The sequence below is a fragment of the Alexandromys fortis genome, unplaced genomic scaffold, assembly GCF_014885135.2.
Source record: "Alexandromys fortis isolate MF-2015 unplaced genomic scaffold, M_Fortis_MF-2015_v1.1 scaffold_267, whole genome shotgun sequence".
NCBI lineage: Eukaryota > Metazoa > Chordata > Mammalia > Rodentia > Cricetidae > Alexandromys > Alexandromys fortis.
Genome location: NW_026068157.1, coordinates 786049 through 858137, shown reverse-complemented (window position 1 = coordinate 858137; position 72089 = coordinate 786049). Strand labels below are relative to the sequence as shown.

The 72089-nt window shown below is 45.0% G+C and overlaps 1 non-coding gene across 1 annotated transcript; it reads left to right on the top strand.

The window, feature by feature from the left end:
- Window positions 1–32051: 32051 nt before the first annotated feature.
- On the top strand, window positions 32052–32183 carry LOC126491714 (small nucleolar RNA SNORA40). The gene has a single exon (XR_007589438.1). It is a non-coding gene; the product is annotated as a small nucleolar RNA SNORA40 (small nucleolar RNA).
- Window positions 32184–72089: the final 39906 nt, after the last annotated feature.

Genomic DNA, 72089 nt, shown 5'->3' with positions numbered 1-72089 from the left:
TTGTTTTGTTTTTTTCATGCCTTTTTTTTTTAAGTGGCTTTTGATTCTGACTGCCACATTCTTTTTTTCTTTGTTATTTAATTTGCTCTTCATTTCTTTCCTAGTTATTTGGGCTCCTTTTCCTAGCTTCTTGAGTTGCATATTTATCTCGTTTGTTTTTATTCTCTCTTAATTTCTAACATATGCATCGAAGGCTATAAATTCCCCTCCCAGTGCCACTTGAACCGGATCCCACATACCTCATCGTGGGTTCAGATGCGCACTTTGTTTCCATTAGTGGCCTACAGGAATGCGTTTACAGCTCTGAAGTACGTAAAAAAGAAATGTCTTTTGAATGTAGATTTTTGAAAATCCACTGCATTGCGGTCAAATAGGACTAGTCTGTGCAATTTGCCATTTCTTTAGGCTTCCTTTGGTTTAAGGTATGACTGCTTTGAATTGTTCGAGGTGTTAGACAGGAGCCAGCTCTTCTCTAATTGCCAAGCATTAATTTCTATTTAAGTTCACAAGACTAAGCTTCTTAACTGTGTTTATATTGCTACTATTTTTTGTTCTATTTTGTCTGCTTTAGCTATCCATTCTAAATAGTTTCAATTAATATAAACTGATACACTTATGCTTTTACACTTGCAAATACTGGCATATTTATGTAATATGCTTTTTTTTTTTGCTGCCATTTTCTCCTTCCCAGATTTTCTATTGAGTTGGTTGAGTTTTCCTTACTATCTTTTATTTTCTTTGTTTGTTTATTCCATTCTTCCATTTAAGTCCTGTTAATTCTTTAAATTCTTAATTTATACACAAACATTAAGAAAATACTACGTGTACTGGCACACCTTAGCAATACATTGAATTTCTTATCTCTACCATAATTGCAGGTATACCTTTTTGGTTTGTTTGTTTGTTCAGCTAGGTTTGGTTGTTTGTTTTGTCTTGATACAGGGTCTCACTTGGCCGTCCTGGAGCTCACTATGCAGGCCAGGCCGGCTTTGAACTCACAGACATCAATCTGCCCCCTACCTCGTGAACACTGGGATTAAAAGTGTGCACCATGGGTCCCAGCTAATTATACATTTTAACCCCCAACCACCCCAAAATCCATTTTATAGTGGAAACTATTAATCATAAGGACTGATGTATTGCCAAGTCATTCATTCTTAAGTCTCCCTCCTTCCTTCCAGGTTCATTCCCCCCCTCATTACAACACGTTTAAAAGGCATTTTTTGAGTAAAAGCATAGCCAGGTAAGGGGGTTTAAAGATGTTGGTTCTATGTTTTTCTCTTTGTCCTGACAATTTTATTCCTTTGTCATCTAACGCTGAAGATGAAACCTTCCCGTCAGGCATAATGTCTCTTTCTAAGGATGCGGGATTTCGTCCGTAGCCTTTAGAATAGGAATACACATGGACTATCGGTGATCAGCTGGTGGGGGGCTTCCACTCGGCAGCACTCCTAGCCAGTATGTTCTTAAACAACCCTTTGCTGCTGCTTCGCTTCTGCTTTCCCCGCCTATTAGAGTATTATAATAATTTCCTCTTCTGTTAATGAAAGCAATTTGTTGCTTTTTAAAATTCTGGCTCTTAGATTTAGCTGGGTTTTTTTATGCATGTGGCTGTCTCGTCTGCATGTATGTATTTGAATCATACATGCATATATTTGCATTGTTTGCCTCTGAGGAAGAAGCCAGAAAAAGGGTATTATATTCCCCTTCAAACTAGAGTTACAAATGGTTGTGAGCCACTATGTGGGTGCTGGAATTTGAACCTGTGTCCTCTGCAAGAGCAACATGTGCCCTTAACCTCTGGGCCATCTCTCTAGCCCTTACTTTCAATATTCTTGAAAAGATACAATATCCATAAAAATGTTCATCCATGAGAGAGATATATAAAACATTCCAGGTAGAACCATTAAAGCTGAAAAAAGTATCCATTGTCATCAAATATCACTATCACTAACCTATCTTAAATATTATTATAAGATGTCTCTATAATTCCAAATTTATACCAAAATAGACTTTAATTCAGAGTATGAACCCACAAAGTCATGGGACCACATCAATCCAAAGCATTTCCGCGTGGGCTGAGGAGATGACTCAGCAGGTAGAGCTCCTGCTCTGCAAGCGTGGAACCTGAGTTCAATCCCCAGCACCGACATCATAAGCAGTTGGTCACGAGACCCATTTGCGATCCCAGTGCTGGGGAGATAGACAGACAGAACAATCTCTGGGGCTTGCTGACCAGCAAGCATAGCCTAACTGGTGAGCTTCAGGTTCAGTGAGAGACCTTGTCTCAAGACATAAACTGGAGAGTGATGAAGGAAGACGCCAGACAATGATCTGACACACATGCACACTTGGATGTGTATACATGCAGCGCACATACGCACACAGTGTTTGTCTTCATTGCTTACAACAGTTGTTGCTTCCGAGTGTACAGTGACATTTTCCTGAGGCAGTACGACCTGTGATACCATAACAGGCAGAAGGCTCCAGCAGACGAGAATCCAGCCGTTCCCTACCACGTCTGGCACTGAAGAGATTCACAGAGATGTAAAGTGACGCTACCAGGTAATCTTTTGTTTCAAAAAGTCGTTTTCACTTAAAGTGTTATTTGAACTTGTGAAGTGTTTATTGCTATTATTTTAAATCAGTAGCTGTACATTTAAAGTTGTTTGATATCTTGTCTTTTAAGGTAGGTAACAATTGATATATTTATGCCATGCTATGGTATGCTTTGATATGTGCTTATGAACTTCCATATTCATTTACATCGCTCTAATAAGACTTTCTTCTCTCCACATTCATGCCCATACATTGGTTTTTAACAGCCATTCTAGAAGGTATGACGTAACATCTCTTCATGGTTTTAGCTTACCTTTCCCCTATGATTATTAACACTGAGCATGCTTTCACGTACCTGACGGCGTCTTCTGATTAATGTCTGTTAGAGTCCTTTGTCACTGTCATTTAAAAATTCCTTGGGTGGGAGAAAGGAATGGAATAGTCTTGAGTTGTTAAAAAAAAAACTGAAATCACAAAATTTTCGGGAAAAATGGATGGATTTGGAAAATATAAAGTTAGTGATCAAAACTCAGGGAAAAGCAAAACAAAACACTTTGGCTGCCATAAGTAGATCTCAGCCTATAATGTACACTTGTTTGTGTATGTGTGTTTGTGTGTAAAAGATATTAGTTAATTATATATATGCACACATATACAAATAGAAGTGTGATTATAGTACATTAAGAAAGGAGACCACAGGAAGGTTATAGCAGATGAGAATGAAGGGCAAAAGGCAGGTAAAGGACATTTGATTCATGAACGAGGCTACAAAGATAATTGTTTTTCTAGTTTCTAGTCTGTCATAGTTGTGTGTGTGGTGCGTGCGTATGTGTGTGTGTGTGTGTGTGTGTGTGTGGTGTGTACATGATTCAACTGTGTCTTTAAAGAGGGTAAGTTTTGGTAGTTGGTTCTCTCCTTCCATAATGTGGGGTCCAGGGGATTCAACTAAGGTTGTAGTCCAGCCTTCCAGCCTTGGCAGCAAGTGCCTTGACCCACTGAGTCATGGTTTTCTTGATTTCCTTTGCAGGTAGCCCATTGTTGATATATAAAGTACTGATTTCTCTATTTTTATTTTGTGCTAAATTAATCTATCAATTCTGGCAGACTATTTTTATGTTATCTTTAGAGTTTTCTATATATAAGATCTTGCCAACTACAAACAGATCATCTTACCTTTTTATTTTCTAATTTCTATGCCTTTTTTTTTCCTGATGTGATTGTTCTGGATAGAAATGTCGGGATCATATTGACAAGACATGGTAAAAGAATGCATTTTTTGTCTTGATAAGTGAGCATGGTGGCACATACCTTTAATCCTAACATGTGGGGAATTCAGAGACAGGAGAATCTCTGTGAATTCAAAGCCAGTCAGGTCTACAGTGTGAGCTCCAGAACATAGAGAGACATTGTCTAAAAAAAAAAATTGTCTTGATTCTTAGAGGAAAAACATTCTGTATTTTGTTTTATCATTATTATGTTACTATGGGTTTGCCAAAAAAGACTTTTGTTGTGCTGTGGTACGTGCTTTCTACACTTACCTCCCAAGGTTTTTATTCTAAAAGGATTCTGAACTTGGCTAAATACTCTTTAACTACAGAGCTGAGGATTAATCCTCTTCCATTAAACTAGTATGCCACAGAGCTTGACTTGTGACTGCTAAGCTACCCCACCCCACCCCTTGAGCACGGTACATGATGAACTAAATCTCATTTGTTGGTATTTTGTAGGAGATTTTTGCCTCTGCATTCATCAGGAACAGTGACTTTTATTTTCTTGTAGTATCCTGGTCTGGATCTAGTGTTAGTGTAACACTGGTCTCGGGAAATGGGTGTGCAAATCTTCCCTTCCCTTCTTTGAACTTCTTTGAGGTGTATGAACACTGCTTCTTCCTTGAATAGTTGGCTGTATTTATAATGAAGTCTTCGTGGGAGGTTTTCAATCATAGATTCAATCTCCTTCAATTATTTGGTTATATTTTCTAGTTCTTTTTAAGATTCCATGTAAGTGTGTGTGTGTGTGTGTGTGTGTGTGTGTGTGCTTGCACAGCACATGTGAATATGACTTCCATGTCCAAGAAGGTCAGGAAAAGGTGGTGGATCCCTGCATCTAGAGTTGCAGACAATGTAAGCTGCCCCACATGGTCGTTTGGGTCCTTTAGACAAGTAGCAACCACTGAGCCATCTCTCTAGCCCCTAGTTTAACTACTAAACAAAACTACAGATGCCCCTCTACTGATGGTGGCACTTCTTACAGTGAAAGGTGAAAATATCTCAAGTTCCAAAATAAATCTAGGAGTTGAGAGATGCCTCAGCAGTTAAGAGTATTCTCTGCCTTTGCAGATGACCTGCGTTCAATTCCCAGGACCTACATAATGGCTCACAACCATCCCCTTCTGGTTCTAAGGGATCCAATAGCTTCTTCTTGTCTCTTTGCTCACCAGGCATGCATGTAGCACACATATATACTTACAGACAAAACACTCATATATATTATATTACAAAATTAAATTGAAAAAATCTCAGCTACCAACATAGCTGAACAGCGTGAATGCCGTGAGATAGCTATTTGTAGCTGGTGGTATTGCTTTGTGGGTAGAGTAGTTGTCTAGTCTGCTCAGAGCCCTGGGTCTGACTCCTAGCACTACACAAAGCTGTGTGTGGTGTTGCACACCCATAATCCCAGCAATTGGGAGGTGGAGGCAGAAGGTTGAGAGATTCATGGTCATCCTTAGCTACATAGTGACTTTGAGTCCAGCTTGAGCTACATGAGACCCTATCTCAATGGGAAAAAAATTAAATTCAAATTTAAAAAGAAGGTATCTGTTGTTTAGCCTCAAGCTCATGTGGCTGATTGGGAGTGATGGCTTCCTGCCCAGATTCCCTAGAGAGCATCATAGTACATATTGTTACCCTGGGAAAAAGATCAAAATTCAAAATACAATTTCCAATGAATGCAAATTGCACTCCCTCAATCCTAGAGTCAGAAATAAAAATGTAAGTCAAGCCATCGTGAGTCAGGAACCATTGATATCAACAGGCAGAGTCCACATAAGTAAACATGGATGCCACTGTCCTCCTGCTAATATTTGGGAGCCTACTACTGATAAGGGCAAATGCCAGGCATGTGTATGACTCCTTAAGAATGAAATCAAAGTGGTTTTCATGTGAGCTCAGTTATTTAATTAACTACGACTTTAGAGTTTTAGTCTCCAGCGTGGAAGACACATCCAGTAGGTAAGCTGACAAATTAACTTGTAAAGATGACGCCAAACGCTTAGAAAGGAAAGAAAGGGGGGGAGGAGAAATGCAAATGGGGGAGGGGGTGCTTCTATGGCAGACACAGGGTAACCAGGAGAAGCTTCTCGAGGAAGGGCAGCTAAGACTAAATTTTAAGAAGAGTCAGGTGTGGGAAGAGCAAGAACATTCCAGATGGATAGAATTACGCTGCACAAAGCCATGAATGTTAGAAAAATAAATAAAAGAAAGGAGGAAAGAAAGGAAAGCAGGCAGGCAGTCAAAGCACCAGAATGTCTGGAGGACAATGTGGGGCAGAAAATGCGATTGGTGAGACTGCACGGGTGTGGAAGAGTGAACGACTCGTCAGGAGTTAAGGGCAATAGAAAGACCTGACGTTTAATTCCAAATAGAAAGAGCTGGGGAAATGACTCCAAGCACGTGCTACTTAAGCATGGAAACCAGAGTTCAGATCCCCAGGACCAACATAAATGCTGGGCGGGGACAGCAGCATACCTGTAATTCCTGTCTGGGATAGCAGGGACAGGGGTCATCCAAGCAAGCTGGCTAGCAAAACTAGCCCTACCAGCGAGCTCTAGGTTTGCTTGAGAGGCCCTGTCTTAATGAATAACGTGGAAGAATGACAGAGGGAAGGTGGCTGTAGACATCAGCCTCGGGTCTTCACGTGTGCACATGTGAACACACACATTCAAGCACACACATGTGCAATGCAAACATACATGCACACACCAGTGCACATGCACCCCCCCACATATCCTCACACGTGCAAATAAGCACACACACACACATGAAAATGGAAAAATAAAAACATGTTAAGAAAAAAAGAGCAAGAACTAAGAAAATGTAATCCTAAATATGGTAAGGGGTGTCTGAATATTTTGAAATAAGGCCTGATGCCATTCATTAAGATGATTCTGTCTGTTCTGTGGAGAGCTAGGAGAACAGAAATAGGAAAGAGGGGGAGAGGAAAGGCCAGGCATGAGGCAGTTGCCTAGATGAGACCAACAGACTCCAAGCTCAGTAACAGCGGAGACAGGGAGAAGTGAACAGTTTCAAGACTCTCTTTGAAGACTATATAAATAAATCTTGCTAATGATTTGTATATGTGTGGCAAAGAGAAAAGGCATCAGACATTAGCCCTGTGATCGCGTCTGGGGAGATTGGGTTGACAGAAGTTTTATTTAATGGATAACTGAGATGCAGGGCGCAGGCGAGGCCTGAGAGGAAGAGGACTCTGGGATATGTAACAGCCGAGTTGCTTATTCTAAAGTAAGTGGAGACGTTAAGTGGGGACTCTGGAGGTCTCGCTGAGCTCTGTAAGTCCTCAGGACTAGCTGGCTTGGTGCTTGAATAGTCAGATTACAATAAACACTAATTTACAAAACAAATAAACAAGTTCTTGGGACTGTGTGTGTGTGTGTGTGTGTGTGTGTGTGTGTTTGGTTGATACATAAATTCATATGCAGATCCATATCACGCCCCTCAGTGATGAAAATCCAAGCTTTCTTTTTTTTTGGTTTTTCAAGACAGGGTTTCTCTGTGTAACAGCCTTGGCTGTCCTGGGACTCACTCTGTAGAACAAGCTGGCCTCGAACTCACAGGGATCTGCCTGTCTTTGCCTCCTGGGTACTGGGATTAAAGGTGTGTGCCACCTCTGTCCAGCCCAACCAAGGTTTCTTAAAAATTTAAAGTTAGTTTTTTTTACCTGCTCAAGGAGTTATGCAATCGAAAGCTAAACATTCATGCTAAAGGTAACCAACTTTTCCACAAACATTGCTGCTAAGTCCAAATATTAAAAGAATACTTCGTGGGGCTCAGCAAGATGGCTTTCAGGTAAAGGCACTTACAGCCAGACCTGATGACCTCAGTTCCACACTATGACCCACATGGGGAAGAGAGAGAAATGACTCCTGCAAGTTGTCCTCTGGCCTTCACATGGTATTCACATACATGGCTGCTGGAAATCAAACCCAGGTCTTCTATAAGAGCAGCAAGTGTTCTTAATTTCTGAACTATCTCTCCAGCCCCCTCATTTCCATTTTAATATAAAGAGATGCAAACTCACTCTATGCTGGATAACTAGTGACTCCAGAGGCCAGACTCTTCAACGCTGACAATACACCATTCTGTGCCACTGAGCAGGCATAAAAGTACACCCCACTAAAAGCAGTACATCCAATTTTAAGGGGTCAGAAATTGAAAGTTCAGTTTGATTGGCAGTTTCCTTCAAGCACCCAAGAACTATTCGTCTTAATCTGTACAAAGTGGGTGCCTTTCTAAAGACAGAAGGAATGCTGCATTGGCTCATTTTTCTGTCTCTGGGGTAGAAACACCCTGACAAAGTCAACTTACACGAGAAAGGGTGGATTCTGGTTCACAGTCCATCATGGCGGGGGAAGCATGGTGGCAGGAGCTGGAAGCAGCTAGTCACACTGTATCTGCAATCAAGAAGCAGAAAGGTTTAGAGAGATGGCTCAGCAGTTAAGAACACTGGCTGCTCTTCCAGAGGACCTGGGTTCAATTCCTGGCACCTGCATGGTGGCTCACAACAGTTACAGGGGATTCAACACCCTCTTCTAGCCTTCTTGGGCACCAGGCAGTCATGTGATGCACAAACATACATACAGGCAAAACACCCATACCCATAAAATAAAAGATTGTAAAAATTAAAATGAAATGAAGTCCTGCTACATGCTATAGCATGAAGTTGGGAAACAAATTGCTAAGCAAGAGAAAGAAAATGCCAGTCGTAAAATCCCATCTATTAGATGATGTCATTTCTGTGAACCATCAGGAATGGGAGAATTCATAGGGGAAATGTAAGGGTGGCCTACGGGTGGGTGGAAAAGGGAAGCAGAGGGTCAGAGTTTCTTTAGATAGATTACAGTAATAGCTGGGTGACTCTTGGAGTACATTTGGTGCTACTGAATCATCCACTTGAAATGGGTGACTCTTAGGTATGTGAATCATGGCTTAATAGAGCTGACATTAAAAATGTATGTGAGGGTACATTCATCCACCCGGCAGCCTTATTGCAGCTGAGACCAGTACACTTGTTTGGAAGATGAGAAACCTGTAACTCAGAGAGGATGTTGCCAGCTCAAGCTCAGAACCTAATACGCTGAGAAAGACAGGATTCAATTCTGGTTTTATCTATAAGGCTTGCGACGTTCTAAAACAATCCCACACAGATAGACCAGAAAGGCTTCAGCAATACCCACCCTTGAGAAAGCATGACTAGCAGGCTTGCGAAGGCAACCTTCAGGAACCAGTTAATCCTTATACTACATTTAGGCATCTTTTAAATAAGAAAAGACTCTGTATGTGTGTGAGCGCGCGAGCACGAGCACGCACGCGCGTTTACACACACACTCACGCTCGTGCCTCATACCAAAGGAGAGAAGGGGATCCCCTGGTGCTGGAGTTACAAGCAGTTGTAAGCTGCCTGAGTATGGAATGCTAGCAACCAAACTCTGGTCCCCTGCAAGAACAGTGAGTGCTCTTAACTGCTGAGCCATCTTTCCCGAGTCAGGCACTCGGACCTACAGTAATAGGGAACACTGTTCATTGAGGAACCCAGCAAATGGCTTTTAATCTTAAATGGGTCTTCTTGAGCAAACGCCCTGGAGGATAGTAAAAACAATAGCTATCACATTAAAATTTTACAGCATGTAACCCCCCATCAGACTTTTTAACAAGTTGTCTTTAATTACTGTAAGGACCCTATGAGATAATGGCCCTTTCCAGCCAGCTTTCACAGGAGAGAGGTGAGCCTTGAAAGGTTAGTGTCTTTTTTTTTTCTTCCCCTCCAGGTTACAAGTTAGCAAGAATGGCAGGTCTCAGAGAATCAAACCCAAATCTGCCAGATGTCTGAACTCTTCACTAACCACTGGGTACATTTCTAGGCTATTAAATTTGAAAGCCATAATGAAATGTTATCGTTCTGGAAAGGTGGATGCTAAGAACTTGGCAATGTCAAAGGAGCACTTTCATCAAAATGTACTCCAAGCCCTTGTCATTTATAGACAACTTTCTTCACCTTCCGAGGAATAATTCTCATGCATTATACATTTTAACAGCAGCAAGAGAAGAGAGAGACATCTTAACAATGTAGCACAGGCATTTAAGCCCCAAGTATACCTTATTTTGAAGTAATAAAGCTAATATCGACAACTGATAAGTGCCAGGAAAACCTCTAAGAACTTAATAGCTGTTAGCTTATCAAATGCCCATGACACCTGTCTATAGCAGGCACTATCAGTAAATCCTATTTTACAGAGGAGGACAGGTACAGTGAAGTTGGGGTAATGGGTCCAAAGTCACATGGCTAAATGGCTAAGTAATTGACCACCATTAAAACCCATATTGGAGGGCTGGAGGCATGGCTCAGTGGTTAAGAGCACTGGCTGCTCTTCCAGAACCTGGGGCTTAAGTCTCAGCACTCACAGGATAGCTCAAAACCACCTGTTAGCATCAGCTTCCGGGAATCTAACACCCCCCTCCTGCCTTCTGCTCTCAGTGTGGGTACACACACACACACACACACACACACACACACACACACACTTTTAAAACTTCTTTAAAAAGAAAGTACGGTATGTGCCACAGAGTCTAAAAACTTGCCATTTTGGTTTTTACGGAAAGAGTTGGCTGACCCCATTCTTAGGATTAAATTTTTAAAAACCCTTACTTAAATGGCAGAGGAGTATTAAAAAACAACCCTCCCCCTCAAGGGAAGAAAAGGCATGACTCGAAATGGTGACTTTAGTAGGAGCAGAAACTTCCTTCCAACTTTCAAGGAACAGATAATTCATCCGTTCCACACAGCGTGCCAAGGCCTAGAAACCAGTGGAGTTCTTCCCAGTTCATTTTAATTAACTGGTTCACAGAGGTTTACAATCCCCAAGGGACTGTAATTGGAAGGGACTCAGCATAATGAAAATAACAACAGCTGAGAGTTGTGCAATGCTCTCTGGCTGCCAGGTACTCTGCTTACGCCTAGACTTCTGGCTAATCCCTCCGACAGCAGGCAAGGTAGTGTGCCATTGTTACCCGTTTCTGTGCCTGAAGCCTGGGCCTCAAAAGGTTAAGAACATTGTTCAGCAACCCCATTCATTGGAAAGAAGTCAGGACTCTAACCCGTCTCTACCTCCACAGACTATGTATGCTCGGAACATTATAGCATTTAATTTTAATCAAATAAAACTGCATATATCAAGCAAATGCCTCATTTCCAGAGTTGAACGGTTATTGTTGAAAAAATATTAAATGCCAAAATTATCAAGATGATCTTGGAGGAGGGAGGAATAAATTCCCATCAACTCCAATTGAACAAATACTTTTGTGTTATAAATTGACCTGGACCATTAAAAAGAGCGGAGGTTGAGGGGGCTTGCCAACAACATTTAATACCACCATTTTTTTTTCTCCCAAAACACAGAATCCCAGCTAGGGGTGTGGATCTGTTGGTAAAATGTTTACTTACTATGTACTAAGTCCTGGGTTCGATCCTCAGCAATGCATACAACCACACATTGTAGTACTTGCCTATGAACCCAGCACTGACTCCAAAGGTGGAGAAAGTTAAGGATCATGTTTGCCTACATAGGAAGTGGGGAGGCCACCCTGGGCTAGAGATGCTCTCTAAATAGGCAGGGTAGATGAGATGGCTCATCTCATCCTGCCACCAAGCCTAATGACATGAGTTTGACCCAAGGGTCTGCACACGCTGGAAGAAGACACTAACCCCTGAGAGTTGTCTTCTGACCTCTGTTCAAACACTGTGGCAGGCTGGTATCCACATACATGCACACACAAAAAGTGTAATCATTTCCTTAAAAGATTCCTTTCTAAGAACAGAGAAAATGAACTCACAAATAAAAACACCACACAAGTAGATTAATAGCCACTTAAACACTTGCTCCATCCCAAACTTTATGTATTTCAGTGGACTATATGGTCAGAAGAGCCATTCTGAAGCCATGGAACCTTGGCTAGGGCTCTATCCTTTGCTGCATGTTTGATTTGAGAGATTTCACTATGTAGCCCTGACTGGCCTGGAACTCTTGGTGCAGACCAAGCTGGCCTTAAACTCAGAGAGCCTACTGCCTTTGCCTGTTGAGTGCTGAGATAAAAGGCATTTTCCATCACACCCAGCCGGTTTTGTTTTGTTTTTTAATTTGAGGAGCTCATGAAGAGTTAGATAGATTGATAGTTGGATAAAATTAAGAATCCCTGCAGGAAAAGGAGAGCTAATGTTTCTAGCCAGATGGACTGCATCTATGCAGTAAGTTTCTCTTCAGCAACTCATTTAATCCAGAAACTAGTGTTACCAGCAAGCTACCGCACAAGAATCACAAGGGTGGGGAGGAAGAGCGCCTGGATCCAAAGCCAGGCCGGTGGAGAACAAAGGCAGCCCCTTAACAGTCTTCTCATCAGTAAATTAAAAAATAACAAGCGTGGTCAATTGGGGTAAAGAGGAACTGGCCAAAGAAGCCAAACTTAAGGGTGATAATGGGATGGGGGTTGGGGTTGGGATGACCAGACCTCCTCTTTCCAGACACACTCAATAGTGACTCACCTGAACGTCCTGCCTTGGGCTTCTGAACTTTTAAGACATTTAATGGTGGTCTCAAACTCCCGGTAAACTGCTGATTAGATAAAAGAAGTGATGATAAATTGAGAAGATTCCGGGTTTGTTTGTTTGCTTTTTTTTTTTCTTTTTAATGAAATGTTGGAAATGGAAAGACAGACAGATGGGTGCTTCCCTGGCACTGGGAGCCACAACCCGCACAAATGGGCTGATGGGAAGGGTTTTTTTTCTTTCTCTTCTGGTGAGGGGTGGATGGGAGTATTCTGAAAGTGAATTCTGGCGATGTCCCACAGCTGATCCGGAAACAGATCGGCAGCAAGGAACTGCCACTCCATAAATTTCCTTAAAACAACAACTCCAAAGCAGTATGCTAGGCGCAATTTTGACTTCCGTGAACCAAAGTTCAATAAAGCGACTTGAAGGTCAGGTACCTTGGCAGAGGAGTCTTAGACCCCTTGCTAAGCCTCGCACAGATTTTCTCCTCCTCTGGCCCATGCTAATTAGGAACACCCAGTTCAGAGAAACACATCAGCTGTGTGGTGTGGTGCGGGGAGGAGAGCGAGGAGGGGGAGGAGCAGGCCCCGGGCTTTTACTGTTCATTTCGGTTCCAGGATCTTTAAACTGTGCCATCATCAAGGCTCCCAGCGGGCTGCTGAGAGCAGCCACCTGAGACACCTACCTGCCTAGACGCCTAGGAGCTCCAGGCCCAGGCACTCTAACCCCATCTTTCCCATCTGTAAGTCAGGTGCCCAGTGTTTGCGCATGCCCGCTGCGGCTGCTATCGGCTACTCACCGATTCATCTGTAGGCAATGGAAAGATGGCCTCTATGTAATCTACCCAGGGTCTGAGGTTCTTTGAGATGCATGTTTGTGCACGCTCCTTTTACACTACAGCCTACAAGCCTTTCACAGTAAATTTCCAGCTTAGAATTACCTTAATCATATTTTCAATAGATTTCCTTCTGTTGGAGAGGGAAAAAGGCAGATACAAGATTTTTCTGGCTCTGAGGGAGGGAGTGGACATGGGTTCCATGAAGCATTTCATCTACAGCGGTAATTGGCAAGGAATAGGTGTTCTGTGACATGTTTTTCTGTCTTCTTTCAATCTCTCTTTCTCTCTCTCCCCCCCACCCCCTTTCTCTCCCCCCCCCTCTTTCTTTGAAAACAAAAATCTGATGCTATCCAGGCTAGCCTCAAACTATCCAAGATGACTTTGAACCTCTGATCATCTTGCCTCCCCCTCCTGAGTCCTGGGGATCCAACTCAGGATTCCACTCACGCTGGACAAGCCCTCTCTCAACTGAACTGTTTGCCTCACCCACTCGCTAACTGTGTTCCCGGTGGCTGACTTAGCGCTGAAAGGGTACAGTGTCTGGAGCCGCTGCTGGTGAATGGCCTAATAGAGGAGCTGACAAAACCAATGTTGCCTTTGCTACAAAGCGGCCTAGTGTGAGAGCTAGGGCTTCCAGGTTTAGCAAATGAAAAAAGAAACACAGAATAGCCCGACTAAATTTGAATTTCAGATAAACAATTTTAAAACACACACACAGAATGTCCAGCTTGGATACCCTGGCTGTCCTGTATTTTGTCTGGCACCCTAAAGCAGCTGTTAAGTCTGAGGAGGAAGACAACTTTTCTCCTTTTAGAGAAAGAGAGGTGGAGGAGGAAAGAAATCTGTCCTGTAATGGGATTTATAAATATGCACCTCCAAACGGTTCTATAGTCAAAGGAGAGCAGCAGACTGTGTGCAACAAACTGCAGTTTTAAAGTAGTGCTTTGTGGTATTTTTATTGTCTTTTTTTTTTTTTTAAAAAGCTTTAGATTTTGTGTGTGCGTGTGTGTGTGTGTGTGTGTGTGAGAGAGAGAGAGAGAGAGAGAGAGAGAGAGAGAGAGAGAGAGAGAATGTGCGTGTGAGGGAAGATGCTCCTTAGAAGTCAGAGAGGTCTGATGGGTCTGGAGCCTGGAGTTACAGGTAGTTTTTGAACTGCCCAGCGTGAGGGCTTGCAATCCAAGCCGGATCCTTTGCAAGAGCAGTAAGCGCTCTTAACCGCTGCGCCATCTCTCCAGCCCCCACTCCCCCTATATATATGTTGCCTTAATTGAGAGCTCCCATACAGTATTATGATTAATTAATTTTTGCTCTCATACTTTTATTAAGTATTGAATATTCATTAAGTTTATTGAGACCCGATAGTATGCTGGTCAGATTTTCTCCCCCCACCCCCACAGGCTGCCTTGAGAGCTGGAAAATTTCAACCCCTGCCCATTCCTCAGCTTTCCTTCCACACTCCAGCCGCAGTTTCCATGGTAATAGAATGAACCTGACTCTGGCTAACAACAGCTAACAGCTCTTGAAAGGGCCTAAACCAGAGTAATTGGAGTCAATCTAACTTGGTGGGGGAAGGGAGTATTCGCTGATGCCCTGAAGCTCACTGTTAGCTTATGCAAGAATTTTGTCGGTCTCTCCCGAACTGCAGACAGTTGGCTATGCAACTCTTTGCAGACCCCCATAAAGTCACAGACTCTCATTTCGGAATCTTCTACCAACCACAGTGGCATTTACTTCACGCATGCTTAAAATTTATCAATCCATTTAGTCTGTCGTTTTACCAATGAGGATTAGGGAGTGGTGTTTTATATGTTAGGCAGTACTGGGTCCACGCGATGCAATTGTTTTTAAAACAGATGTGGTATCTATTTTCTTATTTCTTGTGGTACAAAGGGAGCTATTATATATGGAACATATACTAGGATCAGGGGGATGTAGAAATGAATTAAAATAAAGCCAAACACGGTGTTGCATAGAAATGAGCCTGTTGGGATTGGGGTGAGATCAATATCGATGAATAATAAAAACACTCACTTACATGGAGCGATGCTTTCAGTGTCAGATATGGTTTTAGGCAAGGAGACCGTACCAGTGAACAAAATATATTTACCATCTGTTCTCATAGAATTTACTGTCAATGGGGAAAAAGAGAAAAATACTTAAATGACCTGGGATCTAAAACAATATTTTAACTTCGAATTGGCTTCAATAAAAAGGAAAATTTATTGACTGAAGTCAATGGAAATACCAGATGTATATAGTTGGGGTCATTAATAGTCATAAATACAATCTGAGCCCAGCAAAATGGCTGGGTAGGTAAAAAGCCCTGCCCATGTAAGTCTGATGGCTGGAGCACAATCCCAGAATGCATTTTTAAAATGGGGAGGGGATGGTGAGTATCTATAATTCTAGCACTCCTTTTGGCAAGATGAGGAGCAGAAATAAGAGAATCTGCTGGAAGCTTGCTGGACACTTAACACTAGGTATGCAGCATGCATCCCAGTAGAAAAAAACAAAGCAGACTGTGCCTCAAAAATGAAGTGAAGGAGAGAACCAACTGTCAAGAGTTGTCCTCTGGTCTCTACAAAAAACTCTTGGTGCACGCACACACACACACATATACCCACGAACCCCACCCCCATGTATAATTTCCATGATGGTAGCTTTCCGCTCAGTACTGCTTCGTAAGAGAGAGGCCATCCTTTCTGTGAAGGAATGAACTGGGTAAAATCACTCCGTTCTTAAGCCATGCCCACTCTGGCTCTGGACCTTATCTTTAAAACAAACAAACAAACAAACAAAGAAAGAAACCACGGCCTGTGGCCACACAAACATAGGCAGTGAACTCATTTTGACCAACGGGTCATAGTTTGCCCACGCCTTGCCTCTTCAAAAACACAATCAAGGTGATCAACATAACACTTTGCTTCTTGCCTTCCTGGTCCAACATGCCATTTACAAAGTATATATCTTTCCTTGGTAGAGGGATGAATGGATGGCTGGATAAATGTTGTGGTTGTAGCACTGTAAGTCCTCCGTGTGAGTCAAAGTCTCGTCTCTTGTGTTACAGTCTCTGCTTTCTGGACAACTCTGCTCCCTGTCAGCTAGATCACCAATCTGGACAATTCTCTTTCTTCAGAGTTTGTTGTTTGGATCAGACTAGGGGAGGAAGTTGTGAAATAGTGAATTACCCAAGGTCACATCTTTGTGTGAGGATCTTAGACAAATTCTTCAGGTTTTTGTAAGGTTTTATTATTATTTACTTATGTCTGTTACCAGGGATTGAACCTAGGGCCTCATTCCTGCTGTTCTAGCACTCTCCCACTGAGCTGCCTCCCACAGTGGTCCTTGTAAGGTTTTAGGATTTGAAAGTCATCCTCCCAATTAGATGGTAAGAGCCTTAGTGTTGAGGTCACCAAGACTCTGTGCTGGGTTTACTTTCCATATTGGATCCCTGGCAGGTCAGTCTTCCTCATGGTTTCTAACACACACACACACACACACACACACACACACACACACATACACACCGCCTTGAATCCTCAAGCACACTTATTGGATCTTCTCAGAGCAACTCACTCCTGGGGCCTCCACATGGGATGGATCTGATGTCTTGATTTGCACTAAAAACAAAATTAATCTCATCACCCCTCCCCTTAAAGCAAATAAACAATCTGGTGCCGGCAAGAGGCAAGATAGCGCAGTGGGTACCTGTGCCTGTGAACCGACTACCTGAGCCTCCACAAAAGCGGATCACAGGCCTGTGTCACAGACTTGCTTTAGTGTTTTTGATGCTCTTCCCGCCCGCCCGTGTGTGTGTGTGTGTGTGTGTGTGTGTGTGTGTGTGTGTGTGTGTGTGTGACATCAGGAGTTTGTTTTTGGTTTTGTTTTTTTCAATCACTACCTTGTATCGAGACAGGGTCTCTCACTGAATCTGGATTTTGCTTATTCAATTTAGACTAGATGGTCATTGAGCCTTAGGCATCTTTCTGTCTCTGCCTCCAGCACTGGGGTAACAGGTTCTTGTCACCTTGGCTGGCTTTTTTTACATGGGGATTTGAACCCAAGCCCTCATACTTGTGCAGAAAAGGTTTTACCATCTGAGCCATCTCCCTAGTCCATTTTCAATTTTCATGGAATAAAGGACAAAAAACCCAGCTCTACTCCAGAACTTTCTGTCTTTCCTGCTAGAGAGCGGTCCCATGCTCCTGTGACTCCACTCCTGGAGAGGACTTCATAGCCACACACTCTTCTCTGTGGGTCGTCTTAGGGACCCAGAGCAGAACGTAGATACTGCCCCTGCCGCACCTGGTATGCTCCGTCAATCATCAGACTCCCCATGCTGTCTCCTAAAATAAGTCCTTCCTCACGCTTCACCTCACTGTTTCCAATGCGGTGAAGGCCACCACAACCCAGCTTGAATTCCTGCCCCATGTCCTAGCCTCCTGCATTTATACCCTTAATCCATTCCCCATGACCTTTCTGAAATGAAAATCCATGGTAGATTCTACAGTTAGGTCTCTGAGGTATGTTTTAGCTGGAAGTCCGGTTTGTCTCAACACCTCAGGAGAGACCAGAAGACCTTTTAAGCACACAAAATTTGACTTAAAAATGCTGCTACCTGAATGCATCTGAAAGCTACAATTTTTATTTTTTTATTTTTTTGAGATAAGGTTTCTCTGTAGCTTTGGAGCCTATCCTGGAACAGCTTTGTAGACCAGGCTGGCCTCAAACTCACAGAGATCTGCCTGCCTCTGTCTCCCAAATGCTGGGATTAAAGGTGTGCACCACCACTGCCCATCTACCTTAAAAAAATACACACCACTGTGTATTTATGTATATGTTTGTGTACAACTACAAGGTCATAATAGTGAAAGTTTTTAAAAAAATTGAGATTATTTCTTTAAAAATTAGATACATTGTTTATTGACTGTGTGGTGGAGGAAATTGTACATTCATGGAAGGCAGAGGGCAGTTTGCAGGAGTCTGTTCTCTCCTTTCACCATGTGGGTTCTGGGGGTTGAACTCAGCTCATCAGGCTTGGTGGCAAGCTCCTATGCACAGAAGCTGTCTCACCATCCCCGTGAAAATATCTTTATGGCTTTATCATTTAGCTTGGGGAATAGTTTGGAACCGGGCCTGTTTTCTGTGCTGATCACTGTGAAAGTTATGGAGCTTCTGTGAGACAATGGGGGATTATCAGCATCCCCAAATGGGGAAAGGATACCGTGCAAACCAGGAACTAAGGCTTGATTAGGAAGAGACATAGCAGGTGTCACCCACTGACTGGGAAATGTGCATCTCTGGGACCCAGAACACTTAGAAGAGACTGGCAGCTCTCCCATGCAGAGCCATAAAGAAAGCCCAGCTGTAGTTACTGCCTCTTGTCCGAAGCCCTGAATGGCTATGCACCTCCATCTAAGTGGAATCTAAGTGGCCAACTCAACCTCTGAAGTTCTTCAAACCCAGCATCACTCAGGTGGAATGCTCTCCTTGCCTCCTTTCTGGAGCTTTGTGTGATGACGGTCATGGCTGTTTCCGTTTGTGGTGAGCACCAAGTCACCTCTGAAGAGCTGGCTGCTGCACACACGTTCCTTAGCTCACTTTTTCTCCTTGTTTGTCTACAGTCAGGTCTGCCTGCTGCCGTTGCATTGAGAGCCCTCTTGTCAGGGTTGACAGTGGCCCCCATGCTGTCACACCCATGATGTTGCTCTTCACCAGTTACTGGACTTTTCAGCACTGCTCAGTCCAAGTGGCCTATCCCCGCCTTTTGTTTTTGTTTGCTTCCTTTCTTTTTTTTTCCTTTCCTTTTTTGATTTGTTTTGGTTTGACTTTGGTTTTGGGTTTTGAGGAATTGCGTCAGGTCACTTCTGGGTCCCACTAGATTCTCCTGGGCCAGAGGCATGCTTAACTCCAAACTGAAGGGATCTACTGTTTCATGGAAAAATACCCGTAATCGTAGGCTGTGAGGGACTCAGTGTTTCAGATTCATGATCAACGTTATCTGTACCAGCTCATCTTCATAGATCCGTTCACTTATAAATACATGTGTGTGTGTGTGTAGTATATGTACAAATACCCACACTCATACACAAAATAAATAAATATATGTAATCCTAAAATTAAAAATAAATAAATAAACAAAAGTTAAACTTGGACATATGCATATTCTTGACCCATTCTCATGCAGATTTCCCAAGAAGGCACACTCACGGTGAAGTGATGATATTCAGACACTTATGGAATGCCAACTGTACCCCATTTGTGTGTGTTTAGGTAAGTAATGCAGGCTCTATTCTTGTCTCAGTTCACTGACAGTCTATTAGGGCCACTGTTACCTGAAGAACAATGTGTCAAGAATAAGAAAGTTCCCAGGAGCTAAGGAAAAACTATATTGGTTCATAGCCAGGGAAGGAAGTAGCTATCAGAATCAGATAGAACCCCGTTCAGCTGATCAATGACGGCTCGCCTCACTGGACACGCTTCTGCAAGCCAAACAATTGCTTTGCTTTGGAGAGCCGAGCCCATCAAAGATGGACTCAGTCTGATAAACACGCCTCTGCATGCCAACCAATCCAGCGGGGTCTCACTCCAGAGACCACACTTCTGCAGATGACGTCAATGTCAATCCCTTTCTGCCTTTGATAGCCGGACCGCACCTGTCCTCTGCTGCCCCCAGACCCTCTGTAGAGCAGCACTGTGCTTCAGAGACTCCTGACTAGCCTAGCACTCTCTTGTGCGAAGAAATACATTGAGTATTGTTGTTTTGTAATTTTGGATATCTAGCTAGAATTATTTGTTAGAGCCACCATAAGGGAGTACCAACAGACCCAGTGACTTAAATAGCAGAAATAGATCATATTTCTGGAGGCTAAAATCCGAGATCAAGATGCTGATAGGGGTCTAGGAGGTAGATGCTGAAGCTTCTGGGTGCTTATGCTCTTATAATGAGTTGTATAGAGACAGGAAGATCATTACTGGAAAGGAGGGAGCTTATTAAGGGGAAGGGAAAAGGGAGGGAAGACTTAAGACAAGCTGCTGTCTAGCCTGGTTCCCAGAGGGCAAGAAGGGAGAGAAGTGAGGTCTGCGATGACTTTTTATGGGTCATTAGCATACTACCCACCTCCCTGGGTTCCTTTAATTTGGACTTTTCAGAGCATGCTTGCTTGGTTGCATGAAGCTCAGGTGAGCTAATGGGTACCAGTTTTTCCACTGCCACGGCGTTTTGTATGTTCATTTCTTTTTCTTTTTTTTTTTTTTTGAAAAAAATCTGGGGATGTTCATACATGAGAACTATATTTACAACATTTCCACCCCTCCCACTCCCCCCATCCAATTGTTCCTGTGCCATCTTCCCATTCTCTCCCAAACTCATGACCTCTTATTTAATTGCTACACACACACACACACACACACACACACACACACACACACAGAGCTAAGTCTATTTAGTGTTGCTCATATATATGTGTTGTCTAGGTCTGACTGCTTGATATTTTATAATCTATTGGGGATGGTCCCTGGAGAAGATTCTCCACCTCTCTGTAGTCATGAACAGCCTGTAGTTCGCCACATAGGGGCGGGCCCTTGTGAGATGTTCCCTAGTCACACTGGCAGGTCAACTGATGGCGTCATACTGATGTTGTTCTGGCAACAATATTGCTGACAGTTATGGGCACAATCTTCCTGTCTCACAACACATGTCCTGGTCCTCTGGCTCTTACCTTCTTTCTGCCTGATAGAGCCTTCTTCTTCATTATCCCTACTCTCCTTCCTCAGGCAGTTGGCTTGTCCGTCGTTCCCTCTCATGTCTTTCAGCTGCCTATCCTCTTCGCATCAGATCACATGCTCTCCCCGCTGTGTGTGTCTGAGTCCCATTCTCCTCTTCTGATAAGGATGTGAGTCATATTAGCTTAACATTGATCCTGCTTCCTTAAAAAAATCCATCACTCTAAAAAGACCGTAGCTCTAAGTATAGTCACATGCTGAGTGAATGGGGATTTGAAATTCAATGTGCGAATATGAGGAGGGGTAGGCAGATTTGAGCCACTTATAGCTTAGTCATTTTCATATCATGCTGTCAGAGTAAATACATTACACATCAAAGTTCGGAAATGGAGGTCCCTGCAGAAGGCTCGTGTGTTGATGGCTCGGTACCCAGCTGGTAGCCGCGGAGAGGTGATTGGATCATGGATGTCATCTTAGTTTCCTTTCCTATTGCTGTGATGAAAATGCCCAGACAGAAGCAACTTAAAAGAGAAAGGGTTTATTTGATTCGCAGTCCCAGGCTGCAGTCCAAGCAAAGCCTGGCAGCACACACCTATAACCCCAGCCCTCAGGAGGCAGAGGCAGGTGGATCTCTGTGTTCAAGGCCAGCCTGGTCCTACATAGTGAGTTTCAGAGCAGCCCATGCTATGTAGTAAGACCCTCTCTCAAAACAAACAAACAGAGAACCAGCCAGGTTATAGTCCATCATTTTGGGAAGACAGGAGGCAGGAATTTGAAGCATCGCTTCCCATCCACAGGCAAGGGCAGAGAGCCGTGAGTTAACACATACTCGCCAGTGCTCAGCTCACTCCCTCCATTTCATCCATCCTAGACACAGTCCATGCCACTGGGCCTCCCACCTCTGCCCAGCTGAGAAAATTCCTGGGCCCGAAGAGATGACTCAGTGGCCAACAGCACATCCTGTTCTTGCAGAGGACCGGGGCTTAGTGTCCCAGCACGCACACTGGACAGTTCATACGCACCTGTCACTCCAGGTGCTGGAGTATCCAGAATCTCAGGCATGTATGTGTGTATGGAAGCATGCTCACGCCCGCACACGTGCGCACACACGCACTCACACACCCACAAACACGGTTATTTGTGTGTTTAAGAGGGACTGCAGAAATGGTTCTGTGTTTTGTTCTCCTAACAACCATGCCACAAATACCTGTAATCCCAGCTTCAGTGGCATAGAACCTCTTCATGCGCCTAGATTCATATGTGCATGCCCTTATATACCCTCACACAACTAAACACAAGAAAACCTTTGGGAAATGTAAGAAACAGCAACAACAAAAACCTTAGTAAACATTATCATCTCCAGCCATTTCCTTTTAATCAGTATTTTATTAAACCTTTGAGAATTTCATATATATGGATTTTGAATGTATTCACACCCTTCCCCTAATAATTATTTTTAAACAGTCTCACGCTGTAGTCATGGCTGTCCTGGAACTCGCTCTGTAGACGAGGCTGATCTCTCACTCACAGAGATCTGCCTGCCTCTGCCTCCCGAGTGCTGGGATTAAAGGTGTGCGCCACCATACCTGGTCTTCTTGTCATTTCTGCAGTTCTGGAAGTCAGCAGTAATTTTGCTTGGGGTTTCTTCCTTAAGTTTGTAAAGAGTTTGGACATTTTTTGTTTTTCCAAAAATCTTGAGGCTCACCCCCTAGATGGCTCACCCTAGAGCTGGGGATTGGATGCCTGATGCTGGTGAGGCTGGCAAGAGGTTTTAGTTCCTCCCATCAGTCACTTTACTGGAGGTGATGGTTGCCGAGATGTCTTGGAGGGTGGCTACTGCAGTCAGAAATGGCAAAGGGATGGACTTGGCGGTTCTTCTCCCAAGGCCAGCAAATTAGAACCCAAGTCAGTTCTGGAGGACCATAAGAGTCCAGCTGAGCTTTCCTGGCCTCCTATGGGACTGGGAAATAATCAATTGACTTGAAATATACTTTTCTGAGAAAAGGTCTCACCATGCATCCCTAACTGGCCTAGAACTTGCTATGTAGATCAAGATGACTTTGAACTCACAGAGCGCCAGATGACTCTGTCTCCTGAGTGCTAGGGTTAAAGATATGCGCCATGCTGCCTGGCTATGAACTTTGTTTTAAGCTACAAAAGTATTGGCAATTTGTTATACATCAATGGAACACTAATAGTGAATGATTGCCAGAATGGACCATGAAATCTAAATTAGATAAAGAAAAATCAAGTCAAGGGTAATAGGATGAATGTATCAATAAAAGTGCAGGTATGAATTGGGAGGAACCCTTGGGACAGGGGCTAATCGTGGGAGCAAGCTCTGTTTGATATCAAGATTTCCAACATAATGTAATTTGTAACATGAGATGGTCCAGAATATTAATAGGTGGATGATAGGTGATAGCTACTCAGATGATAGATGCATATATGGATGGTGAATAAAGATAGATGGTAAGGAGTTATGTGGATGGTCGGTTGACAGATGGTTGGACTGGTAATTTCTAGGTGAAAAATTAAAGAGCCATAGATGTTAAGTGGTAGATAGATGGTAGGATGGATTGATAGATGGAAGATGAATGATTGGTAGTAGATAGATGATAAATATATGATAGATAGTAGATAGGTAAATGATTGATAAATGAAAGGTAGAAGGATATAAATTGATAGGTGGATAGATAGTAGATTGATGGTAGATACATGATAGGTAGTAGATAGATAATTGGATGATAGTGGATACATAGATGATGATATAGATTGGTAGACAGCTACATAATAGATAGAAGATAGATGAATGATAGTAGATAGATAGATGATAAATAGATGGTAGATAGATAGTAGATAGATAGATAGAAGGATTGTTAGATCATAGTCAGCCAGGTAGATTGATGGATGGATAAATAGATAGATGATAGATGATGGCTTGCTAGATTATAGATAGTAGGTATATGGTAGATAGGTTGATAGATAGATAGATAACAACAACAACAACAACACAAACCTTAAAAGAACTATCCCAGGACTGAGACTGACAGAGTTCTTACCCAGTGTGCACTAGACCCTGGGTTCAGCCCAAGCACCATACAGAGCTGTTGTGTAAGTGGTCACTCATAATCCCAGCATTAAGGCGTGAAGGCAGGAGAATCAGAGTCCAGATCATTCTCTGCTGTATGTAGAAAGCTCAAGGCCAGCCTGAATCCCTAAGAGCCTATCTCCAAAGTACGTAAATAAAATTGTGCAGGCCATTTAAAAAAAATGACATGAGCTAGAGTCATGTGGGAAGAGAAACCTCAATTAAGAAAATGTCCACATCAGATTGTCCTGTAGGAACTTCTGTGAAGGCATTTTCTTGATTGATGATTGATGTGGAAGGGCCCAACCCACTGTTTGTGGTGCCATCGCTGGGTAGGTGATCCAGGCTAAATAGCAAAGCAGACTGAGCAAGCAGGGCTCCTTCATGGCCTCTAACTCCGGTCCTACCTCCAGGGTGCCTTAAGTTCCTGCCCTGCTTCCCTTCATGATGAATCTGAAATAGACTCGGTTTGGGGTCATGGTCTTTACTACAGCAATAGAAACCAAACAAGGATATACATAAATAGGCAAGAGGTCTTTGTTCAAAAAGGAAAAAAAAAAGTAGTTACCCAGGTTTGGGAGATGGCTCAGTGGATAAAATGTTTGCCTTGCAAGCTTGTGGACCCAATTTCAAACCCCAGCATCCACATGAAAGTGCCGGACATTGGGCGATAGTACACACTTTTAATCCCAGCACTTAGGAGGCAGAGGCAAGTAGATCTCTGTGAGTTCCAGGCCAGCCTGGTCTACAGAGTGAGTTCCAGGACAGTCAGGGCTACACAAAGGAACCTTGTCTGCAGGGTAGGGGTGGGAAGTGCTGGACAGGACAGTCCTGGAGGCTTGTAATGACAGTTCTCCATTCATGAAAACAGTAGTATCCCAGGGGGTGCCTTAGCTAGATTGGTGAGTTCCACGTAAAAGTGAAAAACACTATCTCAAAAAAAAAAATGCATGACCCCTGAGGAATGATATTCAAGGTTGACCTCTGGTCTCTACACACATATGGACACACATGCACACAAATACACAGACATGCATTCATACGAATATACGTGCAAAGCCACTGCCTTCATATTGTCTGATAATTGAAGTGATCATTTTAATCTTTTTCAACAATCTTCCACTATTTATTCCCGTCGACTGAATGTTTTCAGTCTTGATAATTGTGCAGGAGAAGGGAAACAGATAAAAGCACTTGCTGCCAAGCCTGAGGACCTGGGTGCATTCCCAGGATCCACATGGCACGTAGGAGAGAAGCGACTCGCAAAAGTTGTTTTCTGAACTCCGTAAGTGCACTGTGCCCCGCCCCCGATGAGACAAATAATGCAATGAAATGTTGCAGTAGTTCTTTTTACTTTTACCAAAAAATAAAATAAAATAAACAGTTAATAACAGCTGACTGGGAAGTAAGCACATCCATGATACCAAATTGTCAGCCATTCCTAGAGATGGCATCTCTAAAGTGTCAGCCTGGAGTAGAGGCCATGCTGGTGAGGGAATGTATGGGGGCAGAGATGGGAACAGCAAAGCCACGTGGACTAGGAAAACTCGGCCAAGACAGTGGGGTTTCTGCTTCCTTCCTGGTGACCCTCACGCTTAAAAACAAAAATTTTACGTGTCAACAGGCATTCACTCGAAAACCGGTGAAAAATGTGAATAACGTTCTCAAATGTTCACTTTTGACGAATGTGTTTTCATGGAGAAGAATGAGTGAAAAGATTTCAAATGTTTCCAGTTTATCCCTGGTTTGTCTGCTTGAGGGTACTTTTTTCCTTTCATCTTCTTTGATATCTTCCCCCCCTGTGATTTCCAACGCAGCTACAAAGAGCATGTGCTCCTTTTATTGTGAGAAGACTTTAAAGGAGATTCTTTGAAAGAGAGGACTGCAGGCGAGAGTAGAGTACCCCAGATGACGTAGGCGCCTCAAAGCCAGAGCAACTGTGGGGGCTTAAGTCTGGGCAGGGTTGCCTCAGCTCTTCTGCCTCTCAGCCTCTAGTTCTCCCCGCCCCCACAGCCGTCATCTGATCCAAGGACACATCTGCTGGCTCAGCAAGCGGAGGAAACTCCACGCGCCTCAGCCTCCTCTACTCTGGGAGAACCTTGCCCAGCCTCCGCCAACTGTTTCTAGCTAAACATGGTCTCGGTTTGAGCAGCAAGGGCTGCCTGTCATTCTGCTACCTGGTACAAGAAGTAGGAAACAGAGGGCCTACGATAGAACTCCATTGGACCTATGTCTTTCTTCACATAAATTTTAACTTTTTTTTCATTTTTTTCACACGTGTGTGTATGTGGTGTGCATGTGTGGGTATGTATGCACATGAGCACAAATGTGTAAGCACATGTACACATTCATGAAGGCCAGAGGTTAGCACTGGGAAATCTCCCTCCATCGCGTGGGGAAATCTTCCTCCAACAGTCTTCTTTATTTACTGAGGCAGTCTCTCAACGAAACCCAGAGCTCACTTATATGGCTAGGCTCCCTAGCCAGCCTGCTGCAGGGTTTCCAGTCCACTTTCTGAGGCTGAAATTACAGTGGCGGGGAGGGGAGGGCTTGGCTACCCAGCATTTCCATAGGTTTTGGGGATCCCAACTATTGTCCTCATAGTCTCATGGTAACCACTTAAATACCAGTCCTAAATCTTTACACTTTTGACCATCTCGCCTTTCCCTCCCACTGCTGGTGACACCCCCTTTTTTCCCGGGGAGTACCCTCCTACTTTCCTGACTCCGCTTCTGTGTTTGTGCAGGTAGCCACAGCTGCTGTGTGCCCATGATTTCATACCATGTCCTGAAGACGGGGTTTCATGTTGCACCTCCCCACCCTACCATCAGCCTTACATCTCATACAGTAACTCAGCTGTCTCTGCACAGGTCTTTCCCATGTCTCCATGTCTCCATGGCTGTACCTGTGTGTTCCGCGTCACCCCTGTGTCTCCCTAAGTTACTCCCTGACCAGAGTGGGATTCTGATGAACTCAGTACTTGCAGCCTCGGGGTGATCTTTTCAAGAGAAAGGTCAGAGGGCATCGTCTCCTTGCTTGAAACTGGCCAAAGCCTATCAGGATGAAGACCGTGCGCCCCTTAAGTATTCGTCCGACTTTCCAGTAGGCTACCAACCTTCCCCCTTGTTCCCGCTTCCCTGGCGTCAGCATATTTGCCTCCTTAAGTCCCAAGGGAATGGGGGTCCATCTCACCAGCCCCTGCCTCATTACAGTGCTTCCTTTCACAAGCATGAGAACCTGAATTGAATCCCCGACATCCGTGGTTTTTGGTTTTGTTTGTTTTTGGTTTTTCGAGACAGGGTTTCTCTGTAGTTTTGGAGCCTGTCCTGGAACTAGCTCTGTAGACCAGGCCAGCCTCGAACTTACACACAAACAAACAATCAAAAACAGGACTGGTGCCGTGCTCTTGCAATCCCAGTGCTGGGAAGTTGGAAGAGTGGGGCTCCTTGGCCAGGCCAGTGAGAGATCCTGTCTTAAAGATAAAAGAAAAAAGATGAACAGTGGCTGCACTGAGATTTGCCCTTTGGCTTTCGCCTGCGCACAAGGGCACCCTCAGCTCCACCAGCCCCCTATGCACATAGAGAGATCATATCTTAAAGGAGATAATGCGCCCAGAGTCCTAGCAGAGGAATCTTCCGAGGCCTGTTTTGTAAAGCAGAGTTCAAAGATTCTTGAATTCCAGACCCTATGCTTGGGCAACAGGAATTTGCAAAACAAGTTCTCTGTTGTCCACATCCAGCCCTTCCCAGCTTGATAGAGACCCAAAAGAAATGAAAGCAGGGGCTTGAAGAAATGCTTTCATGCTTGTGCTCGTAGAGACATGGTTAGACATATGCTAATCGGGGGGGCAGAAGATACCCACGTGTCCATCGATACATGGACGAATAAACAAAATGTGGCATGCCCATACAGTAGGCTACTCTGTGTGTGAAACTTGAGGACATTAAGCTAAGTAGGAAAAAAAAGGCCAGATATCAAAAAAGACAAATGCTAGATGATTCTAGTTATTTCTGGCAGTCAAATCTGTGGATCTAGAAATAAAGATGGCGGTTCCAGGTGTTCCTGAAGCAGCTGCTGCTGCTACCTCCTCCTTCAACTGTTTACTTATTTATTGTTTACTCTGTGTGTGTGGCTTCATGCGTATGTCTTGGCACATGTGTAGAGGTCAGAGGACAACTTTCATGAGTTGGTTCTCTTTACCATGTGGGTCCCAGGGATTGAACTCAGATCATGAGACTTGGTAGCAAGGTCCTCTCTACCATCTGAGTCACCTCACTGACCCCGCAGCCATTTTAGTTGGTTGGCGATGCTGCATCTCGGCCCCAGTTTGCATCTTTCTAATGATCAACGACATCAGATGCCTTTGCGTGGATTTGGTGGCCAGTTCATGTCTTTACAGACATAGTAATTTAAGCTCCTTTTCTTTTTTAAAAGATAAACCAGGTTGTTGTTCTTTAAGACAGACTTATTGTAAACGTTTTGGTTGCCATCTGTGTCTGTCATGCGGGGGACTGATCCTCAGGCCTCTGGAAGAACAGCCAGTGTCTTAACTGCCAAGCCATCTCTCCAGCCACGTGATTTTCTTTAACTGTTGAGTTGTTGGAATTCCTCATATATTTAACTTCTACACTTTGTTAGGTATTTTCACTCATTTTATAGATTGTCATTTTAAAACATTTTGTGTATTTATTGTGTGTGTGAGAGAGAGAGAGAGAGAGAGAGAGAGAGAGAGAGAGAGAGAGAGAGAGGGAGAGGAGAGGAGACATACTGGAGCTTGGCCATTGCACATGTGTGGAGGTCAGAGGACTGCCTTTGGGATTTCTTTCTTTCCTTCCACCACATGGGCAGAGCTCAGGTTGTCAGGCTCAGAGCAAAGAACCCATCTGAGCCATCTCTCCTGCCCACCCACTAGACTGCTTTTGTGGTCTGTCAATCATTGCATCTTCTGGACATGGAACTTTTAAGTTGGGTATGATTCTCTTGGTCTATTTTCACATTTCTTCCCTGTATTTTTGATGACATGTCTGAGCATGGCTTTGACTAACCCCATTCATTTTTAAAATTTTCTGCTTTATGTAGTACTGGGGAATTGAACCCAGGACCTTGTGTACGCTAGGTGAGTGCTCTATCAATCAAGCTACAGGCTCAGATCCCTATTTACTTTTAAAATGTTCTTGCTTCTGTCACCAGAGTATCTGGTTCTCAACTCTATTTTCCCCAGGTATAGAAAAGCCTGATCAGTCTATGGTGAAATGAGGTCATTGAGATGGGGTCTCATCAAGTCACCCAGGCAGGCTTGGAACTCACTATGTAGCCCCAGCTGCCCTGTATCTCACAGTCCTCCTACCCAGCCCTCAGAGTGCTGGGGTTCCAGGCCTGCATGACCACACCCAGGTGGCAGAGCCATGACTCCGTGTATTCTCTGAACCCTGGCTATAAGCTGTGCCTGGCCACAGGCCTGCAGAATTCTTATTCAGTGACTGAGTGCTCTATTGCTGCCATGGGACAAGGTTTGACTTAGCGTTTACAACTGGCGGTCCCTGGGCAGTGCCTCAGGTTCTTCTAGTGAACTCTACGAAGGGAGAGATGAGGGCTTCAAGAGAGCAGCCACTTGCCATCCCATAATATGGCGGAAGGGATGAGTTGAAGTTGTTGATGTCCCCAGAGGGCTTTTCACTGGAGTAGGGACTAGGGAATCTTTGTGCTCTTCATAGGATGGAGGCTTTTGAAGGATGCCAAGCACAGCCACAGCGAGGTGAAGGAGCTCTTGGTTCCCTTTCCACTCTCTCTGCTGCAGCAGGGGGCATGTTTTGAGGGTCAGTTCCTAAGAAGAGGATGGGAGAGGAACCCTCACCCTCAGCTATCAATATCTACATGAATATGGACGTATAATTGGGGTCTACTGCAGGATACTGTCAAACGCTTTGTCAGACTTCCATGGAGTTCCAGAAACATCTGGGCTGGTCCATGTACTTTTGTGTAAAATCTTGCATTAGCAAGAACCTACAGCCCACACCTGTCATATCTGATTGCCTTCCTTGTCTCACCTGGTGATGTCTCAACACCCTGCCCTGTGTTCAGCAAGATAGCTGGGTCAGAGTAGGAACAGTCCAGCTCCTTCCTGTTGTTTCCATGGGACAATTTGCTATCCATGGACTTGCATCCCAAGTCTTGCCCCGAACCCCCATTTTAAAACAAACAAAAAACAAAACAGCAAACAGAGCCAGCGAGGTGGTTCAGCTGGGTAAAGGTGTTTGCGGCTAAGCATGAAGACTTTGGTTTGGTCCTCGGGCCTATCATGAAAGGATAGGACTGACTCCTGCAAGTTGACCTCCACAAGAGCCCATACCCCTTCACACAAAATAAATAAACTGATGTCAATTTTTATAAAATCCATTATCAACATTTTTATATCTACTGGGACAGTTCTCAATAAAATTTTTCTTACAGCGTCCCTAACAATTTAATGTTGGTTTTGTTTCTTTAACAGTATTGAAATTTCATTTTTTTTCTTCTCTTCCCTAGCCAGACAGCAGCATTCGCTAGACTGTCTGGATGTAGAAATATGGTTCTTGGGTGGCAGGCACGGGACTTAACTCCCCCTCCTCTTCTGCTGGGGTCAGGGAAATGAGCCTTCTTCCTGGCCCTTGCTTGGGGCCTCCAGCAGGCAGCTGGAGGGATTAAGGAAAAGAGGCTCCTGGCGTCCCTGAGTCTGGAGTGGCTGCCTGGGATGTCCCAGGAGAGTGGAGTGGGCCAGAGGTCTGGAGGCTCCCAAATCAATCAGAGGTCTGAAGGTCACTGAATGGCGACCTTTGATTCAGGAGCCTGGTAGCCCTGAGGCTTGCACAGCCTCAGAAGGAGTGAAGGGAAAAGGCAGATGTTTGAACCCAGTGCTTTTCCCAGAGAGGTACCCTGTGCACACAGTCCTTCTCAACACCTTACAAAAAGAGCTGCCCTGTCTCATCAGCACTGTAGTCTGGGGGCCTCAGAGAAGCTTCTGGCATCTCTCAGATAGCCTCTTTTATGGAAGCATCTAGCAGCCTCGGGTACAGATATTGCAAGGTAGAAAGTATCAAGAAGTGAAAACTGCTTTCAGTTGCTTCGGAGGCTCAGCTATTTTAATATATCAGATAACGAGGGACATATGGCAGGGCCAGCAGTCCAGCGTAACAGGAAAGGTGTTTGCCCTCAAGCCTGATTGCCTGAATTCAAGCCCCAGGACCTGCGTATGGAGGTTAGAGGACAGTGTCCAGAAGTTAGTGGTCCTCTGCCATGAGCGTCCTGGGGACTCTTGGGGTCTCAGACAGGGCGCTGAGTGTCTTCATTCACAGGCTCTCTCTCATCCCTTTATCTTTACTGTGCTGCTTTAGTTTGTTTGCTTGTTTTTTGAAATAGCATCTAGAGAAGAGAACACACTCCCGAAAGCTGTCCTTCGACTGTCACAAAAGCGCTCTGGCCTGTGCACTCACACACACATACACACACACACACATAATATATAGATGCAATTTTTTTTAAAAAAAAATATCAAGGAGCACATTGGAAATAATGGCTTCTATTGTCCTGAGCATTTATGAGGAGAACCAGCTGTTTCCAGTTTTGACTGAAAGGCGCCTGTTTATCCAGCCAGTACTCAACAGAGTGTTCAGTGTGCTGCCAATCAGTTGCTTCTCTGCTAAGTTAGCCCCACTAACTTTAGTACACCGCCCCAGGTGAAATGGAGGTGATGTCATAAGTGATGGGCAATCTACAATAAGATCATTATGCTGTACATTCTAAGATGTTGTTGCTGGGCTGGCAAGATGGTCAGTTAGGAAAAGTGCTCACCATGCCGGAAACTGCTCATGTACTGTCTGAGTCCATAGACAGCCCCCTGGCTCTTCCAAGCCAAGCCTTTTTATCTACATCCAGGACCTTCTAACAGCACCTTACTAGGCAAGAGCTGCTTGGCTCCTCTGAGGTCCAAGATCCATTCTGTGCTCAAGAGTATTGTTCTGTTACACCCGTGTGTGCTTTTGTTGACTTGGCTGATGCAGCAGACACAAGAAAACAGGGGCAGAAGTAAACCCTCATTTGCAACCCAGAACTCACTGTTCAGTGTGAGTTTTGATGTATGTGAGAAGATATATGATACCCAGGGTTGCTCAGTGATAATGATATTGGAGGCTGGTTCCAAGAATGGTCAGTTGATCATTTAAATGCACAGGTGATGTTCACACACTCAAGGCATGTTGGGTCAACATTCTAATTTTCATGCTGATTCTGATTCTTTCTTTTTGTTGTGCTACACACTGTAGTACATCCCTTTACTTATTACGTTTGTGTGTGCACATGTGCTCGGGTGGAAGTCAGAAGACAGCAGACGGCTTGCTGGAGCTGGTTCTCCCTCTCCACCAGATGAACAGCCCATTCATCCGTCAGTAGTGGAGGCAAGCCCCTTTACCCACTGAGCCACCTTCCCCCTCTCTTTCCTTTAGCTTTGTTGTTGTGGTAGTGGTGATTTGTGTGTGTGTGTGGGGGGGGGTTGTTTTAGTTTTTGTTTTCTGAGGCAGTGCCTTGTTATGTAGTTCCAGCTAGCCTGGAACTCACAAGGGTAACCTAGGCTGGTATCCTGAACCGACAATCTTCCTGGTACTCCTTCCCAAGTGCTGAGATGAGTGTCTGTGTCACAGCAAGCTTTGACTTGCTTTCAAATGAACAAATGAACATTTCAATGCTGTATTGGCAAGTTTCAGTCGAGTGACATTGCCAGTCTGGGGAACTTGGGAGCTGGTTGCCAGGCCTGGTCTCTCTATGCTTTGTTACTGGCTTGCTATCTTAGGATTCAAGCTGTAGGCCTTCTGTATGACTCAGCTATACCACTCTGTGCAGATACTTACCCAAAGGATTTCAGACCCATATATCACATAGATTCTTGCACATCAAGACTTTTCACAATAGTTAAGATGTGGAACCAGCCTATGTGTCCACCAACAGAGGAATGGATATAGAAAATGATTATGTGGGTTAAGCTAGCTATCCATCCGTCTGTGCGTCCATCTATCTATCTATAATCTATAATCTATGCATATATATACATGTGAATTATTTTCCATATAGAAAATAGTTATGTTAATTGTAGGAAAGTAGTATACTTTCGAAACAGTATTTTTTTAACTTAGTTTTTAGTTGGTATACAAAACATTAGGTTTCATTATGGATTTTTCAAACACAATTTGTTTCTGTTAGCCTCCTCCCCAACTCTCCTGCCCATCCCCCATCTTCTCTTGTATTCTTCCACCCCCAAATCCTCAACTCCTCTTTTTCCTCCCTCCTGGTCTCAGTTCTAATCCTGTAGTCTATAGCCACATTCACACCCTATGTACACAGATAACCATCTCAAGCCAGCATCCTCATACGGGACGAAAGGGAGATAGTTATACTAAACAAGTTAAGCCAGGCTCAGAAAGACTGGTGTGTTTTCTCTCACATGCGGTGCCTGGGTTTTACAAAGATCCCTAATAATCGTGTATGTATACATGTAACATGAAGCGAGGTGATGGGGACAAAAGGGACTAATCTAGAGGGGTGAGAAAGGGGGCGGATGTAGGAGAATGTGTTCAACATACGTTATATACTTGCATGAAAAACATTAAAATAAAGAAAATTTAAAAACAGAATACTCACTGAACTCTTGAGCAGGGGACATGCCAACATACATTTCCTTAATGTTTGCTGAAAAGGCTTTCTCTCCTAGGCCTGTCCTGCCTGGGAGCTATTGCCACCACAAATCTATTTCAATTGGGATTTTTAAAGGTGCAATTATTTGTTTACGTATCCGTGTGCTGTGTATTTGTGCATGCATACAGGGGTGTGCACAGCACTCATGCACTTTTAGGAGTCCGTTCTCTCCTTCTACCATATAGATCTCAGGGACCAAACTCCGGGCCTTAGGCTTGGCGAGACAAAAGCACCTTGACTCTCTTACCGGCTCCCTCATCCCGGTTTCCATAGTCCATATTTTTGATGCTTTTCCCCCCCTTTTGATGTATTGATTCATATAAGTTTCTCTATAATACTGGAAGTGTCAGTTTGTGAAATTCCATGCAAAGTGTCCAGGAAAGACAGAGATAATAGTGGGAGAGCAAAAGACTTAAAGACAGACCCATCTCAAATACGCCACGTTGGTCTGTCTGCTGTTTCAGGCTGAAACTGCCTAAGGAACTGTAGCCACAGGAAGGGCCATTCAGCCGGCCTCTCCCAGGAGCACAGGCCATAAAGATCCTTTCACACACCAAGTCTGAGAGGGAGCCTTGATCACCACAGGCCGGTGACTGGGGCTGCCTGAACCTGTGTAAACACTCTGAAGTAGCCCTTATCTCCCCTAGGCCTGACGGCCCCATATATCTCCTAGCGACAGCCTGCAGTTTACTCCCTCGGTCAGAGACCCATCTGTCTTGTCAGGGTATTTTATTTTATTTTTTTAATCATAGCCACAGAAACTAAAGTAAAAACATGGCCCTGGTAGAATCCAGAGCCGAATGCTGCTTCCACCACAAGCCCTGCCCCAAGAGCCTTGTGGTACCCATCCCCGAGAAGAAGCTAACCGATTTCCATCTTTCACCGGGGGAAGGAAGTTTACATCAAAGAGGGTATAGGGATATCTCTGGCCACAAGTCCTGCTCCCCACTCGCTCTTTTACCTCACACTGGGGGGGGGGTTCAGGAAGGCTGGCTTTAGACCCCCAACATATTCCTCAGAAGGGACCCTCCTCAACTCTGCACATGGAGCTGGTTTCTCCTTCAGAGTTGCCACTGTGTTGTCCCTCAAGGACACTGGGCCCCGAATCTCCTCCGTGCCCCCACCATGCTGTTGTCTATCTGCCTGTCTGCTGTGTTGCTACTGCCTTCTTCCAATAAACTTTGGAGCCCCCCCCCCACAATTATTGTCAGTGTCCCCTTAAGACCTTGCAAACCCCAGTAAGCAAAGTAACTTTAAGTCAGAGGTTTCGGCCCAGGTAGGGCCCTGGTAACCTTAGCTGAATCATCCCATTCCTAGATTCAGCTAAGGGCTCAGCTCAGCTCCACTGAGCCTTAGAAAACGAGAGCCAGGGAAGAAACTACCTCAGAGGAAAGCCACTAAGTGTTTGGCAGGAGGAGAGGCCATATGGTGTGGGCTACATCGTAGCTGTTGTAAGGAAGGCCTGCTGGGATATTCAGATGGTGAGCTACTCCCATCGGCTCAATTCAGACCCGTCACCGTGTTTTCCCTCTCCGCTCTGATATTTTTGGTGGCACGGCAAATATTTTCTGCCTGCCTCTTTCTATGAAAGCCTCAGTGAAAGTGGGAGGCGAGTCACAGCTTGTACTTATTTCGGCTTTCCAAACGCGTGGCGCGGTCTTGTGTACTCCGCATCAACTCTCCTACTCGGTCCTCGTCACCCATCCCGGAACATCCTTTCCATGTTTAGTAGTATCCTCATTTCACCCACGTCGACGCCGAGGAACAGAAGGTACATAACATGCCCAGGCACACCGCTAGTCGCCTGCAGGCCCGGAATTCGAGCGGAGGCCTGGAAGCTGCAGAGTTGCCATCCTTAGCTGACACCTGTTGGGTTATGTCTCTGAAACCCGATTCGTTTCAGCAGCTTTCCCATGCAGCCTGACGTCACTAGGCAGCCATGTCCCCTCATGAGTGAATGGCATCTCAAATGGCAGCCACCGGTGCATTAAAATCAATTTGTTCAGTACATAGGAAACGCTGCGCAGGAATGTATGTCCCTCACGGCAGGTGGTCACGAAGGGCTCCCCATTGTAAAATGAATGGCCCCAGTTGATTTCCCTGCAAGCCTCACCCCGCAGTGGAAGGTTTTCAGTTAACACACATGGCCACTGCATGGAAACCCAAGGGCCCCCGGCTTGGCTGGGAGACCTCAGGATGACAAAGTTCTCAAACCAGTTTCAGCAAGGGGTGGGTCGTGGGGAGAATTTCTTGTCTCCAGGACCTGGCTGTCAGGGAGGAGAGGGGTGTAGCTGTCCTGGAGTGATGGAATGCAGCCAGCAGCTGTCTCTCCTCCATTTGAGCCTGTACACTGGCAGGGTACTGTCACGCAGAGCTTCCCCATGACATCAGAGTGGTACTATTCTCAGGTCATTTATTTGTGTGGGAAGGGCTGGCTCCCCTTGTGCCTAGAATCCCCTTAGCTGGCCTGCTGTGGGTCATGCATTCCCAAGCCATGGCTGGTCATCTGTGATGGGGATACAGGTGGGAGAGAAGTGGTTCCCGCAACTCAGGACGGCGGCTAGGTTCTCCAAAAATTCAACAACATAGATGGAGCACTAAAATCAACATACCATTCATTGCTTACGCCCATATTCAAGAGCGGCCCCCAGTTTCTCAGAACCAGAGCAGCCGTTCCTTCCCTGAACAGTAGCAAATGCAGAGACTCCTAACTGCCCGAGAGGCAAAAACTAAGAGAGGAATGTGAACCTAGCCCTACACAGGTGACTTCCACCACCCTCTCTAAGGCTCAGTGAGCATCTGAGCTGAAAGATAAGCATAAAAGGCTGTGGAATGGCATCCTCTAGACTCCCCACAGCCATTGTGAGCAGTAACTCACAGCGCCTGTGGTTACCTGGGCTGGACCCCCAAAGACCAGCTCTGTCAACCATCAGTTATGAAACGGGGAGCTCCTCCCCTTTATGTCTGAACTATTTATTGAACTATTTACTGGGGGAGACGGGGAGAGCTGTCTCTAGTTGTTTTTCCTCTGCTGAGCCAACAGGCTCGAATACATAGCCCGAAAACCATATTCTTACAGATAGCCCTATTTAATCTTGATGGGTCACGAAACAACATAAATAGATGTGAACATGAGAGATTTGTGGGGATGGAGCAGGGTGGATGGGCTTGGTAGAAAGGTTGGAGTCAAGGGTGGTTAGCATGCTCTACATATGTGTTCAAAATTTTTGTTTGTTTTACTTTTTTAAACAGTAAAATCAACCTTAGTCACAAACTCTTTTTTTTTTTTTTTTTTTTTTTTTTTTTTTTTTTTTTTTTTTTTTTTNTTTTTTTTTTTTTTTTTTTTTTTTTTTTTTTTTTTTTTCGAGACAGGGTTTCTCTGTGTAGCTTTGGAGCCTGTCCTGGAACTAGCTCTGTAGACCCGGCTGGTCTCAAGCTGGTCTCAAACTCACTGGAATCTGCCTGCCTCTGCCTCCCAAGTGCTGGAATTAAAGGCGTGCACCACCACTACCTGGCCAAAATCTTATCCTTGAGGAGGGGTTTAGAAACCTCCTGCAGGATCAGAGGCAAAGACATCAAAATTTATTCTACCTAATGTGTGTAAGCTACAGTAATGCTTGTGAGCTATGACCACAGAGGAAGCCACGAAAAGCTATACATGCACACTAAACTTGACCATGGTGGTCCTGGTACATTTTACATGGGTGTAGTGATATGAGCTTTTGCTTAACCAGTGTTTACTCTTTAAAAAAGATACCACATTTATTTATTTTGTGTTTATGTATCTCGATCCACACACACCTCCGGACACCTGTGAAAGTCAGAGGAAGACTTATGGGAGTCAGTTCTTTTTCCACCATGTTTTACTGGGATCCGAGTCAGGTCATCAGGCTTGGTGCTGGGAACAGAACTCAGGTCATCAGGCTTGGTGCTGGGAACCGAACTCAGGTCATCAGGCTTGGTGCTGGGAACCGAACTCAGGTCATCAGGCTTGGTGCTGGAAACCGAACTCAGGTCATCAGGCTTGGCAGCAAAAGTCTACCTACCGAGCTGTCTCATCAGCTGCCGGTGTCTATTCTTTCAAAGACCCACAAAATCACCTTGTGCTTTTGAAGACACCCCTGATTTTCCCCAACCCTCTCTCTAGAATATATGTAGTTTCTCTTCTCAGCTCCTGTGACTTCTATTTGACCATCAGAAGTCACCATAACTGGTTTGGGGGTGGCACACGTGACCTAGTTTGAGCCAATAAAAAACATCCCTAGGAGAATTCTGTTGGATGTGCTGGGCAGAGTTCCTGCCAGAAAATCAGAGTCTAGAGATCTCTGCGGAAGTGTTTGAAGAGTCCACAAGCAGCTGTATCTGATGCCAACCGCCTTTGGGCTTCTCCATTGTCTGGTTCAGTAGTCTCTCTCTGGGTGTCTTTGTCTCTGTCTCTGTCTCTGTCTCTGTCTCTCTCTCTCTCTCTCTGTCTCTCTCTCTCCCTCATCTGTGCGCATGTTTGTATGCATGGCGCGTGCGTGTGTCTCCTGAAGATGGATTATGTTTTGGCAGTGTGTCTTTTCTGAGCTTGAAGAATACGAGGGGAAGATTAAGAAAACTAGCAGTGCAATGCAGAGTTCACAACGGAGCGGACTAGCCGTGTCATGGGGAAGATGTGTCACTGTAAAATGGTATTGAATAGATCTGTAGAATTAGAAGACATGGGGGCTGGTGAGATGTCTCAGTGGGTAAAGGTGCTTGCTGCCGAGAAGGACAACCTGAGTTCAATCCCCAGGACCCATGTGGTGGAAGGCGAGAACCAATTCCTGCAAGTTTTTCTCTGACATCCACAACCACCCTGTGGTACACATACTCTTTTGTGCACAAATAAATAAACAAACAAATGTAAAAATGAAAGAGCAGAAAACAGGGAAGAAGGAGACACATTTATGAGTAAACATCTATCTCCATAGGACATACATTGTCTCTGGATATGAGAAAGGGAGAAGAGGGACGTGGCTTGGATATTTCATGTCTGAGGGGCCCAAGGGTTCAAGACAGGAATTTTATTTGTAACGTCTATTTCATGTATCAGTGAAAGAAAACTTGAATTAAAGAAAACAAGGGAGACTGTAGCTGTTCAATATCAGAGTCGCAAATGATACCGTCATGATGTGATCTTATTTTTCAGTCCCTGGGATCTGTTAACTTCTAGTCCAGCCCAATTCTGTCTAAGAGGTCTCATTTCTAAGAAGCAAAGATGGCTACTGGCGTCATTGGGAATGGGTGCCGCCAGCTAAATTGTCCCAGGGGAAGCGGTGACTCTATTACAATGTAATTCCACAAATGCCCCAAGCCCTTTGATGAGTCAGTTTCTGAGATACTTATTGGCCAGCCCTGGAACAGACTTCATTCCTGTCTGGAATTCCTAGATTGTCATCTCTACCTTAACTGTAGGACTCGAGAGCAGAGTTGACCTGCTTCCCTGTGTGAAACAGAAAATGTCCGAATAAGGGGAGAGAAGATGTTAGAGAGGGTGAGTCACCAACGGCCTCCCTCAGCACATACAAGTTCATCTGGGGAGTAGGACAGGGGAGTTAGTTACTTATTTACATTTATTTACTGTAGTTTATTATTCATTGTATATGTCTGGGTACCCATTCACACGGCAGGCATGACAACTCAGTTGGAGTCTGTTCTCTTCTACCGTGTGGGGCCTTGGGATCAAACTCAGGTTGTTAGGCCTGTCAGGCAACAGGTGCCCTTACCCGCTGAGCCATCTTACTGGTCCATATTTATCATCCCCTCTCTGTCATGTGTGTGTGTATGCATACGCACACGGATGCTGTGTCCAGGACAGTGGAAACCAGAGGACAACTTACAGAGTTGATCCTTCCCTGATACCATGTGTATCCTAGAGCTCAAACTCAAGTCCTCCTAAATGTCTTTGTTTGCTGGTCCCCGCCTTGCTGGACTAGAAAGTGTTTTAGAGATTGTGTTCGACAGGGTCTCTCACTTTATAACCCACAGTGGCCTCAAACCCACTGTGATGACCCTCCTAGATGACCCTACTGAAGGATGGGTATGTCCCACCATGTGTAACCTGAAGAGTGTATTTTATAGGGAACCTACAGAATGTGTCAGGGGAGGCTAGAAATGACTTCAGAGAGCCCAGGAACACCCTGTCTGAGCCGGTAAGCAGGGCTCGGAGGCTTGGATTTGGCCACTTGTCAGGTGGCATAATTGGGAAATACATCTTCAAGTAGATGACACCGAGTTCCACCCATGCCGGATGAGCAGGAGGAAGCCTTCCTCTGAGGCCAGGATGGTTTGGAGGAAGGAATTATTTTCTTGTGATGAGCAAAAGACAGAGCGTGATGAAGGATACTGGGCAGACAGGAAGTAGGGCCATGGAGGACTGGTGAACTGTTTGCTAAGGATTAGCATAGGAATCCAGGGCAATGCCTTACTTGGAATTGCGAGTGTCACTGAGGTGTGCTAAAGAGAAGATCTAGCTCTTACCTCTGTTCTAAGGCAGAGTGCTTGGTAGAACCCAACAAGATAGATCTGATCACACTTGTTTTGTTTATTTTTGAGAAAGGGTTTCACTGTGTAATAACCTTAGCTGTCCTGGAACTAGCTCTTGTAGACCAGGCTGGCCTCTAACTCACAGAGATCCGCTTGCCTCTGCCTCCTGAGTGCTGAGATTAAAAGCATGTGCCACTACCACATGGCTTTTTTTTTAATAATTTATGTTTATGTGCATTGGTGTTTAGCCCGCATGTAGTTTGCTTAGGAGTGTCAGATCTTGGAGTAACAGACAGTTGTGAGCTGTCATGTGGGTGCTGGGAATTGAACCTGGGTCCTCTGGAAGAGCAGTCAGTGCTCTTAATCTGTAAGCTATCTTTCCAGCCCTGATCACCTTTAGTTTAGGGGATGGTGAGATGGCTCGGGGAATAAAGCCTTTGCTGTGCACACTTGATGACTTGAGGTCTATCCCTGGATCCAAAGCAAAGGTGGAAGGAGAGGACAGACTGCCCAAAGTTGTCTCATGCCACCATGTGCGGGCTGCGGCATTCATGCACACAGTAATAATAATGCATTAAAAACCAAAAAGAATCCCAAGGCTGCAAATAGGATAACCAAAAAGAGTCTGAGATAGGATAAGTCTGGCTATGAAGGCCTTCTTATTAAGGCCAAGTCTCAGAGATGCTAACTTTAGTTCTGCATCTCGTGGAGTCTATAGGCTCTGTCACCAGGTCACATCCCGGTCAGCCCATTCTGCAGAGAAAGAATCTGAGGCCCCTTGCAGATCAGATCACCTGGCTTATGTATTACCTGAGCCCGAAATCCCCAAGATGAAGGGGTTAAGCCTTCCAGCCCATTCCTCGCTGGAAACTCAGTTTGAATCCCACCCTGGAATTTTCCTCTGAGCTACGAGGCCAGGCGAGCTGCCAAGTCATATATACATTGCAGGGTAGCCAGGCAACTCCGTGATTTTTCTGGGAAGAAACACAATGTGGTCACTGTTTCTGCAGTCGCCAGGTTCCAGATGGGAGAAAGACTTTAATCCCCAGCTTCAAGGCTGTTTGGCAAAACTCACTCTGAAGCCCCTGCCTGGGCTGGTGTTTGTTTGCTGTGACCCTCCTGTGCTGCCATTTTGTGACATGCTGTTTCTGGTGTTTGAAAATTCGATCCTTGAGATCCGGGGAGGGAGCTCGGTCAGGGAAACACTTGGGGTACAACATGAGCACTTGAGTTCGGATCTCCGGTCTCCATGTAAAGAGCAAAGCACTGCAGTTCATGTCTGTAGCCCCAGCACCGGGAGGCAGAGAGCATAAAAGATGAGCTCCAATTCAGCGAGGGACCCTGCTTCAAAAAATAAGATGGAGAGGGAGATAACTGATAGCGACTTCCGACCTCCACAGGCACACACGCTTGATCCTTACAAGCTGGTTTCAGTGACACAAGAGGCAGAAGCTGGGAATGAAATAGGACAGTGCCCTGCCTTACCGTGAAAAGACATGGCAGGGCTAGGGAGGTGCCTGAGAGCTTGCTATGTGAGATCAAAGACCAGAACTCGGATCCCCATGCGGGGTGGGTGTGACAGCTGGCCTGTCAATCCAGACTCAGAAGGTGGAGCAAGCTGGCTAGTAACTCTAGCAATGTTGGTGAGCTCTGGGTTTGACTGAGAGCCCCTGACTCAATGACTAAGGTGGAAGATGAGCTCTGGGTTTGGCTGAGAGCCCCTGATTCAATGATTAAGGTGGAATATGAATGAATGATGACTCCTAACATCAGCAGAGGCTTCCACATGCATGCACAGCCACATATATGCACCCTCACATGTGTGCCCACACATATGCCAACATGCACGACACACACACACATACACACACACACACACACTTTTAAACAATGTATAAGTAATATCACAATACAGCTTAACTTTTCATGATCCCCCAAATTAAGATGGCAGCAAAAGCTGGGGGTGTGAGGGTGGCATATGAGTCCACCTCGTAGACAGAGAGAAGGGACACTAAGGGCGGCACCTCACACACAAACAAGGTATCCATCAACAAAGGGTTAGATAAATAAGATGCCATTTGCATGTAAACAGGATTATCACTCAGTCTTACAAAGAAGGGCAATTCTGACACATGCTAATATGGATGGAACTTGAAGACATTTTGCTCCATGAAATGAGCCAGACACAAAAGGACACCCATTGTATGATTCCATTTTCAGAAGGTTCCCAAAGATTCAGCTGCCCAAGGATAGAAAGTGACATGGTGGTTTGCTAGGCAGCTGATGGAGGGCTGCTGTTCAGTCAAGTCACAGTTTTGTTGTTTTAGACTGAGTCTCACGTGGCCCAGGGGGATCTCAAACTCTTGATCCTCCTGCCTCTAGCTCCCCAGTGTCGAGACAACAGGCATGTGCCACCTCGCCTGACTTATGTGATACTGTGTATGGACCGCAGGGTTGCCTGTGTGCGCCGCAAGAGTTTCAGTTTTGCAAAGTGAAAAGGGTCCCAGAGATGGATGTTGGTGTTGTCTGCACACTTATGTGTATGTGCACGATGCCACTGAGCTGTGCACAGAAAGATGATGAAAATGGGGGGAATTCTTGCTGATGAGATGGCCCAGCCAATGACAGTGATGACCTGTGTTCCATCCTTGGGACTAAATGGTGGGAGGAGAGCAAATGTGCTCTTAGCCAGTTCAGGGTGTGAGGTTGATAAACACCCAGGCCCCTTCACCGCAGTCTGTCAAGGCGATGAGCGTGGCCTCCAGTCTCAGACACCTCCATCTTAGTGCTTCTCGCCTTTCCTCTCGCACCACCCCACACTTCGCACATCTGACGTTACATTCTGACGTTACATTTGGGCTTGTTATTGGTGGTGGTGGTTCTTTAAACTTTATTTTTTTGTTTGTTTGTTTGTTTGGTTGGTTTTTTGAGGCCTGGTTTCTCTGTGTAACAGCGCCGACTGGCTGTCCTGGAACTCACTCTCTAGGCCAGGCTGGCCTCAAACTCATAGAGATCCTCTGCCTCTGCCTCCCCCGTGCTGGGATTAAAGGCGTGTGCACCACACCTGGCTACATTTAGTTTTAATATCCAGAATTTTACATACTTGAAAGTGTTTAGCATGATCTCTTTCTCCTTCTTCAAGCTTCCTCCGTTCTGTTTATTTTGTTTCAAATCCAGTCGCCCCTTCATCTTTGCGACTCCCTGGGGCTCCTTTATGTAGCTGCACCACAGTGGATTTATCCCCTACATGTGGACTTCTGGATTGATTCTAGGTTTTGCTGTTATGTACAAAGCTGATATGAATATTCGTGTGTGTGTGTGTGTGTGTGTGTGTGTGTAGACGTGTTTCCATCCTAGGCAAATATCTGACTGTGAAGTGTCTGGAAGATGTGGGGTGTGTGCCGACATCCTCTTTCATGGTTCGGGAATAGGGGTTTGCTTTGGAAGGCAGTGCTCTGAATAATATTTTAACATAAGCATAGTATCAATCGTACATTCATTTGTTGTTTACCTGAAATTCAAATTGAACTGGGTGTTCTGTATTTTTGTTTGCTAAGTCTGGCGAATTGATCCCTGCTTGCCTGTCTGAGGTGTGTGCTCCAATAACAACTATGTGGGTTCTTTATGAACCCCACCGCCCATCTTACACTTCTTTATTTTTTATATCAATTTATCTATGGGGGGTGGACACATGCCACGGTGTATGTGTGGAGGTCAGAGGATAAATCACGTCTCTCCTTTCCACCTTGTAGGTCCCAGATATCCAGCTCGGGTCACCAGAGTTGCTGGCCAGCATTTAGTTGCTGAGCCATCTCCCCAGGTACATCCCACATTTGAGCTTCAGGCCTCACCCCGGGCTCTAACACTTCACCTAGTGTCTTTGAGACAAGGTTGCTTCTTAGAACTTTGTATAATTTTCCAACTCCTTTCCTCATTTCCTGCCCCTCTGCCCTCTGCTCCCCAGTAAATGTCAAGAATTTTGATAACTTGCTTAGTATTTACCCCCAAGATTTAGATCACCCCCGGTTGCGTTTGTAGACCCTCACATGCTATTCTAAAAGAAAAAATTAACCCCCCCCCCACTTCCTCTGGCTACGCTGAATCCCACGGCTTTTGCTGAGACTTTTAAACCAAGGACAAACAGCCCAGCCAAGACCAAGAGCCTACGTGTGCACGTGTATCCAGGCAGCTGCATCCAAGGACATGATTAGCTGCTAAGCCCCCTCTGGACTGAAGCATCCCTTGTTCAGCACATTCTCTTCCCAGCAAAGAGGCTGGAGGCCCAACGGTGTTGTGTAATTCCCACCACACCCCGAGGGAGACCGAGCCTCTGATCGCTGCAGTTTACAGAGGAAGGATTTGAAACCCTGGGCTGGTAGGGAACAAATCGAGGTTAGACAAGGGGTTGGCTTTGTGCTGGGGAATGGATGGTAACCAGGACTGGAATTAGCAATCAAGACAGAAGTCTGTGCGGGGGAAGGGAGATGGAGGCAGTGTAAGTGCTCATCTTCCCCAAGGCTCTTCACTGGCCAACTCTTTGAGGCATCTGTGTGGGGAACGACGTGGTCTAAAGTTGGTGCACAATGGTGGTCAATGGGCTGTGATCCTCGCTGAGTTAACTGCTGAAACAGCCCTCGTGAGAAAAGGGATGCCATGTCCCTGCCGACGATTTAGAGAGTGACCAAGTACCTTTGAAAAAAATTTTATTTTCACTTTCAAATTGTGAGCATGCATATGTTTGTGTAGAGGTCCGTACAAGTACCCATGGAAGCTGGGAGCATCGGATCCCCTAGAGCTGGAGTTTAGACTGTGGTGAGCCACCCCAGACAGGTGCTAGGAGCTGTCTTCTCAAGAGCAGCACACACTGTTCACCCCCGAGTCGTCTCTCTGGCCACACAATGCTTACATTCTTGTCCCTACCACAATGATGTAAATCAATAAGGGCTTTCTTGCTCTTCCAGAACTGAGGATGGGCTGTGGGGCATGTGCACTTCACCAAAGACTTCATTTTCTTCTCTCTTACCTCGATGATCTCATTTAAAGTGAGGTTGCCCTCCTGGTGGCCACAGTGTGAATGCTGCCGTTCCAACCATCACATCCACAGTCCAGGTGGAAAGAAGAGGGAGACGGTTGCCTGCTTTGTTCTCAATAATAGAAGGCAAGACCCCTACCCCCTTGTGTCATTGGCTCCAATGACTCCCCTACCCTACTCAGGTAGCTGCAGCTGCACATGTGACTGGCTGTTCTGAACAAAATCAGAACTTGTCAGAGTTTTTAAGAGAGGAGAATAAATATCCGATAGGAATCCAAAGTGACGCAGTGAAGGACCAAGCGAAAACTTCGAGTTCAGAGTAGCATGCAGAGAAAAAGAACAAGGTTGACTAGCGGGGGCCGAGGAAGAACTGGGCGAGGGCGGCAGACATGGGTTATGAAAGAAGACGCAGAGGTGGTTGTCTTTCTAGTTGTAACTCTGTCATGGGCTTTCCATTTCTGGGGGCGGATAAGTGCGTAAAATTATATTGAATAGTGAAAGTATAAAATCCAGTGTGAGATTCCAAAGCTTCAGAATGGCTGTTCAAACTGTTCACTGAGATGTACAGACTTAGGGTCTGGCTGATTTCTGTGTGTAAGGTTTTCTCATTTCCCAGTTTTTAACAATAAAGGTAGTTAATTTTTTAGAAAGTCTATCTGGTGCTGAAGAGGTGGCGCTGTGGTTAAGAATACTTATTACTCTTCCTTCCATAAGACCCTGGTTCAATCCCTAACACTCAGCATGGTAGCTCAGAATTACCTTTGATTCAAGTTCCAGGGGACCCAGCGCCTTCCTCTGAACTCAGGAAGCAGGCACACATGGTGCACAGATAACGTGCAGGCAAAACTTCCATACACATAGAAAAATTGTATCTTATGCTTGTGTGTTTATGATGTATGTGTGTTATGTCATGCATGCATGTGAAGGTCAGAGGGCAGGTTCGGGGAGCTGGTTCTTTGCCACTAGTCCTGCTGCTATGGGTGATAGGGGTCCCCCTCAAGTCTTCAAGGCTTGGGCAGCAAGCACTTTTACCAGCTGAGGCATCTCTCCAGCCCCCATGTTGCTTTGTCAAACTAACAGTACATCTTGGTGATCGTCCTATGTGTGTCCTTCACAGAGCAGATGTTCACAAAGGACCAGCTGCGTAAGAGATTGCCTGTGAGAACCAGACTTGGTTGGCCTGCGGCTGAAATTCCAGCCATTGGAAAGCTGGGGCCAGACAATTGGGAGTTAGGAAACCAAGTCAAAACCAAAACAAACAATAATAAAGAGTCCAGGCAAGATGCTTTATCTGGTAAAAGTGCCTGTCACCAAAGCTGGATGGTCTGAATTGGACCCTTAGATCCCACCTGACTTGACTCTCCCCAGACACCATGGTGTCTTTCGAGGCTATGAGCAAGCATCCTGTCAAGCATGGCGCACTGGGCTTTAGCTATTTCCCCAGGACATGGCGAGACCATCCCATCACAGAGTAGAGTGGCTAATGGTGACCCAAAGAAGACCTGTCTAGAAATCATGCCAGAGCAATGCACGTGACAACTAGATTTTGATAAGGGAAGTGAGGCCTCTGACATTTTCTCCAAGGAAGAGGGAGAGAGTCATAAGTCTCTCTGGCGCGACTCCAGCTGCCACTGTCCCCTGTCTTGGAGGCTACTAGAGTACAAAAAAGTGAAGGGCTGACTAGGGGGGTGGGGACTCTTCAGTAGTACAGCTTTGGTGACTTGCCACTCAGCTTAGATTTCTACGTGCCGGTGGGGGAGCTGCCCTGGAGTCACCATGCTTCTGCACGTAACCTGCAGTGGACAGAGAATCCTGGGCAAGGGCATAAGAGCGGGAGCGGTGGCACACACCCGGAAGCCCAGCACAGGAAGGTGCATTGAGGAGGACTGGGAGTTCAAGGCCATCTCAGCCACAGTGTCTTCAAGTGAGCTTGTAGCCTGCACTGCGTGTGACCCTTTCTCTAATAAACATGAAAATACCTAAGATAATAATAAGAAAAGGCCCAGGGAGGTGACTTGGTGACTCAAGCACATGCCACACACGTGTGAAGATCGGGGTCCAGAACACATGTTAGTTTTGAATATGTATGTCTAGCACCCCAAAGACAGTGATGGGGCCCCAGAGCAAGTTGGCTAGTTACACTAGCCTATTTTAAAGTACCCCAAGTTCAACTGAGAGAGGGAATGCTCATTGAATACAGTGCGGAGTGACAGAGAAAGACTCTAGATGAAGTCAACCTCCAGCGTTCTACATGAGCACACGTGCAATCTGCCTGCAAATGTACATGAAGAAATAAAGCAAGCACATTGGGTTCCCAAGCTAGACTCTGTCTGTCGCTGTCCCCTCCCCAGACTTCTCATTATGTGTCCATGCTATAGTACGAAAGGGGTCACTGTGTACACTGGACCTTCTCCCCAATACCTATCATAAACACCCTCCCCATCAATCACAAGACCTGGACTCCGAGAAAAGTAAGTCCTGGACATCACACATCTCCCAAGTGGAGAGGAATGAACTCCAGCTAAGGGTGGGTGGATTGGAAAGTTGGCCCCAAACAAGACAAAATAGCTTGATTTTTAACACATGGCCCAGTTTCCAGAGACACACTCAGGCTCATCAACCCGCCATGGGACTTTTTTTTCCACCAGGCAGAAAAGCCAGGTTGATTCCAAGAAATATATACATTGCCGCACAATTAGGCAAGGGGAGAGAGTCCTTGGAGCCTTGGGGCCATGTGGTCAGTATTTGGGAGGCATCCACTTCCTGACGGTAAATAGATTTAAGCACACCATCTGTTGTGCGGTTATTTCCCGGGACCTGTTTTCCCTCAGTTTCTCTCTCTCATTTTCAATTCTGACAACCTTGTTTTCTTTTTCTTGACTTAAAAAAGTGACATAAACCAGTATTTGAGGGTTTTTTTTCATGTGCAAGGCCTGATGACTTTAAGCTAATTTAGATACCCTTCTTTCCTTCCCCAAAGGGAAAAAAGAGAAACGTTTTTCTCCCCTACTGGTGTTCAGTCACAGAGAACGGCTTTCAAAATAGTCTTTGGTTTTGTCTTTTAACTGATACATTTTTGCTTCTTTTGGTTTTTCTTTTCTTTCCTTTGTTTTAAAATTTTAGTGTCTATGTGGTGCCCGGGTTGGAGTATATTGAGTGTGTGGATGTCAGAGGCTATTTGTGGACTCAAGTCTCTCCTTCTACCTTTATGTGGGTTCTGGGAGTCAAACGCAGGCTTGTGCTGCCTTTACCCACTGAGACATCTTGCTAGCCCTCCTTTTCTGATGGATGGATGGATGGATGGATGGATGGATGGATGGATGGATGGATGGATAGATAGCTATAGGGAGGTGGATAGATGATTGATAGATTGGTGATAGATCGGTGACTGATAGGTAGATTATAGCTAGTAGGTAGATAGATGATAGACATGGCAAAGAAAATCGCCAGGCACAAAATGAATAAACGTGATCATTTACACGTGCCCATCTGCTCCTTCTCAAATGTCAGCAGTTATTTTTTCCTGAGACCTCAACAAATCCCCTTGGGCAAATTCTTGTTTATTTCAGTCTCTGCTGCCAGGGGTTTGTAGCTTATCACTGCCACTTGACACTGAAGCAGAAATTCCGGACAACAGGGAGGCCCAGGAGGTCCCTTTGTGTGTAGCTGAACGAAGGCATGGGCTGACAAGTTCAAATAAGCATGCCACCTCAGTCTTGAGATGCCTTTCGGAGCTGTTTAATAAGACCTGGAACATTTATTTATTTATTTTTAATGTATATTTTTGGGACAGCAAGAGGTTAAAATGCGCTTGCCGCACAGGCCTGGTGATATGTGTTCAATCACACATGCGCGTGTGCGCACACACACAGACACACACACAGACATTATTTTCCCTTTAAACCTATACTGTAGTACTTTCTGTGACCTTTCCCCTTTCTTTCTGTCTCTTTGAGTTCCCTTCAAAGTCATAGTTTCCTTAGGATGTGCCTTATCTTTCTTGTGTGACCACTCTCTCTTTGGGTCTGTACCCATTACCATCCAGAGACTGGTATAGCCTCGTCACCAGTCACTATCAGGACACCTGTGGCTTGGCCAGCCCACACATCTCATCAGTACCACAAGCAGATGTCCTTCACTCTCCTCCATGGATACCACCGATCATTCTTTACTGCCTGTCTGCTGGGTTCCAGGACAGCACTCTACCCAGTCCCAGTTAGGTAGAGCGGTGTGACCTGAAAAGGTCCTTATTATACAGCAGATGACAATAGGGCCAGCTTGTGTTCACTGCTGTATCTTGGTGCCTGGCTGGGACTTTTTAATGGAATATATTTTGAGGAGAAAAATCTTGTATTTTCCAATTGGCAGAGATAAGTCTTCAAAAGAATAAAAATGTAAAACTTCTAAATTTTAATTTAATAAATTATTTTTATTAATTTATACAAATAATAATAAAATTAATTTAATAATTAATTAATTAATTAATAACACTATCATAAGTTAGCTGGGTGCACGCTTTAATCCCAGTACTCAGGAGGCAGAGGCAGGAGGATCTCTGTGAGTTTGAGGCCAGCCTGGCCTACAGACTGAGTTCCAGAACAGGTAGGGCTACACAAGGAAACCCTGTCTCATAAAAACCAATCTCCCAAGCAACCAACCAACAAACAGACAAACAAACTGTCATAGGTTTTGAGAGACTGTGAATTTGAGTTACTTTATTTTGTTTGTCTAACAAGCATTTATGGGCAGTTGTTCCTTACCCAATGTCACTCTGAGCATCAGGATGGGAACTGTTACAAAGGGCTGTGAGGATGGTGCAGAGAGTAAAATGGTTGCCTTGCAAGAATGAGGACCCGACGTTGATCCCAGAACCCACATTACAAAAGTTTCTGTCTGGTGTGCACTTGTAGTCACAGACCTGGGGACACAGAGACCAGCAGATCTCGGGGGCTCACTGGCCATTCAACTTATAATATTAACAAGTGCAAGGCCAGTGAGAGACCCTGGCTCACAAAACAAGGTAGATGATTCCTGAAGAGCTGTACCCAAGGTTGACCTCTGGCCTCCATACACACGTGTGCATATACACCAATCTGCACATACTTGAACACAAACACAGACTTAAAAGAAATTGTAATAATTCTTATTTCCACAAAGCTTCTAGAGCAGGGAAAAAAAATAGGCAAAAAAAGGCCAAATGCATATCATAAGGATGATGGACATAATATAAAGGTAGTGGGAGGGGGCAGAGAACATAGAGCATAATATAAAGAAATATATAGTGTACTACAACAACATATGGTATATGAATGTATAAGGTAAAGGTGTGTGATGCTATAACGGCAAACCATTGTACTGAACCTGATGGGCTGGGGAGTGGTTGAGGAAATTACATCAAAGACACAGAAACAAATATGATCAATAGCACAAAAGTAACTCACGAGGCTCGGGGTGGGAAGCAAGGGAGGGGCTGTGTCAGGGAGCTAGAGTCTGAGTTTTCACGTGTGGTCAAGAAATTGGAGCAGGAGACTGTTGACATGGCTCAGTGCGGAAGATGCTTGCCACCATACCACCAAGTCTCATGGCCTGAACTCAGACCCTGAGACCCACATGGTGGAAGGCGAGAACTCTGTCCTCTGACCGTCAGACAATTACTGCAACACACACACACTAAATAATTCTTAAAAAGAAATTGGTCCAGCTGGATTAAGAATTGAGAATCTTGGTGAACTTGAAGAAAGTGGATAGTAGATGGTGAGAGCGTGGTACAAATGGGTTTGGGAAAGACTGGATGGCAAACTGGAAAGGCAGAAATGGGGGGACGCTCTGGGAGGATTTCACCTCTAATGATGGAAAAAGATGGGCAGTCACTCAGAGGCACTAAGAGCTAAGAAAACATTTGATTTCTATTTGAAGTTTATTCATTTTTTTAAAAGAAGGGTGTGTTTTGTCTTTAATTATATGTACGTGTTTGTATGTGTATGTGCACATATGTATACCTGAGTGCAGTTGCCTGAGGAGGCCAGAAAGGGCCTTGGGATCCCCTGCAGCTGGAGTTGCAGGCAATTGTGAGCACTGAGAGACAAAATCCATTCCTCTGAGTTTCAGAGGAGGATGGGAGCCGTCTAACACCGAAGGCTTTTTTTAATGGTGAAAACTTTATGATCTGTATTACAAATACCATATATATTTCAAAACAAGACACGGGGGGAGACTCACAGTATATTCTTCTGATTTTTGCGTTCTACTATTTATTTTTAGTTTCATCTTTTGCAACTTTATTCCTGGAGGATTTCATCCATGTATGCAATGAAATACGATCATATCCGCCCCTCCCCATCTTTCCCTCCAACTTCCCTTCAGCCCCAATCACCACATCTCCTTCCCGACTTCTTACACTCTTTTAAAAACATTCAGTGTTGACCATATGTGGGTGGGTGTGAGGCAAACCCCTGGAGCACGGGAAACTCCCCCCAGTAAAGAGTGATATTCCCCCCCTCTCAGCAGCTGTCAACTGCCAATAGCTCCTTCGTTAGGGGCGGATCCTTGAGCCCCCCCCCCCCACCAATTCCATGCTGGACCGTTTTCTGGCTTCACGTTGTGCAGGTGTTATGCAGGTGCGCACATGAGCACAAAGCTATTTTTCAAGTTTTCATGCGAATATAAATTCTATTTTGGACGTATTCTGTCTATACTCCTGCCCTCCAGTTTCTTACATCACCCCCATCAGTACCCCCTTCTCCTACTTCATATCAAACATACCTTCATAATCTCATCACTGTACATAAATTCTATGAAGCAAGAAGTGATAGAAAGCATACGATATTTGTCTTTCTCAGACTGGCTTAATTCTTTTGATGTGGTTCTCTCCAGTTGTATCTGTTTTCCCATGTTCTTCTTTATGGCTGAAAAATGTCCCCATTGTGTTGACTGTTGCGATGGCTTAGAGGGTAAAGCCCTCGCTGCCAAGCCTGGCAGTGTTGAAATAGGAGCGGCGGCGGGGCTGCGTCCCCAACACCCCGGCCGCTTGGCTAGTTCATGCCCGAAATAACAACACACAAACTGTATTCATTTAAGAACTGCTTGGCCCATGAACTCTAGCCCTTACAGGCAGGCTAATTCTCGCACCTGGACTAGCCCATTTCTAATGATGTTTGTAAGCACCCCAAGGTGCGCTTACCGGGAAGATTCTAGCCTACGTCCATCGTGGGTCTCAGCTTCATGCGTCTGCCTCAGAGCGCAGAGCTATCGCATCTACCCGGGAGAGCTGAGCATGGCGTCTCTGCTCCAGCAGAGCTGTCCGGTCTCTCCGGAAGCAGAGCAGAGTCTGACCTCACTTCCTCTTCCGCCCAGAATTCTATTCTGTTTACTCCTCCCATCTATGTTCCAAGCCATGAGGCCAAGCAGCTGGTTTATTATAACTTAACCAATGAAATCAACAGATTGATATATGACACTCCCACATCATGGCAGGTTGAACTCAATCGCTGAGACCCATGTCGTGGAAGGAGAAAGCTGTCCTCTGACTTCCACACGTGTCATGGCACTCATGTGCCCCCACACATGTACACACACACACATGACCAGTGTGAAGACTTTACATTTTTATTGTGTGTATATGCCACATTTTCTGTGTATCCACTCCTCTAGTGTCAGACATAGTTTCTACTGTGCTCCACTAGTGTGAACAGCGATACAGTAAACATGCATGGGCAGATCCCGCTGGAATACAGTGACCGACCTGAGCACCTTTAGCTTGAGATGGGAGACATCACAGCATTCTAAATGTTGATAAGGAGATAGGAAACTCAGTGGTCCATCCATAGAAGAAAGGATGACCGAGCAACCCATTCAACCCAGGGGGCTGGAGAGGTGACCAGGTGGGTAAGAGCACTTGCTGCTCTTGCAGAGGACCTGGGTTTGGTTCCCAGCACCCACATCGGGGTTCATAGTTGTCTATAGCTCCAGTACGATGGGATCTGACACCCTCTTCTCAATTGTTTGTGCAACTGCATACATACGTGCATGAGGGCACACTCGTGCATGCACACACACATACATACAAATGCACACACATGGCAATAAAATAAATATGAAAAAAAATCTCCCATCAGGTGGTGTGCCTCACTGAGGGAGCAGCTGGGAATCAGGTTTACCAAATGGACAATTTACCAAATTACGCACTTGCTGAAAACTAATGGCCGTTAAATCTTTACAGTCATCCAGCCCCGTCATGCCACATGGGATGGTGTTCACGGATGTCAAGGCTAATTTTTTCCCTCTGATGTTTTCGTTTTGGTTTCTGCAAATCAATTATGGTTTTGCTTTGGCAGGTTAATTTCAGGATCAGAACTGATCCATAAGCGCAGTTGAATAGCACCTTAGGTCTGGGTGTGACTCCCATCGTAGGGGCATTCCTCAGATTCTCCCAACTTGCTTACCAACATTTGCAGAATCACACTGGGTAACAGAACCACAACTTCAGAGAATTCAAAGGCAAGAGACAGGAGTGAAAAGAGGCAGATGGCAGGTCTGTTCTGACTTATACCTTCGTGACTTCCAAGACCTAAAGAGTACATTCGTGACTGTCATAGTTTGCTCTCTGTTGCTGTGATGAACAGCATGACCTAAAGTAACTTGGGGAAGGAAATTTATTTGGCTTACAGCTCCCAGGTTACACTCCATCACTGAGAAACATCAGGGCAGGAACTCGGGCCTAGAGGCAAGAACTGAACAAGGACACGGAGGAATCCTGTTTACTGCCTTGCTTCCCGTGACTTGCTCAGTCTGCTCTCTTAACAGCCCAGTACCACTTGTCCAGGGACCCATCCACAGTGAACTGGGTCCTCTCACATCCATGATCAATCAAGAAAAAATGTTCTACAGTTTTGCCTATAGGTCATCTGATGGAGGCATTTTCCCTGTTGAGGTTTCCTCTTCCCAGAGGCTTGCCTTGGGTTGACAATGATGATGATGGTGATAAATTGTAATTATTATAAGCCAACCAGGAGAGTGAGAATACTAAGGAATCTTTATTTTTAAGATAAGAAAAGCTCTTAGGACACACTAAACTATGATTTATACATGCGTAGCCTCAGAAAATGCAAGCCTGAACTCCAACAGGAAACTCAGCTGTCAAACCAATCCAAGTGACAAGTTCCCCAAACTCCCTTGCAAATGGGGTCATTCTAAATGTTCAGGAAGGGTTAAAGAACGCATACTTATCTTGTAGTAATTAGACAAAATCAACCCAGTGCATTTGGGCCACTGAAGCAGTTAATGGTCAGTAAAAATGCTCACTTGGAGAAGCGATTTTCCAGGGGTTCACTCAGCACTGGGGATGTGGGAAAGGCCAGTGACCAGGGGGTATTGGCTTAATGAGTTTTGTTTGAGATAGGGTCTCTTGGAACCCAGGCTGGCCTCAACAAGTTGTATAGATGAGGATGTTCTTGACCTCCAGATCCTCTTGCCTCCACCTCTGGGATATTGGGATGGGGTTGGGGGAGTACCACCACAACTAGTAGATGTGGTACTGGATATGGAACGCAGAGTTTCTTGCATGCCAGGCCAATACCCTACCAACTGAGACACATCTCTATCATCATCAAAGCAATTTGCCCGCATCTTATACACCATTCCTCCATGTATGTGAGACCTATTTCACAATGAGGGCAAAGTAAGACATTCCCATGGCTTCTAAGGAAGAATGGAATTTGAATTCAATTTGTTTAGAAAGTCGATGAGTATGGGAACAGAGCATTTGGATATTCTAGAGGGTCCAGTTGCCAGATCCTCTGTCAGTAGATCACCACCATGGAATGTGCCCCGGGCTCCAAAAGCAAGCTGCAAGCTCAACAGTGCCCATCACAGCGACATAAGGCAAATGTACCATGTATGCAAATGTGCAGCCCAGCAAGCTCCACATTAGATTCCTCCTCTGAGTGCTAAGAAAAGACTTAAACACCATTGGTTTGCACACCGCCAGCATGCAGGAAATCTTTTCTCTCCCCTGTGCTTACTTTCTCAGCATGTAATTTTATTGTTCTGACAACTCTCCCACCCCCTTGGTTTGTTAAAAAAGAAAAGAAAAAAAAACATTTATTATTCCTAGCCTACTTTTGGAAAGTCTTGTGTTAATTTATGTACCTTCATTTCTTATATTTTTTGGGGGAAAGTGTCATATTTCTGCCCACCTTTCCCCTCTTTTGAAAACATGTGTATGTGTTGTGTCTGTGTGCAGGAATGTGCGTGTGAGTGCAGGTGTCCTGAGTGGTACCTGCGTGTGTGTTGTGTGTGTGCAGGAATGTGTGTGTGAGTGCAGGTGTCCTGAGAGGTACCTGCGTGTGTGTTGTGTGTGTGTGCAGGAATTGTGCATGTGGGCCCAGGTATTCTCAGAGGCTAGGAGGCATCCATCCACTAGAGCTGGAGAGGCAGGGAGCCACCCAATGTGGGTGCTGGGAACTGAACTTGGGTCCTCTGCCAGTGCAGTGTGAGCCCTTAACTACCAAGAATCTCTCCCAGCCCCTGGGAATATGCTTAACCTTTCACAGGAAGAGATCTTGTGCCGTCTCCCAGTTTCCCACATGGATGGACGGAGAAAAGACAGCTAATACATTGGAGCTGGTAAATGGGTTCCCTGTTTGTCTTGACTCCTTTATTTCATCTTATTTTTGAGACAGGGTCTCACATTGCCTGGGCTGGCCTCAGCCTTGCCCTGCAGCTGAAAATGACGTTGAACTCCTGATCTTCCTGCCATTGCTCCTGGGCTGGGATGACAGGCATGTGACACTGCATCTGGTTTGTGTAGCACTAAGGATCAAACCCAGGGCTTTGTGGGAGCTAGGCAAGCGCTCTACCAGCTGAGCCACATTCCCATGTTGCTTAAAAGAAAATATCCCATAAACAAATCCATTTGACAACGTCAACTCTGCTCTGCTTAGGGTCTCTAGCTCCTTGTTGAAGAGGAATCCTTTGAAGGAGTTATCTCATCTCATGTTTATTTATCTCAGTGTATATTCCCATGGCTTCCCGGCTTATCATAACCAGTAAAACATTTAAGGATGTATTAAGAGACCAGAGCAAACTCCCAGGACAAACTGTGTGTGTGTGCCGTGGGACCCCAGTGAATTATACTAACGTATTCCAAATGAAGCAATAAAAGAATAGACCAGAAAAAAATTAACCCTGCCTTTTTTAGTCAAAGCCAGTTGGCTCTGTGTATAAATACCTTTATTCTAAACTGCTCTGCCGTCTTCTCCTCCTCCTCTTCTTCTCTTTCTTTCCTTCCTTCTCTGTCTCTCTCTGTCTGTCTGTCTCTCTGTCTCTGTCTCTCTCTTTCTTTTCTTCTTTTTGAGCTAGGGTCTCATGTAGTTCAGGCTGGCCAAGGATGACCCTAACCCTCTGGTGCTCCAGTCTCCACCTCCAGGATGCGGGATTACAGAGGTGCTGCAGTCCACTCCGATTGTGTGGGGCTGGAGGTCAAACCCAGGACTTTGTACAAGCTAGGCAAGTAGTTCCCCAGCTGAGCCACATCTGCCAGCCCCAAACTGTTGATTTTAATCCAGAGTAGATTGCATTTATTTCAGCAGAGTGATCAAGTAAAGAATTGTAAAGACTGTGACATGTCCAGGCCTCCCAGCACCCACCTTGGTGCTCCTTCCTCTTGCACCTCCCTTATTTTCTCATCAGTTTTGTTGAATTTAGTGCCTCCATTTTGTTGCTGTGAAAAAATAAAAATAATTACCATCAGTCTAGGAATTAATTTACCTTTAAAAACATTTTTTTTTCATTTTCTTTTCCAGCTTTTTTTGAAACAGGATCTCATTCTGTGGCTTGGGCCAGTTTGGAATTCATGGCAATCCTCCTGCCCCAGCTTCCCTAGTGTTAGGGCTATAGGCATGATCTACTCTGCTCAGATTTTTAGAAATTATTTATTAGTATATATCTGTTGTACATAATGATGAGTTTATTTATTTTGTAATTTTCTATTTTCATATATGTGTGGTGTGCAGGTGTATGTATGCAGGGTTACCTGGGCCTATGTGTGTGTGTGTGTGTGTGTGTGTGTGTGTGTGCCCAAGGTTGATTTCCAGAATCATCCTTCATCACCCTTCAGTTATTCGTTGAGTCAGGGGCTCTCAATCAAACCCAGAGTTAGTCAATACAACTAGTCTTGCTAGCTAGCTCCCCCATCCCCCCCCCCCAATCCACTGTTTAAGCCTTCCAATGCTGGGATTACAGTCTATCTGATATGCCCACGTGGCATCTCTATGGCTATGGGGATCTGAACGCTTGTCTTCATGCTTCCACAGCAAGCCTTTAACCACTAAGCCATCTCCCCATCTCTCTTCTTTTCAAAAGAGTATTCTCAAACCTAAAGCAATGGAGACATGAAGTCGTTTCCCTTTAGAAATGTCATGCTGTTTGCAGGGTGGGGATGGATGGAGGGCTGGGGTGCACTTGGCAGGAGTAAGATAGGGCCCCTGTGCTGCTGTGACCCTCAAGATTCAGACAAAGGGAGGAGAGGAATTGGCAGATTAGAGGCGCTAAGGACTGGGAGTGGCCAGCCTTGAATCTGCAGGTGTGGGACTCTGCAGGCAAGCAGGCTCCTGGCCACAGCTGCAGCAACTCCCAGGCAGAAGGCTGGGTCACCAAAGGGGCAAACCCGGGGAGGGGAGAGACTTGAGATAATAGGCTTCTTGCAGGGTTTGCTTCAGCACTCCCATCCCCACTTTTTCAGGTCCCCGTCCTCATCCCCAGAAAGAAGACCTGGGCTCAGTTCCTCATGCATTCCTCTTCTGTCCTTGGGGTACAGCTCCCTAGCTAATGTGCGTGCTGTAGAATGAGGTCCTCCAAGAGAAACAGCCACCATCTTCATCAGATCGACTGTGCCTGCTTGTGAGAGACCAGCACCACCGGCCTATGGCTTGTTGCCATCCTCTCAGAGAAGGGGACTGAGCCTCCAGCCATTCCTCCCAGACATTTCTAGGGAACTCTGCCCTAACTGAACATGAGTTTAAGTGCTATGTATAGTCTGGGGGAGTCCACTGAAGTAGGGTTCCAACTATGGAGCTCTGGGTCGCCATCATCCATGCTAGAATGTAGTGATGAGTGGTGGAGGCTTTCTTTTCCACGGGACTGCTTTGGGGTCACCATATTCCTGTAGTCACCCCTCACTTGTGCTCTGAGTTGACCTAATTAACTCATTGATTCTCCAGGTTGAGCTTTGGTGGACGGTGGACATTGTTTATGTCCGCTCCGGAAAGTAAAGGAGCCTGCTCTCCCATTACCACCAGGCCCCAATCCCTCTGCGCTCCTCCATTCCCTCCTGCTTCTAGTGCCACTGTCGGCATGCCCAACCTGAGCCAGTCCTAAGATTCAACACCGCTAACTCCATCTGCCACCCTCTGCCTTCCTTCTCCTCACCCGTTCACCAACACTGGAGCCACTCAAGCACTGACCCCTCCCCCCACTGTCATTCATCCTCCACATTTTGAGCAGGGGTAGAGCATAGTAATAGCTCTGTCTGCTGCTGAGGAAGCTTCCTTGAAGAGCAGTGAGGGCTGCGCTTATCTATGGACATGAGGATATAAGTATTTAAAATACAGTTGGGAATTTCTTCAGGGATGAGTTCTGAATCACAAGTGGTCAGTCAGCCCTAAACATGTGCACATATGACCAACAGTGATGGGATCCAGTTGTGTGTGTGTGTGTGTGAAATGATAACTATAGAAAACAAGGTCATGGGTTTGAAAGTGGTTGGCTCAAGAAACTTGGGTAGCATCGGAGAGGGAAAGGGAAGGCAGAAATGATACAAACATGGGTACTTATAAGAAATCCTCAGCAAGCGAGAGGTGGTGGTGCACACCTTTAACCCCAACACTCAGTGAGGCAGAGGCAGGTGGATCTCTGTGAGTTCAAGCCCAATCTGGTCTAAAAAGTAAGTTCCAGGACAGCTGGGGCCACACAGAGAAACCCTGTCTCAAACAAAACAAAGCAAAACAAAACACAAAGAAGGAAACCCTCAGCAACAGTAACAACAACAACAGCAATAATAAGGCTTACTGGGGGTCAGGAATGTAACGCCATAGGTAGAGTGACTGCATAGTATGTAGCAAGCCCTGAGTCCCATCCCCATCAGGGAATGCCTGGGATTACTCAAGGTAGAGAAAACAGGATCAGGAGTTTGAGGTCACCCTCAGTCAAGCACTCTAAGCATGCACACGCCTAGGCTTTGCACACATGGAATTGTGTGTTTATAATAAGCATGTACATGTGCTAATATAGAACTTTTATCTTTGTGTGTGTGTGTGTAGCTTTCTTTGTGACCTCTCCATGTGTCTTCTCTCTCCCCATCTAGGATGGCTCCTCCTCCACCTAACCTCTAGACAGGAACCTTCCTTTAAGCTTCTCCCCTTCCCCCCTCCACATCCTGTCCTTGGTTGGTTCCTTTGCTCTGATAGCTTTTATGGCATCCATCTGCCCCCAGCTCCTTGCTGTAGATTGAATGCAGGTGTCCTGCCCAGCTCATAGCTGAGCTCAGCCCTGATGCACATGAGTTAGGGAAGTGGGGAGGTGATGAGGGTAGCTGGCCGTGGATGGGCATGTGCCCTTGTAAAGGAGACCCTGGAGGGCTCCCTGCAGGCTCTGCCAGCCACATGTGGGAAACACAGAAGGAGCTGCCTCTGCAGCAGGAAGAAGGGAAGGCCTTACCAGATATCGAATCTTCTAGCACTTTGATCTCGGACATCACAGACTCTATAACTCTGAAGGCGCTGGTGATATGGCCCAGTGGGAACAGGCGCTTGCTGCCAAGCCCTAAACCCAAATTTGACCCCTGAGACCCACATGGTAGAAGAAGTGAACCGATTCCCACGTGCTGTCCTCTGCCTTTCACAGGCGCCATGGCATGCTTACCTGCCCCTCCTCCCCACCCGCTACACAAAAACCACACACAGAAATAAAATTAATAAAAGCTTTTTAGCAGAAATTCGAGACAGCAGGAAAGTCTTTTCAGTGTTTATAAGGATAGGCTTGTTGGTTTGAGACAAGCTAGCCTGATACTTCTGTGTAGCTGAGAAGGACACGGTGCCGAGTCTCCTGCCAGTGTGCTAAGATGAAAGGCCTGTACATGTAGTTTACGAAGCTGTGCTGTTGGCTTTGTGCATGCTAACTAAGCCCTGTATCAACAGTCACCTCTCCGACCCGTAGAATGTCTTTGATCCCCGCCGGCGTCTTCATTAGATGTAAAGGACCATCTACTGTGGTTATAGAACTATCCAGCTGTCTTGTCTTGTGAAGGAGCCGGGAAAGGAACTGTCTTTACACTGCACACACTCTGTCCTCAGCTCAGACCCCCAGGTAATGTGTCTGGGTCTCCAGAGCTGCTTATTCAAAGTGAGAGCTGAGTCAACATGGAATGTGGAGGAAGGTTCTACTGAAGGAGCTTGTTCCTGAGGGGGGGGGGGGAAGCAACCCGTCTCTGAATACTAGCTGCTAGGATGTCAGTGTGTTCGAGTTGCCAAGTAAAACCCCACAGCAACTGCCCACCATGGAATTTTCCCTGATTAATGACCTACGAATGCCCGGCTGGTGTCCAAGTTCTATATACGTTGACATCCAACTCAGGAAGGGAAAGTATTTTCCCAGAAACAGCACAACATGGCCACTATTCTTCAGACGTCCGCTTCTAAAACCATAAAAATATTTCATACTAGCCTTCTGTTTGTGGACCATATCCCTGGGTCGTGCACATAACTGGGTTTTCTCTGGTATTCTGGGATGGGGGGGGGGCGTCCTCCTTTTAAGATGAGTTGAGCGCTTGTTCCCAATGCCCTTTGCAGCCCGTGCGCCACACTTTTCCTGTTCAGGGTTGGCATGGAGCAGCAACCTACTTGCAGACATGTGTATTGAGCTACATTATATAAACATTGAAATAAGAAGCCAAACAAGTAGGACCATTTTCACCCTTATACCTCTGTCCCCAACTTTATAAATCTCTAAATGCTTGCATTCAGAGGAGCTGTGTGCCTTCCCCCAATAACTGCCTTGTGGAACAGAGAACACCATTATGCAAACATGGCTGCCTGGCAGAATCTATAGACTTCTAACCTCAGACCAGACTGTCCCTCCTAAGCCTTTAATATGTGAAAGCGTGGAGTGTTAACTGCTCACTAAAGTTAACTAAAGAACTAGTATTTGAGCTTGGGGCGGGGGGGGGGGGCTGTGGAGAATGGAGCCCAACTGGTGGAGTACTTGCTTTGAATGCACAAAGTCTGGGCTGGATCTCCAGCATCATCTGGGTGTGCGAAGTCTGCATTTGGGAGGCAGGAGGAGCAGAAGGTCATCCTCAGCTACACGCCAAGTTTGAGGCGCATCTCAGAAAAACAGAAACAACCAAAACAACAGCAGCAACACCAATAACAAGAGAGAAGCTGTAGCTAAAGAACAATGGGAAACTGTCCAAGTTTTCCAAGGCCCGATCGAGTGTTACCTGGAAAATTCGGAGCCTCTGAGCAAAGCCAACCACAGCGCTGGGAGGATGACTCAGTGGTTAAGGCACTTGTCTTGCAAGCTTGAGGACCAGAGTTCAGATGAATGGAATTCCAGTCTTTGCATTCCAGACAGAGGATCTCTGAAGCGAGCTGACTAGCAAGACTCGCCGCCATATTGGCAAGCTCTGTTTGACCTGAGAGACCCTGCTCCGATGAATAAATTGGAAAATCAATAGAGGATGATTGCTGACCTCAGTCACAGGCATCCACGTGTACACATGCACCCACATATGTGTGTCAGCATGCAAACAACAAAACCACACAACTACACACATGTGAACCACACATCCATGAGAAATGGAAAAAGGGGGGAGGTAGCTACAAACCAGGGATGGTTAGTTGGAGAATGCTATGGAGGGATAATTGAAGGACAGAATGGAGAAATGGTAGGAACATTGATAAGATGGAGCCAGGAAGAGGTAGACATGTGTCCACAAATAAAGTTTTATTGGACTGCAATTCTGACCACTCATAACATACTCTACTTTGTTGCCTTCATGCTATAGTGGCAGAGTTGGATAACTGAGCTCCAACCACACAGTCCACAAAAATTAAAATATTCACTATGTAGCTTTTGACAAAATGCTGTTCCGGGCTGCAGAGTCGAATAGTATAGAAACCTGCATAGACCCAGTTTCCAGAAAAACACTGCAGAGTTCAATAGAACTGCCACACCAAATTCCTCTAAAGAGAAAATATAGGAACACCCATTTTTTCCTTTCACCAAATTGAAACTCACATAGCTTAAAATGTAACTATTGTAATTTATTATAGCCAGCAAACTATACACACTTAGAGCATGTATATGATGCTTTAAATCATGTGGAAGGATCTCTTATCTCTCCCATTATCCACTCAACATTTTTTCTTAAAGAAACTTCAGCAAATTTTTTTTTGCTCTGTTTTGTTTTGTTTTGTTGAGACAGAGTTTTCATTCACTGTCTTGTCCTGACTGTCCTGGCACTCACTCTGTAGATCAGGTTGACCTCAAACTCAGAGATTCACCTACCTCCACTTCCCGAGTGCTGGGATTAAAGGTGTTCAACAATTTTCAAGTTTACCATAACTCATTACTGATTATAGTCACCATGGTGTACAGTAGCAAGCACCTCAGAACTTACTTTTCCTGCAGCATGGAGACTCCATACCGTTTGGTCAAAGAGAACAATTAAATGTATTGTTCAACACCACCTCTATTTAGCTTAAGAATGGGTCCATAACCTTTGCCATGTGATTTTTGCCCCCAAGAAACACATGCAAACATCTATTTGCTCCCAAAAGGACATTGAAGACCAAAAAAAAAAAAAAAAAAAAAAAAAAAGATACCATAGTCTAGCTTAGGAAGCCTACGAGTTTTGAGGGGTTCCTTACAGTAGCATGGATGACCTAGGCAGTTGCATCCCTGAAAAGTCCACCCCAACATAGCTGATGACTCATGGAACCTGCATCCTGGGAGCTCCCTGCATGATTTACAGGCAACTCCCCTCTTTCAGGAATTGTTTCCTGCTTACTATAAATAGGGATTGGAGCCTTGGGACGCTTCTAACTTCCTGTGCTTTCTGAATCTTGTGTGTTTCACAAGATTCCTGAGCCTTGGAAGTTTCCTTAGCTCCCCAAGTCTTGAGAGTCAATATTTCAATTCAGAGGAAATCTCTACTGCACACATTCGAAAGGAAAACTCAAGCCTGCTGAGCGGTCGATCCCCATCCCAGCTTCCTTCCAGCCCTTGATGTTTTTCTACACACATAGGCTAGAAAGAGGTTGGGGATGGGGAAAGATGAGAGCATCGGATGCAGGATTGAGTGGGAGAGAGACAAGGATGAAATGGCCAAAGGACCACATGGATCGAGCCTACCTGGTGGCAACAGAGACCTGAGGACTTCACCCTTAGTTCTTTCTCATCTGATGAGAATAAGCAGGGAAATAGTGTGAACTCAGTTAGTGTGAACCAGTCAAAAGTGCATGGAGCAAACTCAAACACAACTTGGAAGGCTCACTAAAATTAGAGGAGTGGATGAGGATTCCAAAGTTGGGTCTCTAATAGGCTCATGGTTCAAGTGAAGCTGATGATATTGAACCAGGGAATCAAGTGTTGCAAACCATCTTCTGGGCGATGGTTAGTGAATATCTTCTATCCTTTATTTGCCTTACCCAATTTCTACCTCTACCCCCCAGGAGAATGCATTTCTCTAACTCACACTTTCCTGACAGGGGCAGAGAGGTTTTCTAGTAGTGAACAGTTGTTCTAGAACTTGAAAGCCTTGCATGATGTCAAAAGCGGGGTTAGAGGAATATGGGGAGGTGTAGTGACACCCCTTCACTCTTAAGCCTCCCATCCTCCTTCACTTGTCCCCTACTTTGTTCTGGGACTGGTACCTGCTGCACAGAAGCATTGTTGTCATGGGAACTGGCTCTGACATGGGCACAGAACATAGTGATAGATAGCATCTAACACTGGAATTTTCCAGATTTTATAGGTAAACATGTGTAGGCTTAAAAAAAATTCCACCTAGCCAAGCAGTAGTGGCACATACCTTTAATGCCAGCACTCAGGAAACAGAGGCAGGAGGATATCTCTGAGTTTGAGGCCAGCCTGGTCTACAAAGTGAGTTCCAGGACAGAAGAAACCCTGTCTTAAAAAAACCAACAAAACAAACAAAAACCCAACAAGTAATTGTCCCATCTCTCTGGTCATTGAAAGAGGATGGAAATCTGAGTGACAGAGGAGCTCAGTCTTCATCGAGTGGCAGGAATCCGGAGAGTAGACAGTAGATTCCTGCAGACTGTCACACCATGAGCCGCCATCCTCCAACAAACCAAGGCTTATCAGCTTTACAGATAACCATAAAGAGGTACAGCTGGTTGTGTCAGTGCATTCAGGTGGGCCACACTGAAGAGGCAGGGGCAGGAGGATCATGAGTTTGAGGCCAGTGTGAGCTGTAACTATAAAGACTGGCGAGATAGCTCCATAGATAAAGAGCTTGCTCTGCAAGTATGAGGACCAGAACCCCACATGAAAGCTGGATGGGCTCAGTGGCCCACCTAATTCCAGACAGGAGAGCCTCCAGCAAGCTGGCTAGCTAGTCTAGGTGAATAGGCAAGCTCTGGGATCAGTAAGAGACTCTGCCTTGATGAATAAAGCAGAGAGCAATTGGAAAGACACCTCTAGTCTACACACATACAGTTCTGCACACATGTGAACTTACACACATGACCACATACCCACACAACCATACACATACCCCAAACAGAAGGATGTCTGAAGAAGTTTGAAAAGAACGTGGTCCCAAGCCACTGCAAGGATGCTGACAAATGAACTCACAAGGTCTGACTCGAAGACCAGACGCAATCTTCAGCATCATGGCTTGATTTCCCATCACAGAGGCAGCATCCTACTCCTATGATTTATCTGCATTGAAAATGGTGTCTTGTTCTATTTACTTAAAAAAATACAAACCTAGCAAATAAATCAAAATATCACACACCAAAATCTGCCATTTAAATGTCTGTGTAGAGAGTCACGACCCAGCCTCAGAGGAAGCAAGATGTGACTGCCTCACCAAAAAAGGAAATGAGAGGCTGTGGTTCATTCCGGGTTAAGAAAAATCAGATTTTATCAAGGAAGACCCCCTGAAAAATCTCCGATAGGGGAGGATGGCCCAGATGTCTGAGTTCTACATCCAGAAGAGATTCAAGACTGCTGCCTGAGATGATCAAGCCTCACAGGATACAGGATTTGATCATAATTCTAAATTTTCTTTAGGTCCCCATAAAGATTATCAGTGCCCCCAATAAGCAGGAAGTAGCCTGGAAAACTACACCCACATTCCCCAAAAAATGGACAATGGATATTTTCCTTTATTTTGAATGTTGGTTACAAGTTATGAATAATGGTCAGGAGAAAAGATAAACAGAGGATATTAGATTCAGAGTTCTTTTTTTTTAAAAGGGGGAAGTGCTGTGGGACAATAGTCTTTTATCCTGTCACTTGTATTATTTTTAATTAAGTACTGATTGTCCACTAGCCAGACAGGAAGTAGAGGCGTGGCAAGGAGAATTCTGGGAAGAGGAAGTTTCAGTCTGCAGTCATGACCCAGTCTCAGAGGAAGCAAGATGTGACTGATTCACCAAAAAAGATATTAAGCCATGTGGCTAACTCAGACAAGAATTATGGGCTAATGTAAGATATAAGAATTAGTAAATAAGAAGCCATCTTTATGTGGCTTTATTTTTAACTCTGTTTTTTTTTTTTCTTTTTAACTTTTGGTATTTTGAGACAGGGTTTCTCTGTGTATCTTTGGCTGTTCTGACTCTCACTCTGTAGATCAGGTAGTCCTTCAACTCACAGAGACCCACCTGCCTCTGTCTCCCAAGTGTTGGGATTAAAGGTGTGTGCCACCACACCCAACTACTCTCTTTCTTTTTTATTTTAAGGACTTTATCCTTTTTCTTTTCTCTCCCAAGCCTACAAATATTTTTAAATACACCGTAAACCATTTAGAGGTTTTCTTCATCTGACTCTATCTTTACTGTGTATCTCTCTTTTTCTGACCATATGAGTCTTTAATTTGCTAAGCAATATGGCTAGGACTAAAGCCATGGCTTTGATGGCTGGATCCAGGCCATTCCTTAGCTTTCTGAGAGTCTAGCTTCGTGGAGGAGGTACCAGCCAGATCCATGTTTATTGCCACAATTCCATGGAATTTCAAGGTCCATGCCACCACCAAGGAGCATGCTGTAGGCTATTCATAAACACCATTAAAGTGTTTGTGGCCCAGCCTCTTAAAAGAGGTGCAAAGTTTTTGCAGGTAAAGCTGAGTCAGGAATGAGACACACTTGCTTCTAGCATACAGAGCCCACTTGAGAAAATGCTACCAAAAAGCTGTGCTTAACTTTATTCTTTTGTCTCTAGAATTACTTCTCAAGCTCTCTTAGGTTTATATGGCTGCAGTTGCCCCATATTGGGTGCCATATTATAGCAGAAGATACAAAATAATCCCACACTAGTTCAGAATTATGTATAATATAGGGTTATTTATTTAGGGGAGACTCAAAGATCACTATCTTAGATCACAGTTCTCTACATGAATGGGGAACAGGAACAGAGTTTAGCAATTGGAAGTAAGAGCTTGATTGAGAATTTTATACATGGAAATGATGTCTTGGTCAAGTTCATCCTTCATTTCAATTTCTCCTAACTTCACGTGCTCTTTCCTTAAGCCCAGTGAGTTCACTCAGCACTGCCTGTGTGTGCATGGATGTAGGGCCATCTGCAGGGGCATAGGCAGTCTCTCATGTTCTGACTCTCTGAAGAAAACTGACTCCCTCCTCCAGCAACTGTCATATTCAATGGCTTCTCAGCTAGTGGTGGGACTTCAAGATGCTAGCTAATAGCTCCTCAACGAGGGGTGGGACATTAAAATGCTAGCTAATAGCTCCTCGGTAAGGGGTGGGACTTTAAGATGCTAGCCAATAGCTCCTCAACAAGGTGTGGGACTTCAAGATGCTAAATTTTCTTTTTGTATATCTTACCCCACCTTTAAAAAATTGAAATACTCCACCTATGAAAATATCTCAGTATGGAGAGTTAGTCAGCCTCGCCAGATGGATAGAGGCAGCTTGTGCTGTGCAACATGAAAAGAATGGGTGTCAGCTGGGACCATCTGAACATCTGTCTGTGTGCTCAGGAACAGTTGAGACTTTTCCCCCTCAAATGGAAGATCTACTGTTGCACATTACCCGACAATGTTCCCACTGGATATGGTCACCCTGATTTGTTTTACTTTTTGAACAATGTCTTGAGTAAATGATTTTGCTTTTTGGCAATTTTTAAAATTATATTAATTAATTTGTGTATGTGTGTGTGTGTGTGTGTGTGTGTGTGTAGCATATGTGGAGGTCAGAGGACAACATGCATTTCCTTATGAAATGTGGGTCCCAGGTTCTTAGGTTCTCAGGGTTGGAGACAAGCACCCTAAACCCACTACGCAACGCACTTTTTTTTTTTAAATGGTTCTTAAAATTTTCCCATTATGAAAAAATTAAATGAATCACCACCTGAAAAGCACCTGTTATTTTTTTTAACTTTTAAAAGATGAGTTTATTTTATTTGTATGAATGCCTTGCCTGTATGTATGTATGCATATATGTGTATTACATGCATACCAAGTGCTCTTAGAGGTCAGAAAATGAAGTTGTGAGCCACCATGTAGGATTTGGGAGCTGAACCTGGGTCCTTAGAAAGAGCAGACAGTGCCCTGAACTACGGAGCTGTCTCTCCAGTCTCCAGCCTGTTAAATTCTGTGTAGATGAAAACACTGAGTCAGTTTTTAAGACCTGGGCTTGGATTGTTTGATTTGCCTTTGTTTTGTAAATATTTCCACTAGCGACTTAAAAAAATTATTTATAAATACTTATTTGAGTCAAACACACTCACTTGTACATTCTTCTTTGTGTACACTTGTTAAGTATAATGTCTTTATTACTGTGTGTGAGTGAGTGTGTATGTGTGTGAGAGAGAGAGTATGAGAGAGAAAGAGAGCAGGAGAGAGAGAGAGAGCGTGATTCAAGAATAAATAATCCCTTTTGTCTGTCCTACTTTTATTTAAATAATTTGTCCTCTGAGTACATGTAGACTTCAGTGTTCTGCAAGGCCTTTCTGTTGTTGGCCAACTTGAGAACTGGTAGGGTTGAAAACCATTTGCAAAGAAAACAGTTATACAAATTTTGGTGTTCAGGAAGATTAGGCTGGGGACAGCAGGGTGACTCAGCAGTTAAAAGTGGTGACAATTCTGAAGACCGGAGTTGGGCCTCCAGGATCTACAGCATTTAAAGAGAGAAATGGCCACCACAAGCTATTTTCCGACTTTGACATGCACGCGGTGGCAAGCTCGCACATGCGCACGCGCACACACAGAAGTATGCGCAAAAGTAAATAAATAAAATGTAATAAAGATTAGCCTGGCTCTCAAAGTAGGCTATTCCTTATCATCACTCATCGCCCTGGTGGTGTGCTCTTTGTAAATATTATTGAAAGTCACACTTTCGGACAAACGGAGATAAAGAGCGGGCTTAGTCCTCGGGCTGCATGGAGTAGCGCTCAGTTTAGCAGGTCCCGGCCGGGCTCAAAGTCACTATCAGAATCAGCAATTTCATCCAAACGAAGCAGGACCGGCTTCCTTCCTTACGCCTCAGTGACCTTCAGAGTTTTGATCCCCCCCCACCCCTCTGGTTTCCATGTTTCTTATGCATTTAATTTCCTATATGGATGGATCTTGGTTCTTATCGTTTAAAAGAAAATGTCTTCTGCAGTTGCTTTCATTTCCTATGTCTTTATCTTTTCGGCTCTCATAACTCTTATTCTTATCTGAGCTTTGCCCAACGGTGCTTTTACTTATTCCTGTTTTGAAGAACTTGCAAGTATTTTCTTGGACCGTAGCTGTTCCTTTTTGGCATATCAATAACTTTTAAGCATTAGGATTTTATTGCTGTTATAATCTTTTTAGCTTATTTAATATTGAGGGCACATGTCTGCCATAGTGGGAGTATGGAGGTCAGAGATCAACTTTTGAGTCTGTCATTCCACTACGTGGGTCCCGGATATCAAATGCAGGTCCTCAGGCTTGGTGGCAAGCACCTTTACCACCTCTGCCTGGTATGTTTGGATACTCATTGATTGATTAGTCTTGTGTGTGTATGTGTGTGTGTGTGTTTGTGTGTGTGTGTGTGTGAGAGAGAGAGAGAGAGAGAGAGAGAGAGAGAGAGAGAGAGAGGAAATGGAGACCCAGAGGTGTGGCTTGTTTGGTAGAGCGCTTGCCTAGTATACATGGAGCCCTGGGCTGAGTCCCCAACATGTTACAAAATTGGGTGTGCAGATGCACACCTACCAGCCCTGCACGGATTCAGGGCATTCAAAAATAGGACTAAAAGTTGAAGGTCTGGGCTGCTTTTCAGTAAACATGTATCTGTATGTAGAAAAGGATGCACTCTACATAATACTTAAGGGTTAGTGGGGTACTAACCCAATCACAGAATTGCAGATTATCATTATCTCCCCCCCCAAAAAAAAGAGTGAGAGAGACTCAGAAAGTTCTCAAAAGGCTCTTAAGATTTAAAACTCAGGAAGCAAACAACTCACGAATCTCAGGAAGTCCTAAACTCAGACAATTCTGAAACTCCACCATCACCAGCCCCAGTGCCCCAAGGTTTTATCAACAGCAAGGACTGATGAGTAGAGCACCTTCCAGCCGCCCATGCGTCCTGAAGCTTCGTGAGCTGCTACTGGGCTGGACTTTTTGAGTCAGTGCTCCTGGAAGCAACCCCTTACCCACCCTGCTCTTAGTGATCCCTAGAAAGCTCATTGGTTTATCTAGTTGACTTTGGTGGTATATTGGTTAGGGTTCTCTGAAGGAACAGAGCTGATAGAAAAACTGTATCTATAAAAACGGAGATTTGTTAGGTTGGCTTACAGGGCGCAGTCCAGCTCATCCAGCAGTGGTTGGCTGTCTCTCAGGGGAAAGATCAAGAATCCAGTAGTTGCTTGGTACATGAGGCTGGGTGTCTCAGCAGTCCCCATCTGCTGCCGAAGGCCTAGAGCAGTGGTTCTTACACTTCCTAATGCTGTGGCCCTTTAGTACAGTTCTTCATGTTGTGAAGACATCCAACCATAAAATTATGTTTGTTACTACTTCATAATTGTAATTTTGCTACTGTTATGAATTGTGATGTATATCAGTGCTTTCCGATGGCCTTCGGTGACCCCTGTGAAAGGGTCATTTGACCCACGCCCCCCTCAGAGGAGTCCACAGGTTGATAACTACCGGCCTAGAGGATTCCTGAAGACCTACTAGTCTTCACTGTACATTCAAATCTCGGAGTAGTTGGTGAAGGAATGCCACAGCCCCAGGACAGATAAACTTTCTAAGGAGAGTAAGGCCAAGAAGGGGAAAAGCAGGGTTTGCCGTCTTTTTATTTGGGCTGACACGGGAAGATGTCATCTAGATCTAGAGTGAGTTTCCACTTCAAATAAACCAAATCAAGAAAATTCCCCCACGAGAGTGCCCAGCAGCTTGCCTTTTAGTTAACTTCAGATGCGGTCGAGCTGACCACCAAGTTTAGCCATCACAGGTGGTATCCTGATTTGGCCTGCTGATGGTTTCCTATCTGAGGCGAGCAGACATTTGCTCATGTCTCCCAAGGAATAATGTCAAACAACGTGTGCTTGTTGCATTGCCCCCTCAGAAGACTGGCTCTCTGTGACAGGCCCGTTCTCATCATTTAAGTCTGTTTCCACCCTAGAAGGGTGTTTCAATCCCTGTCTAAAACAACCCTCTTGCACTTCACTCTCTGTCTTACACTTACTGGCTTTGACATTTATTTATTTGTGGGGTGTGCACGCATGCCATGATGTACGCCTGGGGGTCTGAAGGCAACGTTCATGAATGGATTCTATCCTTCTACCATGAGAGTCCTGGGGATAAATCAGGTAGTCAGGCTTGGCAATATGCAACTTTATCCTCTAAGCCCTGGTTGGTTGGTGGGTTTATGTACACGAGAATTCATCACTTGCAACACACCACTTTCTCTGTTCATTTGCGACCACCTCTCCTGCTGCAAGGTATGCTCTGAAGGGACAAAGGTGTCCACTGCTGCTTTCAGACAATCCCCCTTTTCTGACATGGTGCTTGGTGTGTGATCGGCATTCAATGGACCCTCTGTGTAACAAATAATGAATGAGATGAGGCTCCTTCAAGAACAAACTTGTGTGTCTCTCTCTCCCTCTCAGAGCAGAGGCTTGTGTTTGTTTGAGGTTGTTGCTGTCGTTTCGGTTCCGTCCATGGAGTCTAGGAAACGGGAAGGACTCAGTTTTCCTCACTTTTTAGGTTCATGCGTCAATGGGGAATAGATAATGCTAGTGCCACTGGAGTCGAGGGGGAGATTTGTGGTTTCTAATAGCTAAACGGGAACTCAAATCAGAGCCAAATTTGGGGCCAGCAAGATGAAACTCAGTGAGTAAAGGGCTTGACGCCAAGCCTGATGATCTGAGCTTGAGCCCCAGAACCCTCATGATGAAAGGCAGCTACCCCCACAAGTTGTCTTCTGACCCGCAACATACATGTCATGAAACACTCATGGACCAACACAATAATGTTGTAAACAATGTAATAAAATTAGTTTCCTAAAAGCCAATATTTGTTTTGTTTTGCGACGACCCTGTTGTTG